Below are 72,089 nucleotides of genomic sequence, written 5' to 3'. Positions count from 1 at the left end.
ACAATTCACAATAGCTAAGCTATGGAGCCCACTTAGGTGTCCTTCAATAGATGAATGGATAAACAAAATGTAGTATACATATACATAATGGAGTATTACTCAGCCATAAAGAAATCTGACTTTATGACATTTGTCTGTAAATGGATGGATCTGGAAACAATCATGTTAAGTGAATAAGCCAATCCCCCCCCCCAACAAAAGTTGAATATCTGTTATGTGGAAGCTAATCCACAATAATGGGGGGCAGATAAAAAAAGAATAGAAGTTCAGTGGAGTAGACAAATGGGAATGAAGGGAAGGGAAGGGGGGATTGAAAAAGAGACATATATGTACGTATATGAGTATTCCACAGTGAATTTCACCATCATGTACATCCACAATAAATTAATTTAAAAAATAACTATGGGTAATTGGCAGAAAGATCAATAGAGTAGATGGGAGGAAGGAGGGGGGAAGGGAGGGGAGGGAGGGATAATGGGATTGAATTAGAACAAGATATATTCCATGCTTTTATAATTATGTCAAAAATGCATTCTACTGTCAAGTATAACTAAAAAGGATAAATAAATAAAATAAATAACTTTGGTAAATTAAAAAGAAAGATAGATAGACAGGCTTCTGGATTGACCAGCATCTCTTACATTATTCTGCCTCCATTAGGTTTTTGGAAAATCCTAAGAGCAATCACACATTTTTCAAACTTGTGCTCACTATAGAACATATCCTCCAGCACGAGACTTTTGGAATGTTCAGGCAGTTTACTCCCATAAAATGCTCTGTTTAGATTTTATGTACCAGGATTTTAATTCCATACCGATGGAGTTCTTCTAATGAAAAAGTAATGATTTCGGGCTATCAGTGGTATATTTAGGTATGCCTTGTACAGCTTATTCTCTGTAAAACTACAGAATACTTCTGCCCCACTTTTAAACTTATTTAGAGGCATTTATTTAATCAGTTAATAAGATCTATGGTGAAACTGTGACTTGCCTGACCAGTCCTCTGTTTACTGAAAAGGTTAGAAAATGATCTAAGAACATTGCTTTGGAATCAAACCAACACTTGCCTCATTACTAGTCAAAGCCAAAAGAAGAATCCAGAAATATCAGTTAATTTCATTTTATGGGTATTTGTGAGCGAATGAGGAGATGTGGGGTGGGCATATGTTTTTAATTGATTGGAAAGAAAGCAAGTGAATATGGGCATCAGACCACTGTGTCTGACTTTTGGAGAATTTGGTATGCTTAGTATCTATAACAATTAGCAGGAGAAAACAACAGATGATTACAGGCAATGTGTATGTATCTAAGTCACATCTACTATCATGTGATACAGCAGTTCCCCAACCAAATAGTCAGTAGAGTGGTTAGAGTGTCCTTCCCATCATTGTGCAGTTATCCAGACATTTTTCATTCTCCTTGCCTTCCCTGAATCTTCAAAGCAGTATTTTTGCCCTTTCATTTAATTTTCCATGATATGTTGTTTTATATCTGTTATAACATATTCTGGAGTATAACTTATACACAATAAAATTTATTCTTTTAAAGTGTATTGTTTGATGCATTTTGATAAAATGTACACATTTATGTAACTACTAGTACATTAAAAAAAACCACAATTGAACACAAATAAACATAGATCAATCACATTATTATATTGATTCTGGTTGGTTATTACAAAATAAAATTATTCCTGAAAACTTATTTTGCAATGAAGAGTTGATGACTAATATTATGTATGTTAATTCTGTGACAACTGTTTTAAAGATTATTAAAGATAATTATTAAAGCAAAAAAAGTTTCCTCAAACCTCTTTGCAGTCAACCATCTCTCTCTCCCTCAATATCCTGGCAACCAATGATTTTTTTTCTGACTATATTGTTTTGCATTTTCCATACTGTCTTATACATGGAATCATATAGTATGCATTCTGGCTTCTTTTCCTTAGCATAATGTGTTTGAAAGCTGACCATGTTGTTGTATGTGTCCATAGATCAATCAATCCCTTTTATTGTTGTACAGTAGAGTAGTACTTCTTTATCTGCAGTTCTACTTTCTACAGTTTCCATTACCTGAAGTCAACTGTAGTCTGAAAATGTTAAATGGATAATTCCAGAAAAAAATAAGTTTTAAATTGAGTAGTGTAATAAATCTTAAGCTCATCTTACTCTGTCCCAACCAGAATGTGAATCATGCTTTATTCAGTGTATCCATGCTGTATACACTACCTACCTGTTAGTCACTCAGGATCAGTCTGTTATATGGTTGACTGTCATGATGTTGTAGTGCATGTGTTCCAACAATCCCTATTTATTTAATAATGGCCCCAAAGAATAGTGATGCTGGTGATTTGGAGAAGCTATAAAGTGCTTCCTTTAAGTGAAAATGTGAAAGTTCTCAATAGGGGATGAAAAAATCGTCATAGTTTATAACAAGTGATTAGTTAAGAGGGACATTAAATTTATGGATAGAAGACATGAAAATAAAATGCATTCCAACTAAAAGGCAACATGTTGTGCCAGAAAGTGTTGAGTGTATGAAGACTTCAGCAATGGATCCCCTAAAACAATTGACATCAAGCTATTTATTGGAAGTACAGAATAGTTACACAATTTAAGGAATAGATTTAGAATAAAAAGCACAGAAATTACAGTGTAGGCTGCATTTGCTGATAAAATTTATACATTAAATTTTTTTTGAGAGAAAGTGAGAGAGAGAGAGAGAGAGAGAGAGAGAGAGAGAGAGAGAGATTCTTTTTTGTAGATGGACACAGCACAATGCCTTTATTTTTATGTAGTAATGAGAATCGAACCCGGGTCCCGCCTGTGCTAGGCGAGCGCTCTACCACTGAGCCACTATCCCAGCCCCGATATAAGTTAAATTTTATAAATTAAACTTTATCATATATATTTATGAAAAAATATAGTTTTGATAATATCTGAAATTTCTATAATCTCCAATTAGCATCTTGGAACATACCCCTTGTGGATAAGGGATGATTACTGTATTTCATTTTATGTATGCATCAGGATTTGTTTACTGTTTTGTTTTCCTTCATTAAAAATAACCTCATTTTCAGTAAACACATGTTGAAAACTTATTATACACTGGGAAAGTCAGGGGTGCTGGGATGAATAAATCAGTTAAGACATAGTTCCAATCCTTGTGGAATTCATATGTAAGAGGATGATGTTCACACAATGTGGCTGGGACCAAGATGGAGGTATGCTCTGCCAATTTACAGGAGGAAGGCTTAGAATAAGTTGAGCCTTTCAAATGAATGAAAATTATCACAAAAAACAAAGGCAGAGAAAAGCAGGACAGGAGAGGGAAGAGCAGGAACAAAGGTATGAAGACAGGTACTAGCATGGAAAATTATGAGAACTGTCCTAGAACATTAAGTTTCCAGCTGAGAGTGGCAAAGAGGGCTCAAGTAACATGCAGCAGCCAGCTCATTAAATATCATCAGCTCTGTGTCAACCAGATCACAGGGGACTAAATGTCATGTAAAGATATTGTTGTTCATTATGTCATGCTAGGGAGTTGTTGACGTGGCTTAAGATGGGACAGACAAACTTGTATTTTAGACTAGATTCTGTAGGACAAATGGGGTGTGAAGGAAAAGTTTTAGTTAGTCTTTGGCCTGTTGTAGGCCAGTGATGATGACTTGAATCAGCACAGCAGTATTAAGGGCAGAGACATAAGAATGAATTTGATATATGCTTAGAAAGGAGAGAAGAGCTGAGTGATTGAGTGGATGGTAAGGAACAGTGAGGCACTAATGAGTCCCACATTTCTAGACTGTCTGGATAGATGTTTGTGCAGGTTTGAGGAGTGGAAATGATGGTTTTAATTTAGAACATAGAGGATTTGAGGTATCTATTGTGCATTCAAAAGGAGATTCAAAAGTAGGTATTTGGGTTTATGCTTGAATTAATGTGTAAAGATGAGACTTGGCATTAGTAATAATTAGCATAAGAATTAAAATAAAGAAGCAGAAAAGATTCAATTTCCTGGACAGCAAGGACAAAAAAATCTCACGGAGGCTTGTGTTCTTCACAGTTCCCAATACAGAGCTGGAAATGTGGATGCTCCAGAAATATTTGCTGAGCAGTTGACTGAAGAGAAAGATGCTCCTTTCCAAATAAAATTCAATCCTAAACATTGCACACTAGAATTCAGGGGAGTTAGATCTATAACTAAAGCATGGAATTGTATGACCTACTTAAAGGCAGCTGAATAATATTCTCATCTAAGGCAGAGAGAGTATCGTACATTGAAAAAGCAATAAAGTTTTATTTATTTATTTTTTAATTTATTCTCTATTCATCGGTTTATGGGGGGAAAGAAAGAAGACCACCTGGAGCCTGGGTTGCACAAATGGCCAAACCACTATGATGCTACCACTCAGTTCTACCCTGATTTGGCCATAACTGTATGAATAATTTGGCCATAACTGGGTAAAAATCTTTCCACACAAACAGATGTCCTTACCCACAGACAAATTTAGAAAACTATGTGGTTTTAAAGGAAAGAGAGGCCATTTGTCTAGTAGAAAAAAGGTGACTGGTTATCATCGTTCTTAAAGAGATGTTTATTTTTTGAAACCCAGGTAACGAATCTCAGCTCCTCTAAGAAGCCTTCCCACATTTTACCCTCGAAATGAATCCCCATCCACCATTTTCTCTCGCGTTCTTTGTCTTGGGAGCTGCATGATACATAGCAAAGAGCCTGGGTTTGGGAGGTGGCTAGTCAAAGGTCCTATCTTGGCATTGGGAGTCACTAAAATTGAATCCCACTTTCCTTATCTATAAACTACCTGCCAGGATTGGGGGCGGAGGTGTTGACTTCTTTTCCCTCTTCTAAGTTCCAAACCTTGAGAGATAGATACGGATAGAGATGAATATAAAGTACTATTTGTTTCTTCTCTATTAATTCATAAATTATGAATTGATGAATTATTAAGTCTCTTCTTTTTCTGTAGGAGATAGGTGCATAGTTTTTCCTCTTGTGGAGTAAAGTGGAAATGGGAAAATAAATATTCCCTTATAAGAATACCTTACCTTTAAGGCTATTTATCTGAAAACCAGGGAATACCATATGAAGGGCTGGATAGAACAGGGAAGGGACAGGTAGGACAGATAGCACCCACCCCTCTGCTTGATTCTCTTGATAGCACAAAGTACAATGCTTTAATATAATAGGTTATCATTTGATGTCTGCTGAACTAAATTAGAAGCAAGTCATATTTGCTTTATTACTTGCTTTGTTAACATTTCTTTCAGTAATTATCATACCTCCTCTCCACATGATCTTTAGTTGTTTAGATCTTTAGATACTATTATTTTTAACTTCAAATAACTTATTTCGAAGGGCAAATATACATGCAGGAAAGTACAAAAATCATAAGTATTCTGTTTGGTGAGTTATAACAAGTTGACTGCATTTGAGTAACCGTCATCCAGATGAACCAATAAAACCTTGTCAGTATCCAAGAATAAAATTTTAAGTTCCCTTCCAGAGATAACCATGAGCTTTATTGTTAGCACATATCAATTTTGCCTATTTTTGAAATGTGTGAGGACCTCAGACTTATGTGCATGGATGCATCCATGTTGTTTTGTGTAGAAGTTATGATACAGTTTTCTTTGCTGTATCATTCTCTGTTGTGTGAATGTACCACTAATAATTTATCCATTCCACTGTTGAAGGACATTTGGATTGTTTCCAGTATTTTGCTGTTATGAATAAAGCTCTTGCTATGAAGATTCTTATACTTTTTTTGTATATTTCTCTTGGGGTATGTGAGTAGGAGTAAGATTGCTGGGCCACAGGGTAAATGTATGTTTAACTTTAGTTGATTATGCAAAACAGTTTTTCAAAGTGATTGTACTAATTTTTATTCCCATCAGCACTCTAAGAAAATTCAGTTGTACTCCATCCTTATCAGCACTGGGTAATCTGTCTTCTTAATATTAGCTGAGTCTACAGTGTGCAGTGATATCTCATAGTGTTTTAACTTTTCATTCACTTGATGATTAATAAAAGGTAAGTAAATATTCCATTCAGGTTTTTTTATGGTCTGGATATAAAGTTTCCCCCCAAAGCTCTTGTGTTATTTTAGGAGTATTTGGAGGTGAAATGACTGGACTGTGAGAACTGTAACTTAATCAGTCTATCCTAGTTCAAATGGACTGGGTGGTAACTGTAGGCAGGTGGGGAATAGCTGGAGGAGCTGGATCACTGGGGGTGTGCCCTGAAAGAGTTCATCTTTCATGTGGTCCCTTGTCTGTTCCTCTCTCTCTGTTTCCTGGTGCCATGTCCTGAGCAGCTTTCCTTTGCCACACCCTTCTGCCATGATTTGCTTTCTCCCCTTGGGCCATGAGCCATGTACTTGGCTGGCTATGGATTAAACCTCTGGAACTGTGAGCCAAAATAAACCTTCCCTTCTCTAAGTTGTTCTTGTTGGGTGTTTTGGTCTCAGCGGCGATGAAAAGGTGACAAACACAGGCTTATAAGGCCTTTTGGCATTCTACCATCTAAAACTCTTGTTCATAACTTTCTTTTTAAAGTTATGTGTGTTTTTCATACTGATTTATAGTCTACATTGTAACCTCATTCTCTTAATTAATGATTAATGCTTTTTTGCATTTGTCCTATTTCAATAAATTGTATCTACCTCAAGTCATTAAGACACACTACTGTGTTATCTTCTGGGAGCTTTCTCTCCTCTTTTCACATGCATATTTACATTCCATCTAGAACTGATGTGTGTGTGTGTTTGTGCACGCGCGCACACACACATACATATGGTTTGAGAGCGTCCAGATTCATTTTTTGATATGAATATCTAGTTTATAAAGACTGTCAGAAAATAATATTAAATTTCCCCCTTGTTCAGTAGTCCTTTCATTCTCATAAATCAAGGCTCTATATATACATATTTTTTTTCTGGACTTTATATTTACTTCATTATTCTGTTCTTATATTAATATAATGTTTTCATAGCCATAGATTCACTATGTCTTCGTATCATGTAGTCTAAGTCCTCCAATTCTGTTTTTTTCCCTGAATATTGTCTTTCTTTTATATTTTTAGTTGTATGGAAACAGTACCTTTATTTTGTTTATTTTTTATTTATTTTTTTATGTGGTCTGGAGGATAGAACCTAGGGTCTCACGTGTGCTAGGCAAGTGCTCTACCACTGAGCCACAACACAAGCCCCTGAATATTGTCTTGACTATCCTTGTCCCGCTGCATTTCCATATAAATTTTGGAATTATCTTGAGAATTTCTGCAAAAATTTCTCTTGGAGATTTTTAAATAAACTTTGCAGTTTGGATTTTTTTTTTCCTTACTGAAAATTTACAAAGAGAACACAAAGAGTTCTCATATAATCCCCCATCCAGTTTCTAATATTGTTGATATCTTATGTTTCTGTGGTGCATTTATCAAAACTAAGTAGCTGACATTGATATATTACTATTAACTAAACTCCAGACTTTATTTGGGTTTCACAAGTGTTTCCATTAATGTCCTCCCTCTTTCCCAGGTTCAGTCCAGCATACCACATTGCATTTAGTTGTCATGTCTCTCTAGTCTCCTCTGGTCCCTGACAGTTTCTCATCTGTCTTTGGTTTTCATTATGATTTTGGCATCTTAAAGAGTACTGGCTGGTTATCCTGGAGAATGTCCCTAGTCTGAGGTTTTCTGTTCTTTTCCTTGTGATGATCCTGGAGTTACAGGTTTTTGGAAAGAATAAAACAGAGTTGAAACATTCTTCTCATCCCATGGTATCAGGATGTGCACTATTCACATGACAGTGGTGGTAGTGTTAAGCATCATTACTTGGTTGAAGTAGTATTTGCCAGGTTTCTCCATTGTAAAGCTGTTTCTATTATTCTACTCATTAGAAGAGGGTCATAAAATCTGTCCCTCCTGGGTGAGGGAGGGTCAGGTAGTAACCCTACTTCCTGTTGGATGTAATATCTCCACATATTTGAAATTCTTTTGTGATGAAGATTTGTCTCATTCATTCATTAACATCAGTAAGGACTCATGCATATTTAGACTTCGCATTATGTTTCAATACTACTTTATTATTATTATTATTTTCTGAAATTGTTCCAGCCTAAGCATGGAGGAACTTTTTAGTTTGCCTCCTGTGTCTCTTTGACATGTACCCATACTTTTACTTTGGAGGTTTCCTTACTTTTTGGCATTGCTAAGATGCCCTAGGCTCATCTTGTATATTCCCTTCCCCAGTCATAGGATCAGTCATTTCTATACTGAGCATTTGTTCCTTTTATTGGAAAATGTGTTTGGTAAACCAAGGGCTGTGTACTGGGCATGCTCATTGTCACTGGTGTATTGTTGCTTTTATACCTTTTCATTGGGCAGTGCCAGACTACATCCTACACACCCACAGACACACATATGTATGTCTATGTGGTGTGTATGTGTGTGTATATGTATGAATACTAACCCATGAATACATGAATACTTAATCTATTCCTGTATATGTACATATTATATGTATTAAGTTAAACATTATGTTGATATCTCCAGCTCTAATCCAGCAGTACAAGATTCATTTTAACTTTCTTATCAGTTAACATTCTTTTTAACAATGAGAAACTTGATACTCACCATCAATTATTTATTTATTTATGTATTCAACCCTTGTAAACAAGCAAAGCAGTTTTTGTTAACCTGTATCTCCTTGAGAAAAGAATATATTAGCTAGAGTATAGGGTTTACATATAATTTCTTTTGTTGAGAGCCTTTTATAATTTTTAGCCAAACATCATTTTTCAAAGTCATGCCAGTGAGTTTTTTAAAATTTCCACATGTTAAAATTCACTCTTTGAATTGTACAGTCTTCTAGCTGTACAAAACCATGTGTCTGTTACCCCAGAACAGTCCCTGCACCTTTTTAATTGCTCTGTGGGTCCCTTTGTAGTTACCCCTCCAAGCATGAATCTGTTTTCCTTATAGTTTTGCCTTCACCAGAATACTATCTAAATCAAATGACACAACATGTAATGTTATTTTACTTTTAAGATTCACCTTGTCATTACATGAATCAATAGTGTGTACCTTCCCTTACTGTATAGTATTTCAGTGAACGGATGTTCCAGTTTTTAACCCATTTTCTCGTTAAAAGACACCTTAGCTGCTTGAAGGCTTCAGTGATTAGGAACAAAGCTCCTAGAAACATTCACACAGGCTTTTGTGGAGACCTAAGTTTTCAAGTCCCTTTGGTAAATACCTAAGAGTGCTATAACTAAGTAGTATGTTGGTTCTACAGTTAACTTTATTGGAACTGCCACACTGTCTTTCAAAGTGACCATGTCATTTTGCGTTCTTACCAGCATTGAATAAAAATTCCTATAGATCTGCATCTTTACCAGCATTTGTTATTATTCATTTTTTTATTGAAACTTTTTTTAAAAAGCAAAGGTGATATCTCAGTTGTTTTATTTTGCATTCCCCTAATGACACACAATGTTGAACACATTTTCATAGTTTTGTTTGAAAAATATATGTCTTTTTTTAGTGAAATGTTTGTTCAGATCTTTTTCCCATTTTAAAACCGGATTTCTACTTTTTTTTTCCTAAATTTTTACAGGTCTTTATATATTCTGGACACAAGATCTTCATCAGACAGCTGATTTAAATATAGTTTCTTCTAACCTGTGGCATAACAGTGTGTTTGACAGAGTAAAGTTTTGAATATTGATAAAGTTCTACTTAGTTTCATTCATCTGTAGCTTGTACTTTTGATATTTTGTTGACAAGATCATCATCAAAACTAAAGTCATGCAGTCTTTGTCTTATGTTTTGTTCTACAAGTTTAAAACTTACATTAGCTGTATAATTCATTTTGATTCAATTCTTGTATAAGATAGGATTTGCATGTCTGGGATCTTTTTTGTATATTGACACTTGAGTTTTCCAGCACCATTCATTGAAAAGACTATCTTTTCTCAGTTAAATTGCATTAGCCTCCTTTTCCAAACATCAGTTTGTGTGACTATTTTATTTGATTGAATTTTGACTGGGAATGTGTGTAATCTATAGTTCACTCTTTGACAGAATTGATGTCCTTATATTGAGCCTTCAAATCTATAAATATTATCTTTACACTTATTTAGATCTTCAATTTTTCTCAATAATTTTTTGTGTAGTGGTCTTGACATCTTGTGTCACATTTGTTCATAGATATTTGGTGATTTTTGATGTTATAGTGAGTGATTTTCTTTCTTAAGCTTCATTTTCTAACAGCTTGCTGCTTGTATATCAACATGAAAGTGATTTTTAAAAATGTTGATTTTTCTATCTAGCAACTTGTTTAATTAATTTTGCATATTTATTGCTAATAATTTCCAGCATTCCTCTGTAGATTTAAGATGTTTATTTCTTTCATTCTAATCTTTAGTCTTCTATTTATTTATATATTTATTTGGTCTTATTGCATTGACAGGAACCTCCAGTATGATTCTGAATAGCAGGCATTGTTGTCTCAAGAGGAACTTTTTTAAATATTGAAAGACTTGATACAATGTTTGTTATGGATCGTCAAAAAGATAAATTTTATCAGGTTAAAAAATCTCCATCTATTCCCAATTTGTAAAGAGTTTTAAATCAAAATACATATTGCATTTTTTTCAGATGCTTTTCTGGCATTAGTTGAGGGAATCATGTAATCTTTACATTTCATTTTGTTAATGTGGTGACTTCTGTTATTTTTTGAATGCTAAACTCACATGCATTCCTGATAAACTCCTCTTTGTTGTATTGTGTTATATTTTAAGTTTGTTCCTAGATTATATATGTTAATATTTAGCTTAAAACTGAATATTTATTTAAGAATTTCTGGTTGTCCTTTCATGAGGAATATTGGTCTGTATTTTCCTTTTCTAAAATATCTTTGTCTCTGAGAGTTGTGCTATCATTATAAAGTTAGAAGGAAAACATTTCTTCCTTCTTTATTTCCTAGAAGATTTGAGTAAGATGGGAATCATTTCCTCTTTAATTAGAAAAATATATTTTGGTGCCCAGGGTTGAACCCAGGAGTGCTTAAATCACAGAGCTACATTCTCAGCCCTTTTTAATTTGTAATTGTGAGACAGGGTCTTGCTAAGTTGCTTATGGCCTTTCTAAGTTGCTGAGGCTGTCTTTTGCAATCCTCCTGCTTCAGCCTCCCAAGTTGCTAGGGATATAGTCATGTGACACCTCGTCTGACTGCCTCTTTAATTTTTAAATGTGATTTACAATAAAGTAATCTGGACCTGAAGGTATAGTCTTTGTGTGCATGTGTGTGTGTGTGTGTTTGTGTGTGAATTTTAATTGCATATTCCATTTACAGGTACTTTTCTATTTTTAAAATAATTAGCACATTAATTGGCATATAGTTATAATTTTTCTTTTAATTTCTGTAGAATCTACAGTAATGTCTACATTTTCATTTTAACGTATCAGAATATTGTGACATTTCTTTTTTCCTTAAATTATTTTATTAGTTCTTTATGAGTTTTATTAGTCTTTTTAATATATCAATTTTCGGCTTTATTGGTTCTCTATTATAAGTTTAGTTTCTATTTTATAATATTTGCTTTTATATTAGTTTCCTATGCTTTTAAATTAATTTTTTTCTGAATTCTTAAAATGGATGCTTGGACAATTATTTTCAGTCTTTCCTTCCAATACACTCATTCAAAACTGACAGTTTTCTACTAGCTTAGCTATATACTACAAATGTTGAGACATGGTTTTGTTCTTATATAGTTAAAATATTTTCTAATTTCTATTATTTATTTTTGAACCATAGGTTTTTTGGAAATATAAACTGCATAATTTCTTTTTTTAAAATATTTATTCTTGGGGCTGGGGATGTGGCTCAAGCAGTAGCGCGCTCGCCTGGCATGCATGCGGCCCGGGTTCGATCCTCAGCACCACATACAAAGATGTTGTGTCCGCCAAATATTTAAAAAAAAAATAAATAAAATATTTATTCTTAAGTTTTAGGTGGACACAATATCTTTATTTTACATTTATGTGGTGCTGAGGATCGAACCCAGTGCCTCGTGCATGCTAGGCGAGCACTCTACCTCTGAGCCACAACCCCAGCCCAAACTGCATAATTTCTTATCATTTGGTTTTTGTATTGATTCTTTTTAGTTATATATAACGTTAGGTTGCATTTTGACCTACTTGTAAATGCATGGAATATAATTTGCTCTAATTCAGTCCCTAGTATTTTCCCTCTCTCTTCTCCCTCCTCATACCCCCTTGCTCTACTCTACTGTTATTTCTGCAGAGTATTTATAGTTTTTTTTTTTTTTTTTTTTTTTTAGTTAGTGTCTTGTGGATATACTTGATGTTGAGATTCACTGTGGCATATTCACATAAATACATAAGAAAGTGCAGTCAGATTTATTCTTCCCCTATCCTTTCCCTCCTTCTTCCTTCTTCTGCCTCAATCCCCTTCATCTACTCTATTGATTTTTTCCTCTGTTTTTATGAAATTATCTCTTATTTTTTTTACTTTCTCTCTCCTTCTCTCCCTGCCCCTTCCCATTTTGTATTAATATCTGCATATCAGAGAAAGCACCTGAACTTTGACATTTGGGGACTGACTTATTTCACTTATCATGATAGCCTCCAGTTCCAGCCATTTACCAGCAAATGCCATAATCTATTCTTCTTTATGGCTGAGTAATACTCTATTGTGTATATACCATATTTTCCTTGTCCATTCATGCAAGGGCAGTTAGGTTGGTTCTACAGCTTGGCTATTGTGAATTGTGCTGCTATGAACATTGATGTGGCTGTGTTACTATAGTATGCTGATTTTAAATCTTTTGGATATATACGAAGCAGTGAGATAGCTGCATGATATGGTGGTTCCATTCTTAGTTTTTTGAGGACTCTCCATACTGCTTTCCAGAGTGATTGCACTAATTTGCAGTCCCACCAACAATGTATGAGTGTACCTTTCCCCCCACATCCTTTCTTGCATTTATTATTTGTATTCTTGATAAGTGCCATTCAGAGTGTAGTGAGATGAAATCTCAATGTAGGCACATGATTTACATTTCCCTAATTGCTAGAGATTTTGAACATTTTTTTTATGTATTTGTTGATCATTTGTATTTCTTTTTTCATGAAGTGTCTGTTTAGTTGTTTTGTTCATTTATTGATTGCATTATTTGTTTTTTTGGTGCTGAGGTTTTTGAGTTCTTTGTATGTTCTAGATATTATGTCCTGTCTGAGGAGCAGGTGGCAAAGATCTTCTCCCATCCTGTAGGCTCTCTTCATGCTTTTGTTTCTTTTGAAGCTTTTTAATTTGATCCCATCCCACTTCTTGATTTTTTAATTTTATTTCTTGTGCTTTAGGAGTCTTATTAAAGAAGTCAGTTCTCGCACTGACATGCTGAAGCATTGGGCCTACATTTTCTTCTGGCAGGTGGTCTTTGATCCACTTTGAATTGACTTTCATGCAGGGTGAGAGATTTTCAAAGTAATCATTTTGGTATGATCTATAATTTATTCCACTACCTTTGAGAAAACTCTACCTGTTTTCAAACTTTTTTGTTTTATATTGGAGTACGGGGGAATGAACCCAAGCTCCTCATGTATGCTAGGTGTTACGGTTTGGGTGTGAGGTGTCCCCCAAAAGCTCTCATGTGAGACAATGCAAGAAGGTTCAGAGGTGGAATGATTTAATCCCCTGATAGGAATTAACTGAGTGGTAACTGAAGTGGTAGGGTGTGGTAGGAATTGGGGCGTGGCTTTGGGTATATATTTGTATCTGGCCAGTGGAGTCACTCTCTCTGCTTCCTGATCATGGTGATGTGAGCTGTGTCCCTCTGCCACACTCTCTTACCATGATGTTCAGCCTCACCTCAAGCCCGGAGGAATGGCTCTGAACTTCTATGAACTAAGACTTCTGAAATTGTGAGCCCTCAAAACTCTTCCTCCTCTATAATTGTGCTGGTTGGGTCCTTTAGTCACAGCAGCAAAAAAGCTGACTAAAACACTAGGCAACTGCTTTACTACTGAACTACACTCAAGGTCTTACTAAGGCTGACCTAGAACTTGTGATCCTTCTGTCTCAGCCGTCTTGAGTAGCTGAGATTACAAATATGTGCCACCATGCCCAATTCTGTTTTCAAACTTTTGAAATTCATTAAACTTTTCTTTTTGGCTCAGTATATTATTGGTTTTCGTTATCATTACATGTGCTCTTGAAAAAAATGTGAATTCTGTCAATAGATACAGTGTTTTATAAAAGTTCAGGTAAGTTTATTCTTTTTATTACTCAAATCTACATGCGTAATAGGCTTTTATTGGTTTGTTTTATCAATTTCTGAGAGCAATGTGTGAAAATCTATCATGTTGACTTTGCATTCATCTGTTTCTCCTTTTAATTCTGTTATTTGTTTTATATATTTTATATAGTTTTAGAGGTATGTGGTTGTGGTGTACACAAACTGGAATTAATATTATATTTTCCTAGAACATTAAACTATTTCTTATGATGAGTAATCTCTTATATACTTCCCTCTTTGAAGTCTACTTTACTTCATATTAATATAGGTATACTAGCTTATGTTTCATAAATATGTTTCATATATATCTATACCTAGATATATTGTTCAAAATTTCAGTATTTTAATTGTCTCATAAAACAGCATAAGGTTTATTTTTTTCAAACTAAGTGTTTTATTATGGCATTTAATTGAAGTAGTTATTTTCAATAATTGTTTTGAATTATAGATATTTGCATTTAAATTTGTGATTTGTTTTCTTTTTTGCTCTCTATTAAAAAATTTTCTCACCTTTTTTTGGATTAAATATTTTGTATTATTTCATTTCTTTTTTTTATTTGTTAGTTGTATGTGATTTTCTTTTTTTTAATAGTCACTGGAAGCTTACATCATACCATTTTAACATAATGTCTAATGTATATTAGTGTTTCTACCATTTTCCAGATAACAAAAGGACCTCGGAACACTTTAATTCTATTACTTCATCTCAAATTGTGCTATTGTTGTCATGAATTTTAAATCTAAATACTTTTGGCCTACAGATATTATGATTTTGAACAGTCAGTATTTACTTAGATTTACCTACATTTGTACCTTTTCCATTATTCTATTCCTACTTGAATTTCCAAACTACCCTCTTGTTCCTTCTTCCTGAAGCACTCACTTTAATATTACCTTCAGGGCAGATTTATTTGTCTGAAAATGTCTTTTCTGCTATTATTTTTGCTGGACACTTTTGATTGACAAATTTAAATTGACATTGAGTAATTATTTTCTTTCAGCACTTGAAGTTTTCATTATTTTTACCTGAATTCCATTTTTACTGTTCCCAGTCTTACTAATTCTCACTGAAGGAAATGCATCCCTCCCCCCATCTTCAGTGTTGCTTCAAAGTTCCATTTGTCTTTGGATTTCAGAAGTTTTGTCATCATTTTTTAGGTGTAGTTTTTCTTTAAATTTATTTTCTTTGGAATTGGTTACAACTTTTCAGTTTTGTGGCTTGATGTCTTCTTTCAGCATTGGACAATTTAAGACCATTCTCTCTTCAAAATTGTTCTTGAACTGTTCTCTCTTTTTCTTCATGGACTGTAAACCCCATCCTGGAATACCCACATGTTTTTGGTTTTTTTTTTATATTCCTTGCCTCCCCCACCTCTTTCACACCAATGTATATTCTATCATTTTGTATCTTGTGCTCCAGTCTGAATATTTGACCTTTTAGTTCACTAATAATTTCTTCAAAAACTCTAAAAACTTTTATTAGTGCATTTTAATTTTACAGAATAATTTGTTTCATTGTGTCATAAGTACACTTGCATATAACATTGATCATAACTACCCCCACATTACCTTTACTAATCATTTCCTTATCATTTTTTCTTCTGTTAAAATATCTGTTAAAGTTTAAATTTTAGCTAATGCACTTCTCAGTTCTAAGATTTCTGTTTAATTCTTCTTTTTAGATAAAATTATCCATTTCTTTATCTACTTTTTTAGCACAATGAGAGACATTTGGAAGAGCATGTCTAATAAATTAATACTGATTTCTTCGATGGATCTATTTCTATTTTTATCTTGGTTTTAGTCCTGTGGTCTTGTTTTCTAGTCTGCCTGGTAGTTTTTGTTTCACTATAGGACAACATGTCTGAATAAATGCAGAAAGAGGCGGAAGCTCTCGGTAGTGCTTTCTGTATCCACAGTAAATTTACTTTTGTATCTGTCAGGCAGCCAAGGTTTACCTCCCTCTGAGACCGAGCTAGTTCTAATCTGAGATTCTTTGTGAGGACTGATTTTGGTTTCTTTCCGTTCTTAAGGTGGAAGCCTTTTGTGATCTGAACAAAAAAAGCCTGGGTAGTTTAATATGAATTTTTATTTGGAACACCAAATTTTGTCCCTCAGTTTTGTAAAGCTATGAGTGAGAAGGTTTATGCAGCTTCTCAGCCTCTTAGCTGCTATTTCCCCAGCTTCCCCACATTTTAGCAGCCACTCAAGTGGCCACAAATGACTTAAGGGGAGGGCAGTACCAATTATTGGAGTCATCCCTCTGAATTATCCTTCTCATTGGAATCTTTGCCCTTTTGTTCTCACAGCTTCAGAAATTCTCTAATGCCTCCAAAGGGGGAAAATATATATGTAGACACTCCTATATGCATACACTTTCTGTTTTTAGACTTAAGAAGATAGGTCTGCAACACTTAAGTTTTTGTTATGGAATAAAATTATTAATCTGTTTGACTCTTGATAATAATGTTGTATTGTCTGTCTAAAATGAGCATAATGGGAATAATCCTAAGATTATTTTGAGAATAAGACTAGATCTTATATGAAGAAGCATTGAGCAAACTAGAATAACATATATACAACAAACATGGGGTATTATTATTAGTAATACATGTATACAATAAAGTGTAAGGTACTATTATTATCCTAATACAGAACATGTTCTTTCTGAAATCTGAAGCAATATGAGAGAGGTATTGGTAATTTCTTGTTTTTTAAAATTCGCATCATCTTAAAGGGTCTGGGTCAATCTAGTGAATGTTCAGCTCAATGCAGAAATTGAAGTGGCATCAAAATACAGAGTCCTGTATCCAATTAAACTAAGAGGTGTGTTTCTCTGAGGCAACCCAAAGGTAGAACCATCACTCCAGAGGAATTAAGATAGTGTTTGCCATCAGATCCCGTCAGTGAGGAGAATGAACAGTAGGTTACCAGATGAATAATAATATCAGAAACTAGGTGAGTCAAGGACTAGAGAGGATGAAGGGTAGAAAGGGTTAGAGCCAGGGCGTCACAGCATAGATGATGGGCTATGAGAGGATTTCAGAGTTTATCTTGCACATTTCATGAGGCATGTCTGTGAGAATAAAACAAGCTCTTTGGGCTATAATTTATAACCTGATAATTTTTCAAGGATTTCAAATTTTGCAAGTCTTTGAAGTATCTAATAGGATAATTTTTTCTTCTACTATTTTCCTATCCCCAAATTAGAATTTGGGATGTACGCCAGCAGTCTTATACTTTATCTAAACACACTGGCTATTATTATGCATATGAACACATGTTGACTGTTTCTTAACTCTCTGGAGGCTAGCGGTGGGCTGCAGGAAAGATGTGAGTACACAAAGGAGGCGGTGTGAAAATGAACAGAAGGAAAATATGCCAGTGTTGAAGTGGTCTATCAGTCAAAATTCAATTTAAAAATATCAACACCATGTACTTTCTGCTTAGTCCTGAAAACATTATTTTCATTATTGCAGTTAGTATTATTGTTGTAATTTATTGATCTTGAATCCGCAGGGTCTATTGATAGAGGTGGAATGTTATTCTGGTAGAGGTCTATGATGAATGCCACCGATATATGTCTTTCTCTCCCACCTTTCCACCAGGTTCTTGCTCAGGAATGGTGCCAGGCCATGACACACTCACCCTGTCATCCTGTCCTGTCCAATCTTGCTCAGGGGTTCCATTGTTAATAGTCCTTCACTTTCCCTTTCTTCCCTACTCATTAGCCCTGATTCCCCTGTGCACTGGAGCTCTTCAGTACTTTAGCTGTTATGCAAGGGAGGATAGGAGTCAGTACACCTTTTATGCCAAGCATCTATCTTGGCATATAGTATCTCATAAAGGGAAAGATATTTCCACATAAATCTCACCTATGTTTAAAACAGGTCTTACAAATAATCGCAATAACCATTATATATAAGCATAGACTGAGTTAATATATGTTCTTATATAAAGTGTTACAAGAAGGACTTGAATTTATTATTCATAGATATAAAGGCAAATTCCAGTGATCAATAAAAGAGCTATCAACAGTAATATAAAAAATAAAAAGATGATTTAGAGTGAGCGTGGTAGGTGAGTCCTAGTATGAGTACATTATTTGTCATAAAAGGGAGAAAGTAGATGTGTATTATTTTTAGAAATTAAGAAACAGAGATAAAAGCATTTTATGTAAAGTGATAATAGAACTCCCACAGAAGGACTAAAACTGCAAACGACTGAGCGGTTATCTCAGGAAGGGGAATGAACTTGACGCCATTCTCTGTGCTGACTTTTTAACTTACTGTGTCAATATTTTATTTATAATCAAGAGTTTTAAAAATAAGTGGTTGTATAGGACAAATGGACATAAGATAAAGGTAAGAAATATTAACAACTGAAAGTTAAAAAAAAACTCAAATACTAAAGACTTGAAAATGAATACATTCATAATTTCTTGGTTTAAGAATATGATCAAGGTTTTGCTTAGAGTGAAAGAGGACCCCTGCACAGCTGATCCTGTGCAGGAATCACAGCTGCCGTGCTGCGTAGGGCCCTGGGCCTCAGCGATAGAAAAGGACTCTGGACTCCTGATTAGTCACCCACACAGGTTTTGGGGGTGCCTCAGCAGGACCACAGGCATCAACACTGGTGCAACATTCCCAGACACTGCTTTCATGAAGGATACTCAACTGCTACCATGTGCAGGAACTCTAGCTGCCACTCCCATGTGGACCCCCATCTACCAAAGTGGGGCTTCCCCAGTCAACTCTATCTTGGGACTCAGCAGCTACTTCCATACTACCTGCAGTAGCCTGCCTGCACCTGGGGACATCATAGGCTCTTAAGAAAGTCGACAGCGGCTACACCTCATACCACAGAGCTCACCTCTGTATGCATCACACAACACCATCGCCTGCTCCCCACACCCAACCCAACACCCCATAGCTAAAAGCAGCTGCCTCCATCTTTGTCACCTCCATCACCATCTTTAGTTGGGGCAACTATCAGTTTGGAACACCAGATAGCTGGGTACCCCTAGTTTTCTAATTCCCCCCCAAACCCCAGTAACTGCTAACTTGGCAGAGTGACCGCACAATTCAAAACAGCCCTTTGTGGCAGGTGTGCAGGCACCTGAGTGCAACACACAAGACCCTGGAGAGAAAAGTTCCTGATTAGGAAGTAGAAAGAGAGAAGGTGAGGGAGACACACTGTAGAGATTAATTTAGAGGGCAGGAACTGTGAGGCCTACAGGCGAGTCGAGGAGATAAGACCCTGGGCCCACATCACAGAAGCAGGCCCCAAAAGGGGATCTTTGAGGTGCAGTCTCCCAACGGGAAGGGTGGGTGCCATACCCCACTTCCAGGTTCCCTGAATCCAAGTCCAACCCTCACACCCTGGTAAGTTACTGGGGTTTGGGGGAAATTAGAAAACTAGGGGTACCCAGCTATCTGGTGTTCCAAACTGGTAGTTGTCCCAACTAAAGATGGTGATGGAGGTGACCCAAGACCAACCCTCACACCATCCTGAGGGCTGAGATACCAACTAAGAACAGACAATCCCATCTATTGGATGAGAAGTAAAGCAGGAAAGATACTGATCTCCAAACAACAATCCTTGTTTTTTCCTTCAAGATTTTTTTTCTTCCTTTCTTCTCCCTCTCTATTCTCCTGTCCTCACATCCCCAACATATGTGAAACCAAGTACTTTGCATGAATTAGGATATTGAAGACTGAGACAAATGAATAGGATATTAAAGTTGTGTTGTATATTCTTTTTTCTCTCTTTTTACTATTTTAACATGTTTTATTTTTCTTAATATATATGTGTGTTTGTTTTATGTACTCTTCTATCTTCCCTCTTACTTGTCTACCCCAGACTACTACCTCTCTATTCTCCTGCTACTAACCTTCTTCTTTAGATTTCTCTTTCACACTTCCTAAGATATAATAACTCTATATCCTCACCTCCTACCTCCTCAGCATATCTTCCTGCACCTCACCCCTGGTTCTTTGTCCTCCATCAGAAACTATAAACCCTTTTACAAACCTACTGAGTATAATGTAGATAATAATTGAATTCACTATTTCTATACATCATGATCAAACTGTAAGTGTCTTAATAACAACTATTTATTTTTAGGTGATATTTTGTTTATCTTTGGATATGTTAACATTGTTCTTCCCCTCTAAGAAGAGGTATTGGAACCTAAAAGTGCATTATAAGCATATAGGATAAAAATGGTAATGCCTAGTATCCACAGTGCTAGAAGGGAAGACACACAAGAATATGAAAAGACAAAGGAAGAAAGTGCCCCAAACAAATCAATATACCACATTATTAGAATCCCTGGCCAGCACAGCAGATGAAATTTCAGAGAAGGAGTTAAGGATGTACATAATTAAAATGTTCTGTGAATTAAAAGATGATATAAGAGAGCAAATACAGGCAGCAAAAGATCATTTTGACAAAGAGCTACATAAGCAAATGTATTTTGCTTCCTGTAGGAAGCAAAAGATCACCTCAACAGGGAGATAGAAGTTATAAAGAAAAAACAAACAAAAATCCTTGAAATGAAAGAAGCAATAAACCAAATTAAAAGGTCAATAGAAAGCATCACCAACAGATTAGACCACTTGGAAGACAGGACCTCAAACAATGAAGATAAAATACGTAATCTTGAAAAGAATGTAGACCACAGAGTGAAAACGATAAGAAACCATGAACAGAACATTCAAGAAATATGGGATAGCACAAAAAGACCACATTTAAGAATTTTTGGGATAGAGGAAGGCATAGAATTCCAAACCAAAGGAATGAACAATCTATTCAATGAAATAATATCATAAAAATTTCCAGCCATGAAGAACAAATTGGAAAACCAAATTCAGGAGGCTTACAGCACACCAAGTATACAAGTACACACACCAAGTATTAGGTTATGTGCAGATTTTTCAACCCAGACCCTTAGAGCTAGAAGATCCTGGAACAACATATATGAAGCTCTGAAAGAAAATTGATACTAATCAAGAATTTTGTATCCAACAAAATTAAGCTTTAGATTTAATGATGAAATTAAAACCTTCCATGATAAATGAAAGTTAAAAGAATTTTCAGCTAGAAAACCTGCACTACAGAACATCCTTGGCAAAATATTCTATGAAAAGGAAGTGAAAAACAACAATGAAAATCAGCAGAGGGAGATATTACACAAAAGGAAAAGCTAATCAAAGGAAAACTAAGTCAAGTTAAATAACAAAAATGTCTCAATAATAACCCTGAATGTAATGGCATACATTCACCAATCAAAAGACAAAGGCCAGCAGATTGGATTAAAAAAAAAAAGACCCAACAATATGTTTCCTCCAAGAGACTCACTTCATAGGAAAAGACATACACAGACTGAAGGTGAAAGGTTGGGAAAAATCATACCACTCACATGGACTGTGGAAGCAAGCAGGGGTTTCCATCCTCATATCAAATAAAGTAGACTTTAAGCTAAAGTTAATCAAAAGGGAAAAAGAAGGACATTTCATACTGCTCAAGGGAACCATACACCAACAATTATAAATATATGTGCTCCAAACAATGGAGCATCTATGTTCATCAAACAAATTCTTCTCAAGTTCAAGAGTCAAATTGACCACAGCAAAATAATTCTGGGTGACTTTAACACACCTCTTTCACCACTGGATAGATCTTCCAAACAAAAGCTGAACAAAGAAACTATAGAACTCAATTGTACAATCAATAAACTAGACTTAACTGACATACATAGAACATTTTATCCTTCAACTAGAGAATACACTTTCTTCTCTGCAGCACAGGGATCCTTCTCTAAAATAGACCATATATTATGCCACAGAGCAAATCTTAACAAATACAAAAAAGTAGAGATACTACTCTGCATTCTTTCAGATCACAATGGAATGGAATTAGAAATCAATGACAAAATAAAAAAATGAAAACTACTCCAACACTTGGAAACTAAACAATATGCTACTGCATGAACAATGAGTTGTAAAAGACACCAAAGAGGAGATTAAAAAATTCTTTGAGGTAAATGAGAACACTGCTACAATATATCAAAATCTCTGGGATACTATGAAGGTAGTACTAAGAGTAAAGTACATTGTATGGTGTTCATTCCTTAAAAGAAAAAGTCAACAAATAAATGACCTAATGCTACATCTCAAATCCTTAGAAAAAGAAGAACAAATCAACACCAAAAGCAGTAGAAGACAGGAAATAATTAAAATCAGAATTGAAATCAATGTAACTGAAACAACAACAACAACAAAAACAAGTGAAAAAATTGACAAAACAAAAAGTTGATTCTTTGAAAAAAATAAATAAAATTGAGAAACCCTTAGCCAGGCTAACAAAGAGAAGGAGAGAGAAAACTCAAATCACTAACATACATGATGAAAAGGAAATATCATAACAGACACTACAGAAATACAGAAGATAATTACAAATTATTTTGAAAACTTGTACTCTAATAAAATAGGGAATATTGAAGGCATTGACAAATTTCTAGAGGCATATAAGTTGCCCAAATTGAATCAGGATGATATACACAATTTAAAAGATCAATTTCAAGGTACGAAATAGTAGAGGCCATCAAAAGTCTACCAACCAAGAAAAGCCCAGGACCAGATGGATACGTAGTTGAGTTCTACAAGTCCTATAAAGAAGAACTCATACCAGTACTCCTCAATTTATTTCAGGAAATAGAAAAAGAAGGAGCACTTCCAAACTCATTCTATGAGGCCAATATCACCCTGATTCCAAAACCAGGCAAAGACACATCAAAGAAAGAAAATCAGACCAATATCTCTAATGAACATAGATGCAAAAATTCTCAGTAAAATTCTGGCAAATCAAATATAAAAACATATCAAAAAGATGGTGCACCATGATCAAGTGGGATTCATCCCAGGGATGCAAGGTTGGTTCAACATATTGAAATCAATACATGTGATTCATCGCATCAATAGACTTAAAGATAATTATCATATGGACATTTCAATTGATGCAGAAAAAGCATTTGGTAAAATATAGCACCTATACATGTTCAAAACACTAGAAAAATTAGGGATAACAGGAACATATCTCAACATCATAAAAGCTATTTATGCTAAGCCCCGGGCCAACATCATTCTAAATGGAGAAAAATTGAAAGCATTCCCTTTAAAAACTGGAACAAGACAAGGATGCCCTCTTTCACCACTTCTATTTAACATAGTTCTTGAAACTCTAACCAGAGCAATTAGACATATGAAAGAAATTAAAGGGATACACATAGGAAAAGAAGAAGTCAAATTATCACTATTTGCCAATGATATGATTCTATACCTACAAGACCCAAAAAGTTCCACCAGAAAAATTCTAGAACTAGTAAATGAATTCATCAAAGTATCAGGATATAAAATCAACACCCATAAATCAAAGGCATTTATGTATATCAGTGATAAATCCTCTGAAAGAGAAAAAAGGAAAACTACCCCATTTACAATAGCCTTAAAAACAAAAACAAACAAAAAAACTTTTAAATCAACCTAATGAAAGAGTGAAAGACCTCTACAACAAAAACTAAGGAACACTAAAGAAAGAAATCAAGAAAGACCTTAGAAGATGGAAAGATCTCCATTGTTTTTGGATAGGCAGAATTAATATTGTCAAAATGACCATACTACCTAAAACACTATATATTTTCAATGCAATCCCAATCAAAATCCCAATGACATTCCTCAGAGAAATAGAAAAAGCAGTCATGAAATTCATCTGGAAAAGTAAGAGACCCAGAATAGCTAAAGCAATACTTGGCAGGAAGAGTGAAGCAGGTGGCATCACTATACCAGAACCTAAACTATACTACAGAGCAAGAGTAACAAAACCAGCATGGTATTGACACCAAAATAGACTGGTAGACCATGATACAGAATAGAGGACACAAAAACTAAACCACGTAATTATAGTTATCTTATATTAGACAAAGGTGCCAAAACATACATTGGAGAAAATATAGCCTCTTCAACGAATGGTGCTGGGAAAACTGTAAATCCATATGCAACAAAATGAAATTAAACCCCTCTCTTTCACCATGCACAAAACTCAACTCAAAATGGATCAAGGACCTAGGAATTAAACTAGAGACACAGTGCCTGTTAGAAGAGAAATTGGCCCAAATCTCCATCATGTTGGATTAGGCCCCAACTTCTTAAATAAGAGTCCTATAGCACAATAATTAAAATCAAGAATCCATAAATGGGGTGGATTCAAACTAAAAAGTTTCTTCTCAGCAAAAGAAACAATCTGTGAGGTGAATAGTGAGCCTACATCTTGGAAGCAAATTTTTACCACTCACATATCAGATAGAGCACTAATCTCTAGGGTATGTAAAGAACTCAAAAAAGCTAAACACACACACACACACACAACAACAACAACAACAACAACAACAAAACAACAAATAGCCCAATCAATAAATAGGCCAAGGAACTGAACAGATACCTCTCAGAAGATAATATACAATCAATCAACAAATATATGAAAAAATGTTCAACATCTCTAGCAATTAGAGATTTCATCTCACCCAGTCAGAATGTCAGCTATTAAGAACACAAACAACAATAAGTGTTGGTGAATATGTGGGGAAAAAGGCACACTCATACATTGCTGGTGGGACTGCATATTGATGCAGCCAATCTGGAAAGCAGTATGATGATTCCTTGGAAAACTGGGAATGGAACCACCATTTGACCCAGCTATCCAACTCCTTGGTCTATACCCAAAGGACTTAAAAACAGCATACCACAGGGACACAGCCATATCAATGTTTATAGCAGCACAATTCACAATAGCTAAACTGTGGAACCAAACTAGATGCCCTTCAGTAGATGGATGGATAAAGAAAATGTGGTATATATACACAATTGAATATTACTCAGCAATAAAAGAGAATAAAATCATGGAATTTTCAGGTAAATGGATGGAGTTGGAGAATATAATGCTAAGTCAAGTTAGCCAATCCCCAAAATGTTGAATGTTTTCTCTGATATAAGGAGGCTGATTCATAATGGGGTTGGGAGGGGGAGTATGGGAGGATTAGAAGAATTCTAGATAGGGCAAAGGGGTGGGAGGGGAAGGGAGGGAGTATGGTGGTAAAAAATATGGTGGAATGAGATGGATATCGTTACCCTAAGTACATATATGAAGACATGAATGGTGTGAATAAACTTTATATACAACCAGAGATATGAAAAATTGTGCTCTATATATGGAATAGGAATTGTAATGCATTCTGCTGTCATATATAACAAATTAGAATAAAACATAAAAAGAGGATGATCAACATTAAATTTACTCTTTTTTGATATAATATTAAAATTTATTTAATTTCTGAATAACCATGTTATTTAAATCTTTCTTTATGAGAAAGAAAGAGAATAGGAGAAATGACAACTGTGTGATTGTATAGGACAGCTGCATTTTGAAGTCACTGGTTATACTGTAGTATAACTATCTATTCACCCATCCATGGGCATTTGGATTGTTTTCAGTTTTTTTCTATCATAAATATTGCTCTATTATAAATATTTATTTACCCTATTACAAATATTTATTAAACCATGTAGATATTATTTTTATCTGTCATCACTCCTTTTTTTTAAATGAGAGAGAGAGAATTTTTTAATATTTATTTTTTAGTTTTCGGCGGACACAACATCTTTGTTTGTATGTGGTGCTGAGGATTGAACCCGGGCCGCATGCATGCCAGGCGAGTGCACTACCGCTTGAGCCACATCCCCAGCCCTCATCACTCCTTTTTATAGATGAGTATTTCTGGCTGGTATGATCTCAATTCTTCTTGATGATGTCTTTTAACATTTTTGTCAGGGGTCTGCTAGTCATCACATTTTTTCTTCCAGATTTTGTGTATCTGAAAAATAACTAATTAAAATTGTTTTTGAAAGTTATTTTCATAAAGCATATGATGCTACATTGATAGCTATTTTCTTTCATTATTGTAAGATATTTCTTTGTTCTTGCATTATGTCCAGGGAATTTTTTTGATTCCTTACTTGGGTTTCTCTATTCCTGTGTCTTTTATTCCTCTGACTGCTTCCAAGTTGTTTTCTTTATCTCTGATTTTGAGCAATTTGATTCAAATGTACTCTAGTGTAATTTTCTTTATGTATACTTTCATATTCCTATAAATATTCTTGAACTTTGATCAATAATTTTTTTTTTAGGATTCATTGAGCTTCTTGGATTTGTAGGTTTACAGTTACCATCAAATTTGGAAAACACTTTGCAGTTACTTTTTCAAATATTTTTGAAAATCTACTTTCCTATTCCTGAAAATCTACTTTCATTTTTACTTGGCTGCTGTAAAATTTCCCAGGAAACTTGATACTCTTCTCATTTTGAAACAAGTCCTATTTTCTCTTTGTTTCATTTTGGACAATTTCTATTACTGTAGTGTACAGTAACTTTTCTTCCACACTTCTAGACTCTCAGTCCTTCCACTCCATGTATTATTCATTTCAGACATAATAGTTTTCATCTTTAAAACTTTGATTTGTGACTTTTAAATGTTTTCTATGTCTCAAGCTAACTTTTGAATATATAGAGAAACTTCATATTTTTATTTATTTTTTAACTTTCTTTTTTTCCTTTGTTCTTTGTACTTACACATGACAGTATGATATATTTGCTGTATCATACATATATGGAATATAACTTCCATTTGTGTGGTTGTACATGATGTGAAGTTACACTAGTTGTGTATTGATATATGAACACAGGAAAATTATGTCTGATTTATTTTATTGTCTTTCCCATTCCCATCCCCCCTCACTCCCCTCACCCTGCCTCCCCACCTGTTGTGAGTTAGCATCTGCATATCAGAGAGAACATTCAGGCTTTGTTTTTTTTGGGGGGGGATTGGCTTATTATACTTAGCACCATAATCTGATAGTCTCTAGTTCCATCCATTTATGGACAAATTCCATAATTTCATTCTTCTTTATGGCTGTATAATATTCCATTGTGTATATATATCATGTTTTCTTTATCCATTCATCTCTTGAAGGGCACTTAAGCTGATTCTATAGCTTAACTATTGTGAATTGAACTCCTATAAACATTGATGTGGCTGCATCACTGTAGTATGCTGATTTTAAGTCCTCTGGATATATGCTGAGGAGTGTGATAACTGGGTCAAATAGTGGTTCCATTTCAAGTTTTCTGAGGAATGTCCATACTGCTTTCCAGAGTGGTTGCACCAGGAATGAATGAATGTACCTTTCCCCCCACATCCTTACCAACATTTATTGTTACTTGTATTCTTGATTATTGCCATTCTAACTAGAATGAGATGAAATCTCAGTGTAGTTTTAATTTGCATTTCTCTAATTGCTAGTGATGTTGAATATTTTTTCAAATATTTGTTGACTGATTGTATTTCTTCTTCTTTGAAGTGTCTGTTCAGTTCCTTTGCCCATTTATTGATTGGGCTATGTGCTTTTTTTGGTGTTAAGTTTTTTGAGTGCTTTATATATCCTGGAGATTAATGCTCTGTCTGAAGTGTAGGTGGCAAAGATTTTCTCCCATGAAGGATCTCTCTTCATGTACTTGATTGTTTCCTTTGCTGTGAAGAAGCTTTTTAGTTTGATAGCATCCAATTTACAGATTCTTATTTTACCTCTTGTGCTTTGGGAGTCTTGTTGAGGAATTCGGTTTCTAAGCTGACATGATGGAGATTTGGGCCTACTTTTTCTTCTGGTAGGTGCAGACTCTCCAGTCTACTGCCTAGGTCCTTGATCCACTTTGAGTTGAATTTTGTGCAGGGTGAGAGATAGGTATCTAATTTCATTTTGTTACATATGGATTTCCAGTTTTCCCAGCACCATTTGTTGAAGAGGATTCTTTTCTCCAATGTATGTTTATGGCTCCTTTGAATAGTATGAGATCTGTGTCTATTTTCTGTGTCTTCTGTCTTGCACACTTCGATCTTCATGTCTGTTTTGGTGCCAATATCATGTCCTTTTTAGTATAATATAAGGTCTGGCACTGTGATGCCTCCTGCTTCACTTTTCTGAGGATTGCTTTGGTTGTTATTTTTCCAAATGAATTTCATGACTGCTTTTTCTCTGTGAACATTAATAGGAATTGCATTAAATCTGTATAATGCTTTTGGTAGTGTGGCCATTTTGACAATATTGATTCTGCCTATCCAAGAACATGGGAGATCTTTCCATTTTTTAAGGCATTCTTCAATTTCTTTCTTTAGCGTTCTGCAGTTTTCATTGTATAGGTCTTTCACCTCTTTTGTTGGATTGATTGCCAAATATTTTATTTTTTTGAGGCTGTTGTAAATGGGACAGTTTTCCTAATTTCTCTTTTAGTCGATTCATCACTGATACTTGGGAACACAATCGATTTTGGGGTGTTGATTTTGTATTCTAATGCTTTGCTGAATTCATTTATGAGTTCTAGAAGTTTTCTGGTGGGATTTTTTGGTTCTTCTAAATATAGAAGCATGTTATCAGCAAATAGCGATTGTTGAATTTCTTCTTTTCCTATTTGTTTCACTTTAATTTCTTTCTTCTAATTGCTCTGTCTAGAGTTTCCAGGACTATGTTGAATAGAAATGGCAAAAGAAAGCATATCTGTTTTGTTCCAGGTTTTAGAGGGAATGCTTTCAGTTTTTCTCCATTTAGAGTGATATTGGCCTTGGGTTTAGCATAGATAGCTTTTATAATGCACGGAGAGTTTTAATAGATGGTATTGTTCTTGTGTGCTAACCCTACATCTGTCAGCTATTGGTGGGTATCAGTTAATTATTAGTCTTTTATTTTGAGTCATGTTTTTCTGCTTTTTACCATGTCATGTGCTTTTTAATTGGATGCCAAACATTCTGATTTTTACATTGTTGGATAATGAATACTTCTCTATTCTTGGACATTAAAAATATCTCTTCTATGTTTCTATTTAATGCTTTGAACATGATTGTTTCAACAACCTTGTGTGTGAATTGTAACATCAGTTTTCAGTTTTTTGATTGATATCCCTGCCTTAATTATGGTCATATTTTCCTTCTTTGCATGCATAGTCATATTTGTTTGGATGCTAAGCATTGTAAACTTTACATTTTTAGTTCTAGATACTATGTATTTCAGTAAATATTGTTGTTTTTTTTTTCCCCTGGTGTGCAGTTAAGTTACTTGGAATAAGTTTGTCCTTTGGAATCTTGTTCTCTTGCCTGTATGTTTTCTAATGTTTCCTCTAGTCTTTAGGGTAGTTCTTTCCCTGGATCTGAGTAGTTTTTGTTCCCCCACAGATATGCCTTGAATAGTAAGCTTCTGGCTCAAAGGTGACCTCTGGAGCTCTCTGGAGTTCCTTTGTGAACAACTCTCCTCTCCAGGTCTACCCACTGTGGTCTCTCCATGGTCTATCAACTCTGTACCCTCAAGTTGACAGAGTCTGCCTAGGTTTCAACACTTTCTCTGCCACTCCCTGGAAGTTGGGGCAATAAGTTGAGGCCACTGCAGTGCTTACCTCCTTTGTTTTCCCTCTCTGCCTGATGTCTTGATAACCACTCTTTGATATTATTCCCTCCTTTTTTTTTTCTTATTGTTTTTTAGGAAGGGTACATTCCAGTCCCTTTCGCTCCATCTTGATCAGATGAGAAATAATAGATTTATTTTGAAGCACTGATTTTAGGAAGTATGTTATGGAGGGTTTCTTTAAATAATGAAGTAGTAAAAGAGGTAGGTAGACTTGCAACTGCCTACTAAATCGTTCTGAAGTGAGTTTGCTGCCAGACATTTACTTTTGTGAAGACACAGTGTTTTGGTTTGGATATGAGGTGTCCCCTGAAACTTCACTCGTGAGACAAAGCAGGAATGTTTGGAGGTGAAATAATTAGATTACGAGACTGTAACCTAATCAGTGAATTAATCCATTTGATGGATTAATAATTTGAAAGGACTATTGTAGTTAGTGGTAACTGTAGACAGGGAGGGAGGGACTGGAAGCGGGTCACTGGGGGCCTGCTGTTGAGGTTTGTAATTTCTTCCCTGGTAGCTCTATCTCTCTCTCCCTGCTTCTAGGCTGTAAGGAGCTGAGCCCTTTCCTCAGCCTCACTCTTCCACCATGATGTTCCTCTTCTCCTCAAGCCCTGAGCCTTGGAGTGAGACCACAGGTGTCCAACCATGGACCGAGACCTTTGAAACTGGAGCCAAACTAAACTTTTCCTCATCTGCGTTGTTCCTGTCATGTATTTTAGTCATAGCAATGAAAAGCTGATTAACATACATAGGCTTAATACAATTTTTAAGCTTTTGTAAAAAATATCTGTGATTATTATAGTGCCAGCAGAAGTATAAGCAACATATGAACTCATCGTGATTTGAGTGTATGTTCTTCCTCTTATCACAACTCAGGAGTCAAAATATAAAGATTGAAAAAAGAATCCTGGTTGCTCCAGGCATCTCCTTTTAGCATCTCATGCTCTTTTAGCAATATCTCTTTTATAATTCCTTTTAGCATATTGCTTTTGATCTGTGATATCGGCTGATGACACTAGATATTTATTAATTTGACATTGGCTTAGTATATTTCAGTAGATTTAAAAATATTTGAGATAGAAAAAGATAATCTGAGTGCATCCAATTGTGTTATATGTACAGTGAACCCAGTTTTGATTGTTAATAATAAATTGTTTTAATTTAGTTGAAAAACTTACACATTTTTTTCTTATGACCCTTGCAAAATACATGGATAAGCTTATGAGAAATAAAATATCAGTTAGGGTGATAAGTGAAGCAATTGCAATTGTAAAGAAATTTTAGTTTAAAATTGCCTTGGTATTAACAATTTTTGTATTAATATATGTACAGTGCTTATAACAGGATCTAGAATGTAATGAGTCAATAAATGTTAAAAAATATTAAGTAATTTCTTCCTGTTTGAATTATTTTTCAAGATATGTATGATTGAGGGATAATTGGGATAATGATGCTGATTGTGTAAGTGACTGTGTCCTCACAGTGATGACACAAGAACTTATTTATCATGATCCATGTTTGTCTGCCAATGAGATGACAGTGAGACATATGGCATTGTGGAGGTTTTGTAATCTCTCACTTGGTTGGTAGTTTTCATTTTAATTCCTGATTCTGTGGTGGAGCTTTCACTCAAAACTGGCTCTGGGTGGGGAAGAAAGAAAAGACAAGGTGGTGAGTGCAAAGAGGAGAATGAGAATTGGCCTGGGTAGGGGACAGGACCAGGAACAGGCATGGAGGCAGGAAGAGACTTTGTTACATGGGTGGCAAGGCAGCATGCAGGAATGGGACACCTCTATTGCATATTAATTCTGCCAGAGACTTCTCAAGGGAAATGTTTGTCCTAGAAATATATTTAAGAGAGAGGGAGAACCATAGAATCTTGAATCTGGAAGAAATCTTGACTCTGCTGGATGAAAGTAATTTAAACAAGTGAGAGTAGTTTGCTAGGGAGTGAGAAAATTAGAACCTCAAAGCTAGTGATTCAATAACAAGCTTGTTTGTGGAGCCTCTACTATACAAATCATTCTGGTATATTTAAAAATTATAACTAGAGGCAGAAGCACAGCCTTTGGGACAGGAGTCCCTTGTGTTTCTCTTTTGCTAGCAAAGCAATAATCCTTCTTTCTCCTTTTTCTCAAAACCATGTCCTCATTATTGGATTGGCATTGAGGACAAGGACTAAACTTTCAGCAACAAATTTGGCACCCCAGATGGGACCCAAGAGCAACCCCCACTCCAGCTTTCTTGAGTAGGCCTGGCTTTCCAAGGAACCCTACTTTCATGCTGAGGATGCAAGGCGAACTCTTTGGGAGCTGACTGCTGGAAAGTCAAGAGATGGACAGCCTCTGCAAAGGGATCATCAAAAAAGGATGGAAAGGGCCTCCTCCATTGCATATCAATTTGCCTAGTACAAGAAAAAGGCCCAAAAGCAATCTCTGAGTACAAGTGACAGCAGGGGAACTCACTTAAGGTTTATGAAATTGTGATAATGATAAAGGAGACAGGTCAGATCCAAAAATATCCTGTGCTCCAACCCCTTGAATGCAACCTAGGAAACTAAAGATTTTTTATATTGCTGAATTGTCCAACTCTCTCCTGGGATGAATATGTGGTGTAAATTAAATGCACACAGATAACATTCATAAAGATGGTTTCAGAATATGAATTTAAGAAATGGTCCAAAACTAGAAAATATAAAAGGAAGTTATATGTATGGAAATAAATTTTAGTATAAAAAATTAGAAGGTATAAGAAATGTTTATGGATGAAAAAGTAGTATTTTGTCTAGCAAAGTAATATTCTTGTGCTGAATTCCAAGATGAAGGAGGACAAAACTAAGGATGTAAAGAAGTTATGAATGTTTTAGTAAGTCTCAGAAGGTTTTCAGAAGGTAAATCTCAAAAAGTTTGTGTTTGGGATTAATTTGGCTATAATTAGCACAGTCAAAGTTATTTGAACTTCAATGTACTGATATGAAGCAAAGTATGAAACATTGATCTGCTCTTATCTATGGATAATTTTCTTGCATTTGTTAGGTTTTTATTACTTGGGGAAGTTAAGTCTTGAAGGAATTAGGTTTGTACCTGTTTTAAATTCTTAAATGATTACTTTATAACTGGTTAAACACACAACTGTCATTTAGGTTATAACAATATTGTTGACACCCAAAATATATGTGACTAGGTATATATATATATATGAGATCTATCTATCTAAGTATTATGTAAAAGTTTATAAAATGAAAGATATGTAAGTTTACTGGCAAGATAACTAATGAGCGCTCTTTTTTATACATTGTATCTGACATAGAAGGGCCACACTGTCATTTGAAGACCTGTCTTATATCTGTTTGCTTTGAATAAGTCAATTTCTGGTCATTAATACTGATTCCTAAATGTATAAGAGATTTAAGGCTATCCTTTGATTTTTGTTAACCCATGCAGACCTGTGATCATTATTACCGTATACTCTGGATTTTAAATCGTACTTTTTAAAGTTAAACTTAGACAAATGTAAAGCTTAGGAGAGCACTTTGCCAAGTTAGTGTTCTCCAAACTAAGATTATGTTTGGCAAAAGTCTCAGATTTATATAAAAATAACAAACTAGGTTGGTATGTATTTATGCCATTTGATGTTTCCATAGCTGGATAAAATAATCTATTATCAATAAGTTATATATACAATTTTGTGTTACTCTTCACATTAGAATTGGAATTTAAATGCATTTTTGAAAGATAATAAGGACAGCCTGATCTGTTTAAAGGTGACACTGTAAAACATGGTAGCATTTTGCTACTTTTTCCACAAAAAGAAAGTTAAAAGCTCTCTTGGCCTTTGTTTGATGGATGTTTTAGAAGTAATATTGTATTGTGTTATTTGTCAAGAGCCCCACCTTACCTGACATAAGGCTCTACCTTACACCTTACTCCGTGTTAGAATGGCTCCAAAATAGGCTAGACTTGAACTCATTTAGACTTGTGTTCAAAAGATCAGATTTTGTTGTAAAGATTACTGTGAACTCAAAATAAACAGGATATGATGTATAACTAATTAAAGGCTTAAGATTATAAAAATGATTTTACTTGATTCATAGCTATTACACATTGTTTTTGTTCTGTTAATTTCATTTGTATTTTGCTTTTAAACTTTGTAACTAGTGGCTGTTAGTGTTTGGCAGAGGTACTCTTCTAATAAAAAGCAAAAACAACAACAAAAAATTATAACTAAAATAAATTTTTCCTTTCAGCAAATCTTTACTTATCTGTTATTGCTCAAACACATAACATATGATCAGAAACAGTCATGACTGACTTGATGATTATTTCTGTCTAGATGCAGAATATCAGCATGATGCCCCAAATAGTAATCTACTCAATTACCTTATCAAAAGGTAATCATGGAGAACCTCACAACATTTATAGCAAGGCTATAAATTCTTTTTTTATGCTGAACTAATTATCTCTCTATTACATTGGTCCATTGTCCAATTCTTTGAAGTGAAGCGGAATAAGCCTTATTCATTTTAAGTACTTGAAGACAGTGGCATAATCCCTGGTCTCATTTGAGTCTTCATAAAATGACACGGTCCTTTCCTTTCACTATCCTGATTATCTCTCTAGATACAGAACTGATTGCCGAGGTCTATCTTGAGAATAGAGATAAAAAAGAAATATAAAATGTGCTTTCTATCATTAAAGCACTTATGAAATATTGATTTTTTTCAGTGCCTGTCATGTATCTTTATTCCTAACAGATATGACAGGTTAACAGCTGTGAAAGAGGAATTTTAACAGGTAAAATCAATGGAAGTGGCCTGGCGAGTCCAAAGGGGCAGTGAAAAAGTCTGGTTTGCTGCATGTGTGTCCAGGCATACATATCCCTCCAGAAAAAGATAGATGCCAGTTCATTCATTCACGAACCATTCTACCCACCCATCTATTCTGATAACATTTCTCAAAATGTGTTTTGGGGATCGTCCTACTGAAAAAGTTTTCTGTGGTTAAGTAGATGCTGGACACTGTGTGGCCCCTTGGAGAACAGGAAGCATTCTGATCAATCCTATAATGAAACTCTTGAACATTGTTACAATCAGCTTTTCCAAACTTTGTTTTCCTTTGCTGTGAGAATTTTTGTGTATAATGTTCGTGAACTTTCTTATTCGTGAAATTTCTTATGGAACATGTTTTAAAAAACAATCTTAAAACATCGGCCTACAGAACTGTCTGGGCTTTTAATTCCACACATTTCAATGCTGGTAGAACCATTTTCATGAAAAATGGTTCTCATGAAGGAAGACTGAGTGGCACCAGAACTTGCCTGCAGTGTTTACGCATTTACCAAGGATTTGTTACAAAACTCCAGCGAGGAGAACAGAGTAAGGCTTATGGAAGGAGAGTGATCTAACGAAGAACACTGGCATGTTGTTATGAGGAAAAGCCACAAAGGAGCTAGAAGGAAAGACTATCATAAAGCTGGAAGAAATCTTAAGAAATTTTTGTCTCTGTGCCTTCTTTTTTTAAGATAAGGATAGTATTTATTAATCATCCATCATGAATATATTCTAATTAAGTTATAATATTTACAGATGACTAACTAGAAGGTGATATAAATGGAGAGAAGATAGTGGTGTAAGAGCTTATAATTTAACCACAGAAACAAGCTATATAGCCACACAATAATCAGATAATAATCTAAGACAGGATGTAATTAGTCATAGAGTGGCTCGGGGATATAAATACTCTGGGGAGAAGGAAGTGATCTCTGTGAATGGAGTGGGAGAGGGTTTTCTATTTTGAAGCACTTCTATAGAAGAAGAATTTCAATTTATCTTTGTAACCACTGTAACAAGGGAATGTCTCAGAGTCCTTTACATTTAACAAAATTATTGATTGCTGGAGTTCATATGATTTTTCTCCTGGCAGGTCTTGAGTGGGAACGAACATCTCCCAATATATTGACAGCATTGCTGCCAGGAGAAATCTTCACAAAGACACCCTTCTGAGTCTCTGTTAGCAGAAGGTTTTAAATAGCAGGTAAACAACATTCAGGTCTGCAGTTCAGTGACAACATTTGAAAGATGAGATGACTTCAGGAGGCAGCTGGGAGAACTGGAAGTTGTTATGATAGGAAATAAATAAGAAGTAGGGTATAATCTAACAAAGCCAACTTAATGCAAGCATCAGAAGGAAAAGTGTTAATAGGGAATGTGTATTTGAGTAATACCAAGAAAACAGGAAAAAAAAGAAAGACATAATCAGGAAGCTGGTCTATAGGATAACTGGATGAGTTGCAAGTAACATATGGAATCCAGACAGCAAGGGTAGATCAGAAGAGAAAAAGAGCCATATGAGGATAAATATAGCAGCAGATAAGAAGGAATGGAAATATCAGATGGGGGGTTTATTTCCTATCTTGGAAAGATTGGGGGGAAAAGAACGACTAGCCTTTTTAAACAGTTTAAAAATTACATGCTTCCCCTTTCTCTCAAAAGGGTTATGTAATTTGAAAATGCTAAAGTAGACCTTTAAAAAAACACTGGCATCACTCTCCATGTTATTTTTAAACACTTTTTCATTCATTAAGCACAATTAAGCTATCAAGTCCTCTGTTTTAACTATGCAGAACAAAGTCCCCACAGCCAGAAGCAGTGTATTAGAAACATCATGAACAATTCTGAACTTGCACAAAATATAATTGGCCAATTTGGAGACATTGTTTTGCACAGTATGATGTGTCTCATACATTTTTCATATAGAGGAAATACATTTTATGAGACACACAATAAGCATATGGAAATACATGCGTTCTCAGGAGGCTGGGAAGAGCAGTCGGGGGCAGGGGGATGGGAAACCAAAACCGGAGCTGAGCTGTGTGAGGAGATTTGTGAGCTCTGAAACTTGACAAGCTTGGAAAAAAACTATTCTAGGCAGGCTTTCTAAGGCACTTACAATTCTAATTATATCTGGTGCACTCCATTTTTTCCTTGCAATAATTTCTTCACTGGTTTTAATTAAGTGCCTTTAATGTCTAATAGGAAGGTGGAGGTACAAGGAGAGTGAGAATTTGCTTACCAGACAAGTTTTGCCTTGCCCTTGCTAATCTTATGCCCCACTCAACCCGAGCCTTTGCTAATATTTTATATTATTGCCTACATTTCTACTAATTGATGCCTTTTTATTCTCTACTCTTGCTAATTCTACAAATTAATGTTCTACTTAAATGTTGTCAAGTTCAATCAATATCGTCTTTCGAATAGTATTAGGATAAATGGATAATGGACTTTGTTGATTGACTTGTGGTAGCATTAAAAATTACAGATGCAGCTTGAAAGTATCCGTGTAGAGAAGACCGAGGAACCACTGCACTGTGTGGTGAGGAATGCCTCCAGTGGACAGTGAGCTCATATTTGTGTGGACAGACTGGGTCTACATGAATGTAGAAGGAGCACACTGCTCTATTCACTTCTGAACAAGCTGAGTCAGCACTTGCTGACCACAGTGGTTGGTACAAAGCACATTTGTAGCAACCTCAGGCTACCTTGAAAATTTAAAGCAGCCCATATCAACAGCATTTAATCTGTACATTTCAGTTCTATTTAAAAAGAAGGAAGAAAATCTCTGCTCTAGTTTGAATCTAGAAAGCTCCTCAATGCCCCCTGTTGAAGAAATTGTGGGACCTTGGTTTCTTCCTCTTTCTCTTTTTACTTTTCAATCAGGATCTAACTGGCTTTTAAAGGCTTAGTCCCTAGCTAGATGCCACTGGGAGTTGGCAGAACCTTGAAGAGGCGGGGCACTATGAGAGGTCTCTGGTTGTGGAGGACTTGACCTTGGAAAAGATTGTGGGATCTTGTTCTCTTCCTCTTTCTCTTTTTATTTTTCCAATCAGGAGCTAAATGGCTTTGTTCTAACATGTACTCCCTTCCAGAGATCCCAAAGCAAACTGGCAACCAACAATGCACTGAAATCTGAAGCCCCGAGCCAAAGGAAATCTTCTTTCTTAACAAGTTGGTTGAGTATTTTGGGACAGTAATGGAAAGCTGCCTAATGCAATCCTTTTTTTTCCCCCATTCATTATCTATTTTTTACTTAATATATATTATTCAATCTTTATAGGGTGTCTCTGTATGTCAAGCACAGTTACTGATTGTAGAAATCAACAAAATGTGCCTTTCCCCGAGAAGATGACATTCTAACAGGGCAAAGAAAATATGTTTAGAAATGAAACCATACAAGACAACCATCCTTCTTTTTTGAATTAAATATTTATTAACTAACTAACTACTATGTATCAAGAACTATGCTAGGGAATAAGGCTATAAAGATGAAGAAGAGTACACAGTATTTGTTCTGAAAAGATTTGGTAACTAGGACTGAGACACAGACATGTAAATGCACAGTGGTAGCAATAGAGGAACCGCTATCATATGTTATATTTAAGAAGTTCACTGAACTCTGTGAAAGCCATACAGAGGTCTATGTGGGGCAGTCAGGCCTCGCTTCCTGGGAAGACAGGCTTCATTCTGTTTGAGTTTCTAATGCCAGTTACGTGTTATTCTCTTGGGCTAGGCTGTGTAAGTAAACAAATAATTCCCTTCCTTTTTTGCCTAAGCAAGTTTGAGTTGTATTTCTGTTGCAGTCAAAAGGATCCCGTAGAAGTCAGAGCCAGCAGTGCCTTGTATACATCATAGCAAAAGTGTATGGAAAGATAATAAAGAGCCATAGTAGGTCATTCCTTTTGTCTTTTAATCAGAAACACATTTAAATTATCTTCTTATATATTCACTGTTGCCCCTCTCCTTTTTGTGATACTAGGGATTGAATCCAGAGATGATCTACCCCTGACCTACATCCCTAGTCTTTTTTATTTTTACTTGTAAGAAAAGGTCTCACTAAATTGCCAAGGAAGTCCTCCAACTTGAAATCCTCCTGTCTCAGTCTCTCAAGTCACTGGGATTACAAGCATGTACCCCCAGATCTGGCCACAATCCCTTTATTTATGTATTTGAATTTATTTCTACCATCTTATTTTGTATCTTCTATTCACCACATTATTTTTCTCATTTTTAATGGATTAGTAGCATTTTTGTCCATTTTCTATTTCCCCTTTACTTATTTAGAAATTAAACATCTTCGTTCTTAACTAAGTGTTAATTTTGTGTTTACCATAACATTTTTAACACCATGCATTATGTAAAAAAATTAATTAATATATTTATCCTACCTTTGATCAACACTAATTTTACAATGTGTTATGATTTAGATATGAGGTGTCCCCCAAAAGCCCATGTGTGAGACAATGCAAGAAGGTTTGGAGGAAAAATGATTGGGTCATAGCCTTTACCTCATCAGAGTATTTATTCCTGATGGAATTAACTGAGTGGTACTGGAGGCAGGTCCGTTGTGGCTGGAAGAAGTACTTCATTGGGGGTATGGCTTTGGGGTACATATTTTATATCTGGAGAGTGGAGTCTCTTTCTCTCTCTCTCTGCTCTCTGATCATCATGTGAGCTGGTTCCCTCTGCCTTACTCTTCCACCATGATGTTCAGCCTTGTCTGGATCCTCTGGGGAATGGAGCTGGCTGTATATGGACTGAGACCTCTGAAACTGTGAGCCCTTAAATAAACTTTTCCTCCTTTATGATTGTTCTGGCTAGATCTTTTAAGCATAGTGGCTAAGAAGTCAACTAAAACACAAAGCTATAATTTCATTCACTACTTTTTTTCATGTGCAGAATCATTGTTCAGCCTTGCTTTTATTTTCCCTCTCATTAGTCATTATTACTATTATTGAATTTTCAGTCTATACTTGCATATAATTACTGCATGTTCAAAAATATTTATTGCTTAATAATTTTTCTTTAATCTGTTATTTTATTTTGCATTTGTTTTTTCATTTTGAAGTATGTGTGTCCTTGAGCAGTTATTTCAGATTTCTGGTGTAGTAAATTCTCTCAGTCTTTGGGCAAATCTTTTTTTTTTTGTTTTATTTTTAGAGCATTATAATTATATATAGAATTTGGGTTCATCTAAACCATATATGCAAGGGATTTGATTTTATACACACACACAGGTAAGATTATTTTTGGTAATTCATAATATATGTAAAAAACTATTGTTTATTTCATTCCATATTTCTACCCCTTTTCCTTTCTTCCTCCCTCCTTCTTATTCTCCTTCCTTTACTCCACTTACCTATCATATCTTTAAGACATCTTTTCAATCTCCTTTGCTGCCAACTTCTTTCCCTTATTTTGCTCTAGCATCCACATATGAGAAAAAAAACCTTTGACTCTTGATTTTCTGAGTCTGACTTATTTCATGTAGCATGATTTTCTCCATTTCCATCCAGTTGGCAGCAAATGCCATTATTTCATTTTTCTTTAAAGCTGAGTAAAGCTTCAGTGTGTGTGTGTGTGTGTGTGTGTGTGTGTGTGTGTGTATCACAAATTCTTGATCCATTCATCGGTTGATGGGCATCGGGGTTGATTTCATGATTTGCTATTGTGAATTGTGCTGCTATAAACATTGAAGTGAATGTATGCTGATTTTAGTTCTTTTACACAAATACAGGGAATGGGGATAGCTGGGTCATCTGGTGGTTCCATTCCTAGTTTTTTGAGGAATCTCCACACTGCTTTCCGTAATGGTTGTAGTAATTTAGTCCCCACTGGCAAAGTAGAAGTATATCTTTTCCCTCACATTCTCTCCAGCACTTATTGTTGTTTGTGTTCTTGATAATTCCCATTCTGATTGGAATTAAATGAAATTTTAGTGTACTTCTGATTTGCACTTCCCCAATTGCTAGAAATGCTGAAAAATTTTTCATATAAAAGTGTTTTTTTTTTTGGGGGGGGGTACCAGGAATTGAACTCAGGGGCGCTTGACCACTGAGCCATGTCTCCAGCCCTATTTTGTATTTTATTTAGAGACAGGGTCTCACTGAGTTGCTTAGCACCTCGCTAAGTTGCTGAGGCTGGCTTTGAATTCATAATCCTCCTGTCTCAGCCTCCTGAGCTGCTGGGATTACAGGTGTGTGCCACAGTGCCCAGCCCATTTTTCTTAAATGAATAAATAAAGTTCTATACAGAGTTAAAAAAAAAAAAAGAAAATCTTTACTTTGACCTCAGAGTCAAGGATAATTCATTGTGTGCAGGATTCTAGGAGGACAAGTGACAAGTGTATTGGATTTGACCTTTGTGTCCCATCTGGCCTCATTCTCCACCTTCTGCATCCAATTCACCATCCAGAAAGCTGATCCTTGTAGACAGAATTGACAATCTCTTTGGCTTCTGTTTGGTAAAGCAAGGGAAGACTCTGACAGGAATAAGTTGGAGGGAGAAGAATGGGCATGGTACATTTATTTCTTCTACTGCTCTCTGATGGATCGCTTCAGGTTGGCTGTTTGCCTTGACCAAAGGCTGACACTGCCTTTATGTAGACTTTCTCTTCATCTTCTGCAGGCTCCAATATTACTCCTTCCTCTTTTCCTTTAGGTTTAGGAGTGGTACTGTCTCCAGCTGTTCTTCACTGTGGGCTTCCACACCATTCCCCATTGCTCTCCCTACAGCTTTTTCCCACTTTGGTAGACACAGCCCCTTTAACTGAACTTTTCAAGCTTGATTGTGCCAACTTTTCCCTGCTGGTTATAATGATAGTTTTCCCCTTAGCATTGAAAAAACCTAGGTCCATTATCTTTTGGCTTCTTTTATTATGGGTGAGAAGCAGGCTGGCGATAGAACTATTGTTTCTTTTTAACTTATCAGTTTTTCCTCTCTGGTTCATATTATTAAGATTTTTTACATGTGTCATTGATTTTTGTAGATTCACCATCATGTCTATAGGTGCAAGACTGGTTTTTGTATATGCTACTTGATATGGTTCTTAACTATGGAAATTCATATCTTTGGTTTCATGACAATCTCTTTTGCTTCCAAATCTTAAATTCCAGAATTTATATTTCTAGTCAACTCTAAAAGTTTCTTAATTATTATTCCTTCAAAGATTACCTTTCTTTCATTCTGATTATTCTATATTCTTGTAATTTCTATCATGTGGGACTTTCTCATTTTATTCTCCAGATATATCTATTTTTTAAAACATTCAGTTTTTATTATTATAAAAATGATTGCAATAACTATCCATTGTCATATACCCTAAATACTGTTGGTTTTCATTTTGCTTATTTATTTATTTCATCTCTTTTTCTTGGTTATCCATTTTGATATTATTATAAAAGCATGGCATATATTCAGTCCCTAGTACCTCTCCTTCCTCTTCCCTTTCCATACTTCTACACTCTTCCTTTTGCTTATCTTTCTGCCATTTACCCATAGTTATTTTTTAAAAAATTAATTTCTTATGAATGTACAGGATTGTGAGATTCACTGTGGTATAGTCATATATGAACATAAGAAAACTATGTCAGATTCATTCCACTTTCTTTCTTTTTCCCATCCCCCTTTCCTTCATTCCCCTTTGTCTACTCCACTAAATTTACATTCTTTTTTCAATTTATTTTTTATCCCCCACCTCCTTATTGTGAATTAACACCCACATACCAGAGAAAATATTTGACCTTTTTGGTTTTTTGGGATTGGCTTATTTCACTTAGCATTTTTTAGATCCATCCATTTATCAACAAATATTATAAAGTGATTCTTCTTTATAGCTGAGTAATATTTCATTGTATATATACCACATTTTCTTTATCCATTCATCCAGATATATTTACTTTAAACTTTCTATTTTCTATCTCTTCATTTTTCTGTGCCTTCCTTTCATATTTTCCCAGAGCTGTATTTTAATTCACTAAATATTTCTTTAGCCATGTTTAACATGCTGTTTCTCTAGTTCACTAGGTTTTTAATTGTAATGACCAAATCTTTTATCTTGATGTTTCAGTTGTTTTTTCAAGTTGCCTGTTATTTGCATACATTTTTCCTTTCTTAGCAGTTTTAAAGAGAGTTTAAAGAGAGATTAGTAGAGCTAATCTCTTAGTATATCACCTCCTCCATGAGCTTTCCTTCATCAGATAGAATTTATTTTTGAGGATGTCACAGACATGCTGAGTTCATCACTGATGTTCCTCACCTCACACAGCAAGACACAATGATGGACAATAAGGGCCAAGTAAGTTAAGGTTTTTCAGTAGGGGAATGATCCCTATTGCTGATTGTGTTAGCTTTTCACGACTGTGACCAAAATACCTGACAAGAACAACTTAGAGGAGGACAAGTTTTTCTTGGGCTCACAGCTTCAGATTTTCTGTCCATGGATGGCCAATTTCATTGCTCTGAGTGTGAAGTGAAGCAAAACATGACCTATTCATTTCATCTGTGAACATTCTTGCGTTGCCACATGAGCTTTTTGGGGACTTCTTATATCCAAGCCATAACACTGCTGAATCAATAAGGAAAGGAAGTCAGAACATGATGATTGTCATGAGAAGAGATGAGTAGACCCAGGAGTTTAAAGAGAAAGGAAAATTAGAACATCTACCACAATTAATTAAAACATCTACCACAAAATTAAAACATCTACCACAAACCACCCCTGGGTCAAAACTCATGAGATCAGAAGGTTGTTCTAGACAAAAGATGATGTCAGGCCCAGGGCCCACCTCAGGCAATAAAAGGCAGATAGTTACAAGGGCCTCCCACTGAGTCAAAGGCTGTTTCTTCAGAAGCTCCCTGCTGGCTATAAGCAGGAGAGCTCAGTTTTCTTCCTGTGTCTCAAAGCCAGTTCTGACATAGTGAGGTGCTCCTAACACCATTAGGCTACCATGGAGGTCCAGCCCAAATCAGCAGGTGAGGGCATCTGCAAGGGGCAGGATAAGTCAAGAGCACCTCCAAAGGGCCTTGCCACTAGCTTTGTCTTGGGAAGGGTGTGGCAGAGATGCATTAGCACCCAGCCAGGAGGGATGAATACCCCACAAATCAAGACTGCCTTCCATTTCAAATGCTGATTTTATAATTGGGTCTTTTAAAGCTTGTCCTGCTATTGGTAGAGATGCTTTTGGGCAGTGAAGTTAAAAATCAATGGCCACTTAGAAGCCTCCCTCCCTCTGTGGTTGATGTGTTTGAGGGACCTGTGTGATCCTGCAACGCAACGCCCAGTTCTCCTTCCTTTTTCTTTTTGGACTCCTAACGGAACAGTAAGACCTAGTTCTTCAACTGTTTGTTGGTGGGGACTTTGCCATTCTCCACTCAGCAAAAGACAATTCCCTCTGTGTTGCAACTCTATATTTGGCGAGAGGATAGGAGGCTTGGCATGACCAGAGCTGGCTACTAAAAGCAGGCACAGTAAAATCCCACAATGATTTGCCTCTTTTTCAGCTTGGCACATCATGTTAGAAGCTGGAATAGAGAAATGTTTGTAATAAACTGCAGTTGGGAGGAGGCTGATGGTGCCTCTGGAAAAGTCCTGTGTTCCTCCCCTCCACCCCTTCCATGGCACCGCCATGAGCCTCACTTTTGTTTTTTCATATTTTAAATTCAGCCTGTACTGAACTTGCCACAGAAATAGATCTGCACTGACACTCCTACTCTCAAGCTGCCGGTGCTGCAGCCGCAGGTTTTGACATTGCTTGAGCCAACCCAGAAACTCGAAAGTTGAAGCAGAATTAAAGAGGTAGCTACATGCATCAACCCACTTCCTGGTTGGAAAACCTGGATCATTTGTTATTTCCATCTCTGACACTTCTATAAATTTTTAACATCTCCGCTATGCTTGTCACATAATGATTGCCCTCATGCATAAGGTCTTGCTAAAAAAAGGCCACTGTTCTATGGCACAGGCATATTTTTTTTTTGCCTAAGTGAAGGCACAGTGGAATTGCCTTCCTTGGACCATCTCTACTCTGGATGCCTGAGCCCAGGAAGTCCAAGCCAGTTAGTTGTAAGTGATTGATAGAGAGTTGGTCATTAGAGTGGGAGGCTATCATGGAGGAGCCTTGGGGAGGTACCAGGAGGTCCTGGCAGGTGAGTAGGATGGAGCTTCAAAGAGGGAGGTCTGGAAAGACAGCCCAAGGTGTCAGGGAGATCAAAGGGACCTCACTCTAGGTCTGAAAACCAGAGGGGCCCTTAGGCCCTTGGAAGTCAGTAGGTTGAGCAAGGAGAAAGGAGAGACCCAGGTATCCATCCATAGAGACTAATAATGATAGCTAGCATTTCTTGAACAATTGTTAGGAGCCAGACCCTGGGCTACCGACATTCTCTGCATCTATCACAGCTTTTACCATGACATCTCCTCCTCCTTCTTCTTTCTTCTTTTCCTCCTCCTCCTCTTTCTCCCCCTCTTCTTTTTCTTCTTCTTTCCTCCTCCTCCTCCTCTTTTTTTCTCTCTCTCTCTTTCTTCTCCCTTTCTCTCTCTCTCTCTCTCTCTCTCTCTCTCTCTCTCTCTCTCTCTCTCTCTCTTTCTCTCTCTCTAGACTATGGGATCCTTGAAGGAAGGAGCATAATCTTGATCACCATCAGTAGGGAGCTGAGTCTGCACATAGAAAGTTTTTGGTAGATTGATGCTCATGGAGGGAAAGACCTTACATCTTCCAACAACTCTGTGAGCTATTATTATTCTTCCCACATTCTTTGGTGAAACTAAGTCTCTAAGAGACTTGCAAAGGCCTCACACAGGCTAGGAATGGCAATGCTAAGTTTTGAATGCTCTTTCCATTAAACCACACTCAGAGGACCAAATCAGAAATAGGAACAATGGGGCAGGAGATGTCCCGAATTCTGGAAATGGGCTCAATGTGGAGAATTTCTCAGAGAGGAATATCTTACTGAAGTTTGGTGGGTGGTGAAAATGGAAGCAGAAGTAGAACTGACTTGCTATTAGATTCCTTAGCTACTGGCATTACTCTTACCATACTCCCTGGACCCCACCTGTCCTACCTACACCTGCTTATGCAATAGTGGTAAGGATACTAGACAAAATCTAGGACCCCTAGTCAAATTTGAATTTCAGACAAATGAATAACTTTTTAGTATAGGTTTGTCCCATGCAATATCTGGGACATACTTATACTAAAAGTTAATCATTATCTGAAATTCAAATATAACTAGCATCCTGTTTTTACTTGCTAAATTTGACAACTTTAGATGGAGGTTGGTTTAAGGATGCATGTGGGAATCAAGAGGTAGGATAAACCATTTTAGCAGTTGCAAAGCTAGTTACAGAAGGTCCCAGTATTTCCATGACTGAGATGTTTGGTGGGAAGCAAGAGGTTCTAGAATGACAGTCCCCTGGCTCTAGATAAAACAGGAACTTCAGTGACCCTTTGTTACCTTCTCAGAAGTGGAGTCCATTGTACCCAGTGCTGCTTCTTTCCCCCTGTGCATCTCACTGTCACGTTTCCAAAGAGAGCATATGGTTAGGCTAATTTGTCACTATTCAGCATGGAGGACCTGGCACAGATAGGTACTTGGTAAATACCTCTTGAATTAAGGAAGAAATAAGTTGAAAACCTGTCACCTTCAAAGTGGTTGATCTCCTTCATGTTTAGACTGTCTGTGTTGGTCAGCATTTCATCACTGTGACAAATACCCAAGATGATTAACTTATCGGGAGAAAAGGTTTGTTTTGGCTCACAGTTTTTTAGATTACAGCTTATGATCAGGCTGTTGATTGCTTTTAGGCTTCTGGTGGGGAGGCCAAATGACAATGACAGGGAGCATGTGGAGGAGTAAAAGAGCTCATCACCTCATGTCCAGGAAAAAGAGGAAGAGGAAGGGGTGGGTGTCCCACTATTCCCTTCAAGCTATGCCCCCAATGATCTATATACCTTCCATGAGGACCCACCTCTCAAAGTTTTCACCACCTCTAAGAGTGCCATAGGCTGGGACCAAACCTTCAACACATGGACCTTTGTGGGATACATCCAAAGAGTAACACCATCCATGGTCAACTTTGTATATTCTCAGGTCCAATCAGTTACAGTTAGAGTCTAATGTTAATTAGGGCCACAATCCAAAAGCATAGTAGTTTTTTTTTCTTCCCTGAAAAGCCTCTTTGGGCTGCTTTCTCAGGGAGTTGTGGTTGTGGCAGAACATTTTGGCCTATCTGAGACACATAGCCTCATTTGTCTGTATGGCTCATCTGATAAACATGGACTGTCCAGTCTGCCATCCTTAGACCATTAGTATGTTAGTAGCTAATAAGCTCTAGCTTCATTATTCTTGGGGGTGGTATGTAATTTACTATCTAAACTACTTTGATGCATAAAAGGGGATTCCGTTAGTAGTGCCACTAGGTCAGTGAAATTTGCACTGTCCTGAGCAAGCTGGTACCTAGAGACGTCTTAATTTTTGTCAATAACAAATACCCTATAGAATCCTCTGATACTATAACCTCTGTGTCACTTTGTGGACACAGTGACAATATTACCCAATCAACTGGAGTGTGACCACATTGTTTTTCCTCAAGATTGTTTATCAGGAGAGATTCTCTGAGCTTTTCTTCCAAATCTGATTCATATATTTTGCTTCACTTCTATCCTTCTTGATGAATGGGAATCTCTTAGAAAGGGCCCAGGTCATTTACCTTTGTATTCTCAACACTTGGCACAGTTCCCTACACTTAGAAAGTATATTCGCATCACTCACAATAGGCTGTGGTCTGGCTGCAATAACAAGCTACTTTTAAATTTTGGCAGTTTGTGAGACAAAAGTTACGTTATTGCTCATACCATATGTCCACTGCTGGTCAGTTTGGGATCTGTTCCACATCTTATTTAATCTGGAGCCCAGACTAACAGAGCGGTTTTTATCTGAAGTATTGCATATCTCATGGTAGAGGGGAAAAGGGACAATTCTGAGTCACAGATGGGCTTTAAAGCTCCTCTCAGAGGAGAGAGTTACTTCCACTTGCATTTCATTGCCAAAGCAAATCACGGGGCCAAGTCAGCCTCCTGTGAGGAAAGGAAATATTCTCCTACAGGACAGAAGAGAAAATGATATTGAACAAGAGCACAGAATTGACCGCAGTGCCCAGTAAATGTGAATGCAATTAAACTTACATTAGGATTTCACTATGCACCTCAGACTTTTCTGCCATGGAACTGGGGTGGGATAAAGTGAGATGGGTGTGGGTGAGGGGAAGAGCACACTCTTGGGCACAGCATTTGAGGAACCGGCACATATACTCACCTTTCCATTTTCCGTTTAGACACATTTTACCTGGGAGAGAGTGTTGGTCTTTTCCCTCCTTCTCTGTAGGGATTAGCCTCCTTTCCTAGCGTTATGACAGAGCAAAGTTTAGCCATCCTAGCAGGGACAATGCACAGTAACTGATTCCAAACCATACATAGCTCTGGGACTATTAAATGGATTCATGCAATTTATGGACACCTATCAAGTTCCAGGGTACCAGGCACATGGTTCTGGGGGCAGGCATGAAGCCTTGAAAATAACAAGCTCCTTGTCTTCAAGCAGCTTCCACTTTAGCGGAGGAGAAAAGTGTGAGTGTGTAATTCTAGATGAGGAGGAACATGTCAAATCCTCGTTGATTGGAATTCTTGCAATACAGGTGACCTGGGCTTGACTTCATTCCTGCCCAGATACAGTGGCAGCTGTGCAATGCCAGTGCTTCTCACAGTGACTCCTCCCTTCCCCAGGAAGCCTTTCCCAACTCAGAGAAGGTCTGAATTCCTACCAGACCCTGGCTGACACCTCATTCGTTTTCCTATGCTGTATGTATTTAATGCAATTATGAAGATATTTGATTGAACTTTCTACCTAATATTGAGGTATCTCATGGCCCTTGTGATCAAAATCCCTGAAATACAATTGTAGCTATTCTCTTTTTTTTTTTTTTTTTGAGGGCCATTTTATTTTTATTTATTTTTTTTATTGTTGGCTGTTCAAAACATTACATAGTTCTTGATATATCATATTTCACACTTTGATTCAAGTGGGTTATGAGCTCCCATTTTTACCCCATATACAGATTGCAGAATTACATCAGTTACACATCCATTGATTTACATATTGCCATACTAGTGTCTGTTGTGTTCTGCAGCCTTTCTTATTCTCTACTATCCCCCCTCCCCTCCCCTCCCCTCCCCTCTTCTCTCTCTGCCCCCTCTACTGACATTCATTTGTCCCCCTTGTATTATTTTTCCCTTTCCCCTCACTTCCTCTTGTATGTACTTTTGTATAACTCTGAGGCAACTTCCATTTCCATGCAATTTCCCTTCTCTCTCCCTTTCCCTCCCACCTCCCATCCCTGTTTAATGTTAATCTTCTTCTCGTGCTCTTCGATCCGACTCTGTTCTTAGTTACTCTCCTTATATCAAAGAAGACATTTGGCATTTGTTTTTTAGGGATTGGCTAGCTTCACTTAGCATAATCTGCTCTAGTGCCATCCATTTCCCTGTAAATTCTATGATTTTGTCATTTTTTAATGCAGAGTAATACTCCATTGTGTATAAATGCCACATTTTTTTTATCCATTCATCTATTGAAGGGCATCTAGGTTGGTTCCACAGTCTTGCTATTGTGAATTGTGCTGCTATGAACATCGATGTAGCAGTGTCCCTGTAGCATGCTCTTTTTAGGTCTTTAGGGAATAGACCGAGAAGGGGAATAGCTGGGTCAAATGGTGGCTCCATTCCCAGCTTTCCAAGAAATCTCCAAACTGCTTTCCAAATTGGCTGCACCAATTTGCAGTCCCACTAGCAGTGTACAAGTGTACCCTTTTCCCCGCATCCTCGCCAGCACTTGTTGTTGTTTGACTTCATAATGGCTGCCAATCTAACTGGAGTGAGATGGTATCTTAGGGTGGTTTTGATTTGCATTTCTCTGACTGCTAGAGATGGTGAGCATTTTTTCATGTACTTGTTGATTGATTGTTTGTCCTCCTCTGAGAAGTGTCTGTTCAGGTCCTTGGCCCATTTGTTGATTGGGTTGTTTGTTCTCTTATTGTCTAATTTTTGGAGTTCTTTGTATACTCTGGATATTAGGGCTCTATCTGAAGTGTGAGGAGTAAAGATTTGTTCCCAGGATGTAGGCTCTCTATTTACCTCTCTTATTGTTTCTTTTGCTGAGAAAAAACTTTTTAGTTTGAGTAAGTCCCATTTGTTGATTCTAGTTATTAACTTTTGTGGTATGGGTGTCCTATTGAGGAATTTGGAGCCCGCCCCCACAGTATGTAGATCGTAGCCAACTTTCTCTTCTATCAGACGCTGTGTCTCTGATTTGATATCAAGCTCCTTGATCCATTTTGAATTCACTTTTGTGCATGGCGAGAGAAAGGGATTCAGTTTCATTTTGTTGCATATGGATTTCCAGTTTTCCCAGCACCATTTGTTGAAGATGCTATCCTTCCTCCATTGCATGCTTTTAGCCCCTTTATCAAATATAAGGTAGTTGTAGTTTTGTGGATTGGTTTCTGTGTCCTCTATTCTGTACCATTGATCCACCCGCCTGTCTTGGTACCAGTACCATGCTGTTTTTGTTACTATTGCTCTGTAGTATAGTTTGAAGTCTGGTATCGCTATACCGCCTGATTCACACTTCCTGCTTAGAGTTGTTTTTGCTATTCTGGGTCTTTTATTTTTCCATATGAATTTCATGATTGCTTTCTCTATTTCTACAAGAAATGCCGTTGGGATTTTGATTGGCATTGCATTAAACCTATAGAGAACTTTTGGTAATATCGCCATTTTGATGATGTTAGTTCTGCCTATCCATGAACAGGGTATATTTTTCCATCTTCTAAGATCTTCTTCTATTTCTCTCTTTAGGGTTCTGTAGTTTTCATTGTATAGGTCTTTCACCTCTTTTGTTAGGTTGATTCCCAAGTATTTTATTTTTTTGGAAGATATTGTGAATGGAGTGGTTGTCCTCATTTCCATTTCAGAGGATTTGTCGCTGATATACAGGAATGCCTTTGATTTATGCGTGTTGATTTTATATCCTGCCACTTTGCTGAATTCATTTATTAGCTCTAATAGTTTCTTTGTAGACCCTTTTGGGTCTGCTAGGTATAGAATCATGTCACCTGCAAATAGTGATAATTTAAGTTCTTCTTTTCCTATTTTGATGCCTTTAATTTCTTTCGTCTCTCTAATTGCTCTGGCCAGTGTTTCGAGAACTATGTTGAACAGAAGTGGTGAGAGAGGGCATCCCTGTCTTGTTCCAGATTTTAGAGGGAATGCCTTCAATTTTTCTCCATTCAGAATGATGCTAGCCTGAGGCTTAGCATAGATTGCTTTTACAATATTGAGGTATGTTCCTGTTATCCCTAGTTTTTCTAGAGTTTTGAACATAAAGGGATGCTGTACTTTGTCGAATGCTTTTTCCGCATCTATCGAGATGATCATATGGTTCTTATTTTTAAGTCTATTGATGTGGTGAATAACATTTATTGATTTCCGTATATTGAACCAGCCTTGCATCCCAGGGATGAATGCTACTTGATCATGGTGCACAATTTTTTTGATATGTTTTTGTATCCGATTCACCAGAATTTTATTGAGGATTTTTGCATCTAAGTTCATTAGAGATATTGGTCTGTAGTTTTCTTTCTTTGAAGTGTCTTTGTCTGGTTTAGGTATCAGGGTGATGTTGGCCTCTTAGAATGAATTTGGAAGTTCTCCCTCTTTTTCTATTTCCTGAAGTAGCTTGAAAAGTATTGGTATTAGTTCCTCTTTAAAGGTTTTGTAAAACTCTGCTGTATACCCATCTGGTCCTGGGCTTTTCTTAGTTGGTAGTCTTTTGATGGTTTCTTCTATTTCCTCAATTGATATTGGTCTGTATAGGTTGTCTATATCCTCCTGACTCAATCTGGGCAGATCATATGACTTAAGAAATTTATCGATGCCTTCACTATCTTCTAATTTATTGGAGTATAAGGATTCAAAATAATTTTTGATTATCTTCTGTATATCTGAAGTGTCTGTTGTGATATTGCCTTTTTCATCCTGTATGCTAGTAATTTGAGTTCTCTCTCTTCTTCTCTTCGCTAGCATGGCTAAGGGTCTGTCGATTTTGTTTATTTTTTCAAAGAACAAACTTTTAGTTTTGTCAATTTTTTCAATTGTTTCTTTTGTTTCGATTTCATTAATTTCAGCTCTGATTTTAATTATTTCTTGCCTTCTACTTCTTTTGCTGTTGTTTTGCTCTTCTTTTTCTAGGATTTTGAGATGAAGTATGAGATCATTTATTTGTTGGTTTTTTCTTTTTTTAAGGAATGAACTCCAAGCAATGAATTTTCCTCTTAGAACTGCTTTCAGTGTGTCCCATAGATTCCGATATGTTGTGTCTGTGTTTTCATTTATCTCTAAGAATTTTTTAATTTCCTCCTTGATGTCTTCTATAACCCATTGATCATTCAGTAACCTATTGTTCATTCTCCAAGTGATGTATGCTTTTTCCTTCCTTCTTTTATCGTTGATTTTCAGTTCCATTCCATTATGATCAGATAGGATGCATGGTATGATCTCTACTCCTTTGTATTGTCTAAGAGTTTCCCAGTGACATAATATATGATCTATTTTTGAGAAGGATCCATGTGATGCTGAGAAAAAAGTGTAACTGCTTGATGTTGGGTGGTATATTCTATATATGTCAATTAAGTCTAGGTTATTAATTGTGTTATTGAGTTCTATAGTTTCCGTATTCAACTTTTGTTTGGAAGATCTGTCCAGTGGCGAGAGAGGTGTGTTGAAGTCTCCCATGATTATTGTATGGTGGTCTATTAGACTCTTGAACTTGAGAAGAGTTTGTTGATGAACATAGCTGCACCATTGTTTGGGGCATATATATTTATGATTGTTATGTCTTGTTGGTGTATGGTTCCCTTAAGCAGTATGTAGTGTCCCTCTTTATCCCTTTTGATTAACTTTGGCTTGAAATCTATTTTATTTGATATGAGTATGGACACTCCTGCTTGTTTCCAAAGTCCATATGAGTGATATGATTTTTCCCAACCTTTCACCTTCAGCCTATGTATGTCTTTTCCTATCAAATGCGTCTCCTGTAGGCAGCATATTGTTGGGTCTTGTTTTGGGATCCATTCTACTAGCCTGTGTCTCTTGATTGGTGAGTTTAAGCCATTAACATTTAGGGTTATTATTGAGATATGGGTTGTTCTTCCAGCCATATTTGTTTATTTATGTTACTAAACATGGTTTGTTTTCCTCTTTGATTATTTTTCCCCCCTTTACTGTCCTACCTCCCACTGTTGGTTTTCATTGTTATTTTCCATTTCCTCTTCCTGTAATGTTTTGCCAAGGATGTTTAGAAGAGATGGTTTTCTAGCTGCAAATTCTTTTAACTTTTGTTTATCGTGGAAGGTTTTAATTTCATCTTCCATCCTGAAGCTTAATTTTGCTGGATACACAATTCTTGGTTGGAACCCATTTTCTTTCAGTGTTTGAAATATGTTATTCCAGGATCTTCTAGCTTTCAGAGTCTGTGTTGAAAGATCAGCTGTTATCCTGATTGGCTTACCCCTAAATGTGATCTGCTTCCTTTCTCTTGTAGCTTTTAAAATTCTCTCCTTATTCTGTATGTTGGGCATCTTCATTATAATGTGTCTAGGTGTGGGTCTCTTATGATTTTGCACATTCGGCGTCCTGTAGGCTTCTAGGATTTGGGATTCTGTCTCATTCTTCAAGTCTGGGAAGTTTTCTCGAATTATTTCATTGAATAGATTGCTCATTCCTTTGGTTTGAAACTCTGTCCCTTCCTGTATCCCAATGACTCTTAAATTTGGTCTCTTGATGTTATCCCATATTTCTTGGATGTTCTGCTCATGGTTTCTTAACAGTCTTGCTGAGCTGTCTATGTTCTTTTCAAGTTGAAATACTTTATCTTCATTGTCTGATGTTCTATCTTCTAAGTGTTCTACTCTGCTGGTAGTATTCTCAATTGAGTTTTTAATTTGGTTCATTGCTTCTTGCATTTCTAGGATTTCTGTTTGTTTGTTTTTTATAACCTCTATCTCCCTGTACAGTTGATCTTTTGCTTCTTGGATTTGTTTATGTAATTCATTGTTGAAGTGATCTTTCATTGTCTGATTTTGCTGTTTGATGTCTTCCTTGAGACTCCAGATCATCTGAAGCATGTATATCCTTAATTCTTTATCTGACATTCCATCTGCTGCAGCTATTACCTCTTCTAAAGTTGAGTTGACCTGCATTGCTTGTGGTCCTTTCTTTCCTTGTCTCTTCATACTGTTCACGTTCCTTTCTACTTGGTGAAATTGTTGTGCTATTGAATTTTCCCCCTATATATTTATATTGGTCTTGTATAGTTGCAAAGTCTCCCTCGCAGGCGCGGGCGGCGGCTCTGCCCCACCTCCAATTGGGGCAATGTGCCTACCACGCCGGCAGGCCACTGGGCCTGCTCTGCCGGTCGGTAGCAGGTCCGCCTACCTAGCAGGCGCGGGTGGTGGCTCTGTCCCTCTGCGGGCCGCTAGGCTTGTTCTGTCGGTGGTCGCAGTTCTGCCTACTTTGCAGGTGCAGGCAGCGGCACTGCCCCTCTGCAGGCCTCTGGGGCTGTTCTGCCAGTGGGTCGCAGGTCCGCCTACCTTGCAGGCGCGGGGGGCGGGGCGGCTCTACCCTTCCTCAGGCCACTGGGCCTGTTCTGTTTGTCGGTTGCAGGTCTGGCCTGTTCTGATGGTGGTCACAGTTCCGTCTACCTTGAAGGCGCGGGGGGTGGGGGGCGGCTCTGCCCCTCAGCAGGCCGCTGCGCCTGCTCTGTGGGTGGTCCCAGTTCCCTCTACCTTGCTGGCGCAGGGGGAGGGGGCGGCTCTGCCTCTCAGCAGGCCGCTGCTCCTCTTCTGCCCGTGGGTCGCAGGCCCGCCTACCTTGCAGGAGTGATTGGAAGCTCTGTCCCGCCGTGGGCCACTGGGCCTTTTCTGTTGGTGGTCACAGTTCTGCCTACCTGGCAGGCATGGGGGGTGGCTCTGCCTCTCAGCAGGCCAGTGCTCCTCTTCTTCCGGTGGGTTGCAGGCCCGCCTACCTTGCAGGAGTGATTGGAAGCTCTGTCCCGCCATTGGCCACTGGGCCTTTTCTGTCAGTAGTCACAGTTCCAATTGTAGCTATTCTCTATATCCACAAGTTCTGCACCCTTGGATTAAACTACCTGAGGATGGAAAATATTGGTAAAAAATTTGCCTCTGTTCTGAACATGTACAGACTTTTTTGTTTTTCCTTTCTTCAATAACACAGATAACAACTATTTACATAGCACTTACATTGTGTTAGATGTTACAAGTAATATAGAGATGATTTAAAGTATATAGGGAGATATGTATAAGTTCTATGAAAATACTATGCTATTTTATATAAAGGACTTGAGCATCTGTGGATTTTGGAATCTGAGGGGGTTTCTGGAACCAATCCACTATAGGTACTAAGGGATGATTGTATACAAATGCAGTTGGATTTTTCTTGGTGATCCTATATCAGAATACAGAAGGAAACCCAGTCACAGTCCAGGCAAAACCATTTCTATGTAGACAAGACCTATGGAATTGTATTTCATGGATTTAAATCACAAGGGTCATAAGATAACCAAATATTAGCTAATTCATCAAATGAGATAAGATAGGCTTGAGCAGGGTGTCTTTAAGATCCATCTTAGGGAGACCACAGGTATTCTAAACAATAACAGCCCCATATTCCAGGACATCCCCAAACTGGGACAACATTTACCTCCTCTCCTAGGTGAGCCATTTCTACTCCCTGCATATCACTTCATGTTTTTGGAAAATTTGAAACTTTCCTAAGGTCTTCAGCTACTTTTCTAAAAATCATCAAGATTGAACTATACTAAAAAAAAAAAAAAAAAAAAAAAGATTGAACTATTCTTCCAAACATGCTCCTCAGTGGGTTCTAAAGCTCTAATCCATTAACATTAGGATTCCATGTTGACATCTCGGAACTTGTGTTTTACCCATGAAAAATAAAACTTCAGAGAGATATTAATCAATTAGCATATTTGGTTGATTGAAACACCCTGCAATTCTAAAAGACTGATCCTATATATGAACTAGAATCCCTCAGGCACAGTTGATGACAAGAATGATGGGGCACATTTCCCTGAGTTCTGTGTTGTAGAGACATCTCTTTTTAGATCTCCCAGTTTATAAGTGTCATGTTAAATGAAGTAAATGCTGAGCATGCTCTGCCTGTTTCACAATATTACTGGTGCTCTAAAAGTCAGATTTATGAGTCATGTTGAGTTATTCATACAAACAAATGCTGAACCTGGCAAATAGCTTAGTGGGGACAAACACAGTGACACCACATATCTCTTCTATAAGAGGCTAGAGAGGCCCAGAAGGGGTCCCTCAAGGAACCATGGCAGAGGTGAATGTTGAGGATCACCCACTTACTTTGATAGACAGCATGTCTGGTCAACTGGACAAAATTGAGTTATTGCATTTAACAAGGAACTTCAATGAGTTTAATAACTTTAATAAGTGGTGTTGATGTGGAATCTGGCTACTTAACAGTTAAGACTAAACTGGATTGTGAACTCCATTTCACTGCTTTCACCAAGTTCCTCACCTTTCTTTGGTTCCTCCTTGGACTCTCCTGCAACATCTCTAACAGTCCAAATACCACTAGTTTTTCAGCAACAACTTTTTCATGAGTTTACCGAGCCTTTTGGTTGGAATTAATTCCTGTTTCCTTGGCACACTGTCATGGAACTTTGATTAAACATTCTGTATAGCCCTCAGTATATTCTAGACAGGCACAGGTAATGATTATCTTCATGTTTCATTTCCTCTGCTGTAGAATAAGCCTCCTAAAGACAGGGATTGTATATTTCTTCCTTTCTGTCTCTGGAAGGTCTAGTGCTATGACAAGTATGTATTCTGTAGTCTCCAAATGTCAGTAAAATTAAAGGAAATGGAATTATATTGATATAAAATACACTAAAGAAATATTGAGAATTTTAAACACTAGAGTTAAGATAGGAGAACATGCAACCATTTCATGAGACCCTCAGCAACTTAGTGTGATGCCATCTCAAAACAAAAGATAAAAAGAACTGGGGATGTAGCTCAATGATAAAGTGCCCCTGGGTACAGATAACAATTTCCAGTATAGGAAAAAAAAATAAAGAAAAACATAAATGTTTCAAACATGGAAATATTTTTCTCTTTTTTCCATGTGTATTTTGTATGATATGATTAATATATTATCAAATATGAGTTAACTCTATTACATTTTGTGTTTATAAGAAAGTATTTATTTAATAAAACAATAAAAAAAGACTATGAAATATTACTTTCCTCTTTTTCTATGTTAATACTATCCTGAATTATACAGAGGTCACATCAATAACCTGTGTTAGAAAGTCGGCTTTAAAAATAAATCATCATTATACACATCAATCTCTACCCTTTTTCACCCTCCTTATTTGGTGGGGAATAGAGGCTCCAAGCATATGGAAATACTGCCAAATTTTGAGTAGATGAGGCTGAGGCCAGTTCGTCCCAGGGTGAGAAAAAGATGAAAGGCCAACCCATTACACATTCGCATGTGGGCCTCAGGTAAATGTAGTGTGTATCTCCCATGAGAGATTCTCAGAGGAGATAGATGTATGGCTCTAGTCTAGAGTGACAGTTTGTGTTGCTGAGTACCACTGTGCTTGTCTGAAATGTAGTGATATTCTAGGTAGTATACATGTATGTTAAAAAGAACCATAACATGGGAGGAATGGATAAAGGAATTAAAATTTGTTAAATACCTGCCATTTACTAATTAATGTGCTTTTAACTAATAATAACCATGATAGTAAAAATAATAAGTTATTTTTAATGAGTGCTTACTCTCTTCATACATTGCAGTATTTGGTCCTTTCGGCAAACATTATAAAGTATCCTCTCTATTTTATAGACAAGTAAAGAAGCTCAGCAATTATAAGCAATTTGTTTGTGGTCAGTCATGCAACCAGTTCATGCCTGAGTCAGAATTTAACCTGGTCTAGCCAGTAATAGCTTGGTTGCATGGTCAGACCTCATCTAAGTCTAGCTTGAAGAAAAAACTTTTTTCTTGAGTAAAATGTTTATTATAGAACAATTTTAGATTTATAGAACAATTGTGAATATAGTACAAAGAGTTCTTATATACACAATATCCAGTTTTTCCTATTGTTTACATTAAATTAGCATAGCTCATTTGTTTTAGTGGTTAAAATAACAATGACACATTATTAACTGAAGTCTATTGTTTGTTCAGATTTCCTTAGTTTTTGCCTGATGTTCTTTATTCTGTTCCAGGATCCTGTCCAAGGTACCATGTTAAATTTAGTCATCATATCTCTTTGGGCTCCTTTTGATTGGTTTCTCAGATTTACTTTGTTTTTGATTACTCTGACAGTTTTGAGGAGTACTGGTCAAGAATTATGTCCCTTAATTGAGGTTGGTCCAGTGTTTTCCTCACAATTAGACTGGAATAATACATTTTAAGGAGGAGGACCATAGAAGTAAAGTACTACTGTCATCACATTATACCAAAGTTGCATACATTTAATATGAATCATCATTGCTGATGTCATCCTTATCACCTGTCAGAGGTAGCATTTCTCAGGTTTCTCCAATATAAATTTACTCAGAATATTTTTTGTTGTTCTACTGCAGAGAAATCTCACACAAATTAATTATAGCTGGTTCCACAGGAATTGAAAATCATCAGGAAGCAACCGTCTCCGGTAGTCCCTCTTTGGGACTGTATGGTCTCTCATTTCCTTTACTTTGGATGTTTTCTTCATTATCTCTTCTTATTTTTTACTGACTGGTGAGAGATTCCTGGCTCTAGGTAAATGTTTCCTGGTTTCCTTATACCTATCTCTTCGCTTTGTGGTTTGTCTGCCAACAGCCTGCTGTACGTCCCTCTCACCTTTGCCTGGTCAAAGACTGCTTGGCATACACCTCACCTTCTCCTAATTTCTTTTCTCCACTCCTGGTGCCACTTCCTCCCTGCTAGCACCAGTCACAATGGTGCTTGTTCCTGAATTAATTTGATCCTTAAAACAACTCTGTGAGGTTGAAAGAGTTATTTCCATTTTATGGATGATGAAATGGAGGCCAGAGAAAGTCATGAAACTTTCTTAAGGTTTCACAAGGGACAGACTTTCCTTAGAGAAGGGTTTCCATAGGCTTTAAAGCCTAAAGTCATAGTACCATCCTGTCACCATTCTATTATCTCATTCAAAATTTTCAACAATCTTTTAATGTTAGGTAGTTTTGTTAATGTTACCCAGCTGCTAAGTGGTGGAGGTGGACTTGGACCTTGGTTTTCACAGCCCATAGTCCACCATACCGGCTTGCCTTCCAAAATGTGCCACCTAAAAATTAACGTAATAAATAATCATTGTTTTAGGTTCTGAACAGGTGAAGATAAAGATGTGAACTCTATAAATACCTTGCTATCTCAGAGTAAATCTGTTCTGATCCTGACTTTGACATTCATTAGTATTCACCTTGAGCAAGCACTCAATAGATATTATCCCATACAGAAAAGGGAACTGTAGATTTTGGCCTTGTGATTAAAATTGGTACTGGGAAGTTGGCAAAGATAGATGAACAAGAAGATCAGGAAGATAAATAAATAGTAAAGAATGATGAGCCTTCTGTAGGTGAAAAATGTGCAGCTATGTGAGTCTTATGTGTTTGTATATATGTTTGTGAATGTTGGTATAAGGTATTAGTGTAAATGGTTGAGAGCCATGCAAGGTGAGGGTGTTTCCTAAGGCCCTGATATCCTAGGATATTGAATGATTGTAATTGGCCTTGAACTTGTAGCAAATAGCCCTACTTCATCTTGCTTGTTCTTAGTATGGGAGTAGATATAGTTAAAAAAAAAAAAAAAGTAAATGATGAAAATCAAAGATTAGGTACCTGTGACCAGATGGTACCAGAGGAGCTAGAGAAAAAAATGAATAGTTTCAAGATACTGCATATGGACATAAAGTTGTAGGTGTGGAAGTTGCTGAGGATGACTGGTGGGTGGTAGTGTCATTTGTTGAGAAAGGGGACATTGGAAGAAGACCCCATTTGGTAGGGGTACGGTGGGGAGGTCATGATTATGGGTTACTTAGACCTTTAAGTGGAAATATCAAGTGTAAGCTATTGGATATACAGCTAGAAATCAGAGGTGTGGGCTGGGGACAGGCCTTTGTGAGTCATCTTTGTACAGGTAAATAATATAATGGGTGCTGTCCAGAGCTCCTCCAGAGAGCATAGAGTGAAAAGGCAAGAGGGCCTAATGGATGAATAATGAGTAATTTACAAAGAAGCAAAGGAAGGAACAGGCTACTAAATAGGAGACAAGTGGGGAAAAAATCTAGTGTTGAGAAAGAGGCTGATTCAATAAAAGAAGAATTATAAAGAGATAAATCATAGGTTAAGAGATTGTGGGCTCGTTAATGAATCAAACAACTAATGAAAGTCGTTCTGTGCCAAACAACGTTTAGAAAAGGAGACCAAAAAGACTATTAATGCTCCAATTAAGCGTGCCTCTTTGACACAGCTTTGCTGAGTTGGGTCATCTGTGGATTACACATGTGAGCATTTTCCTCCTGATTTCTTTGACTCTTTTATTTTTGTCATTGCTCTGTTTTTTTTTTTTTTTAATATTTCCATAAGAGAGTAGGCAGGAATAAGGAAACAAAGTTATAACAAAAATACTAGTTTTTCTGGTTTCTTGTCAGTGCTTATAAATATTTGATGGTATTGGAATAAAATTCTGGGGAAATTCAATGACTTTTAAAAAAAATCTCCATTTTTTTTCCTCATTGAATATGAGAAATTGGAGTTTATCTTATCAGTCATATAGTATTTCAAAATAATGCAAGAAAATATAATGCACCAAAAAAGAAGCTAATATTATTGAGGAGGCAATATACACTTGCCAAATATTTAATATTTCAATACTTTTTTTATTCAAAACCATCTAAGTACTTATAAGGTAACAATATAAAATTAAATATGGAATAATATAAAATAGTGCTCTATTAACAAATGTAATTATTTTCATCCTCAAATGATTGTTACTCAAGATGAGTCTTGATGCATCACAATTTCAGTATTGCACTAAGATGGATAGGTAAAAAATGAGATTAAGTTGAACGCAAAATTCATTTTGTAGAAGTTCTTTGTTGTTTAGAAACTACTTATATTCCTAATGCATCTTGACTAATATTGACTAAGTGTTATTTAGAATTATGGCTCTCAGACTATCTATTGTATCTTTTTGTATGAAATGACATTATGCAATAGAAAATCTGGCAAGCACATGATCTAAATTAAATGTACCATCTTACTGTCCTATACCAGAAGCAGAGCCAGGTAGGGCATTAGGAACATGGAGGTGGCAGAATCCTGTCTTTTGGAATTAAAGCCTAGTCCAAACACTCTGCACCAGGATATCCCCATGTTTGACTCCCACCTCCAGCCAGGCATTGAGCTAAACATTTCCCATTACTGATTCTAGTGAATAAAAGCACTAATGTACAAATATTATCTTGTGGTGATAATACAATTTTTTTTCAAGATAAGGTATTTCATTAGAACATGGGATGCATTTGGATATAAGAAAGGGCCAGATTAAACACTCAACACCACATTAGCCTTCTTGGACGATACAAAGGCTTGTATATGTGTTTCATGCCTTCAGACAACTTATATTCTTATTATAAACTATACAAAATGGAAAAATAGGTGTTTATTTTAACATTATGAAGATATAACAAAAAAGTCAAATCTAGAAAAACTGTGTTTTAACAGAGGGAAAATGACCAAAATATATATTAGGTATGAGCTAATATTTTACTAATCTCTTGAGGGTGAGGAAAATAAAAGGAAAACAAGTTCCCTAGATAGGAATGTTATGATTTAGATATGAAGTGTCGCCCATAAGCTCATCTGTGAGACAATGCAAGAAAGTTTAGAGGTGAAATGATTGATTATGAGAACTTTAACCTAATCAGTGCATTTATTCCCCTGATAAGGGCGAACTGGGTGATAACTGTAGGTAGGGAGGGTATGACTGGAGGAGGTGGGTTTCTGGGAGTGTGTCTTTGGGGTTTATATTTCGTCCTTATAAGCAGAGCTTTTGCTCTGCTTCCTGGTGCTATGTCCTGAGCTGCTTTCCTCACATCCAGCCTTTAGGCTGGATTAAGATCTCTAAAACCATAAGCCCCAAAATAAACTTTTCTTTCTCTGAAATTTTTCTTATCAGGTCTTTTAGTCACAGCAGTGAAATAACTGACTAAAACATGAAATTTCAAAATCCCACCTACTGGCTTAAGGACTTATCATTCCTGTGTTTAGATAGTATTATTAGTACTCTTTTTCCAAGGACAATTCATATAGTTTTTCACATGTTATTTATTTATAATAATAACTCGTCTGCCTCAAAAGTTGACTTCCAGCTGGAGTACACTAGAATTTTGCTAACATTCTGTGGTCACAACTCAGAAGACAGTCTCACCAATAGTCTTAGGCAATCCTAATCCATCTGAAGCACCAGGATGCTACACTTGGGGGTTGCCCTAGCATACAGGCCTGCTCTGTGGGTGCAGAGAGGGGCCTTCCTCAAACCATACCTTCCCTGTGGTCTTAGTAGCTGGGAATTGGCTTCAGCCAGTCCAGTCCAGTAATGGGACCTGATAGATAAGGAAGTTCTTGTTTTCACTCTCCACCCTTCTCCCTCCAGCTCTGAGCTCTGTCATCTGGTGTTCCTACCCAGCTGTGCTTTAACTCATTATCCTGCTGGTCCTACTTCTCCCTCGTGGATCTTAGACTTATCTGTAAGACTAATTCCTAAACATTCTGCACAGTGTCATTCCGGATGACTGTGGTTATTAACCAAAAGTTAGACAACCAGCAAGTCAGAACATATCAAGAAGGCTTGGAGAAAAACAGTTAAAGAAAAATTACTTGAGTGGAAGATAGACATTCAGTACATTTTGATTTGATTTGGCTAAGATGGTATGGTATTAAATTATCCAGTCATCCATATTTATAGCCATAAAGTCATTTTTGTGGTGGCTAAATCTAAAAGCAATCTGTAATAAATAGACATCCTTAAATAAAATCAGCTGCCTTATAATTTGTATTGGCTTCAATGAAAGGATAACATAAATAATATTTTGTTTCTATCATAACACAGTTATTAAGGCAAAATAGTCAAACATTGTTTTAGTTCCTTCTAATTATATAATTGCTATTATGTAAACTAATTTCCTCTCTGCTAGTTAAAGAAGAAACTGTCTATTTTAGAGCAGTTCAACAATGTCACTTGTGTGTTAATTAAGCACTGTTTGTATCATTCAAGATGAATTTTTCCTCTAATTTTTTAATAATGATATTTTAATCAATATCATTATTACTTCTCTATGGAAAACAAGAGTTTGACTCCAGAGGAAAAAATATACAAGCATGCTGTACTCCTAGAATGAATTTTTGTTAAGACCTTATTTTCATGTTTGAAATAATTGATGAATGTTCTTTCCAGTTAGAAAAGACAATGGAATGTATAATATGTTCTTTCTTTAGGGATTAGGTATTTCTAGCTTCATTCCTTGGATTGATTGAGAAGGCTTTGCTTGCTTTAGTAGGTCTATTGCCTTGAATAAGAGATGTTCTTTGGCCATCTGTAATTAAATAAATGGGACAGGTCATATTAAAAAAAAAAAAAACAGCATTCCTTGAGTTTTGTTCACAGTGCTTCGTAGTTAAGATTGCAAATTTCCTTTTTTCTTTCTTCTTAGACATGGCTAGGGGAGGGTGACATGCTGTGGAGTCAGAAACCCTGGCTCTGTGACATGGGAAAGACATTTAATGTATCTGGGCCTCAGTTCCTAGTAAAGTGAAAAGTTGAAAGTTGATGTTCTTTGAGTTCCCTTTAAATTATACAGAAATTGTAAAAAGCTGGTTAAGCTGACTTTTAAAGTTATTTATGAGGGTTCTTTAAAACAGATGACAGAGGGAAAAGCAGCAACATAGTGGAGGAAGAGAAACTGAAATGTGGAGAATGTGTGGGAAGACCTGAGGGTGGCTCATCATGGCTAGCAGCCTGACTTGTCCCTCCCTCTGTTTCCGATAACTTTCTCCATGATACGCTGAATGATCTCACACAAATAGGAAAATCTGGGTGTGGGTTGAAAAGAAAGGGGGTGAATTTTACTGGTTGAGAATGCCAAGTTTAGTCTGAAATTCATTAGCTGCTTAAGTGATCATTAAAATGATGAAACAGTAGGTCAGTGAAGCAATAGTTAAGAGAGTCAGAAATGCTGCTAATCCAGTGTCCCTGCAAGGACATTTGAGGCAAGTTTACCACAACAATGAAACAACAATATTTAGTTACATCCTTTATATGGTCAACACATGTTGCACCCCTAAAATATGCCTTTCTCTTCTCTTCTAAATTTGTATCTCTCTCTCTCTCTCTGTCTCTGTGTGTGTGTGTGTGTATGTGTTTGTGTGTGTGTGTGTGTGTATCTTATAATAAATCACCTGGGAACCTATGATAGTCCCAAATAAATCCACCTGCTGACTTAGGCACATCTATCTCCTCCCTGGCCCTATTTCTCCTTTATCTCTGTGTTTACCACCATATGTTTCAGTGGTTTGTCTCCATTTCATTTCCCCCAAATAAGAGAAGTTTCCTGAGGAAATAAATTATACCCTATTTACTATATTTTCCAAGAACTAAAGCCATTTTTGGTTCAGAGTGGGTAAGACATGGTCCTAGGGACAGGAGATGGTAAGTTATGGTTTTGCTTAGCAAGGTAGCCTTAGATACCTAACATTCTGCAGGGAACTCAGGAGAGAAAAATGTAAATGATGCAATGGTCTGCAAAACATACTCTAACTGAGATGTGACTTGGGGACAATAAGGAGTCAAAAGAGATTTGGTTGTAAGAACAGAAGAATGAGAGAGAAGGTCAAAGAAGTTGCTTGCCTTATAATCACTGAGCATCAGACTTTTCCCATTGCCACTAGATACAGCATCACTAGGAGGAGAAATGCTGAATTAGAGGTCAGTTTCCTTCCTCCAAGGAGATGATGATGACTCAGAAGTCCAAACAGGTCCAACATGAAAAAAATATTAAAAAATTGAACAACAGGAAATAAATAGCTCAACCTCCTCCAGCATGAACCCATGTGCCTCACACTCCAAGCAGAGAGAAGAAGAATGTTGAGTCTACCTCCAGCCTCATCCATACCATCTCTCCTCTTGGTCTGTGAATGCTTCCCCACTCTGGTTATTTCCCACACATCTGTGATATATTAAAGATAGCCGCAAGTCTTTGCTACTACTCTTATTGAGAAATGGGCATCTGTGTCCCTTCACTTTGAATCAGGCTGAGCTTTGTGACTGCTCAAGCAGTAGAATATGACTTAGCCAGACAGACCTCAGACTTGTGACTCCCCCTTTCTGCCTCTTGGAATGCAAGTTGAGGACAAAGCCAGCAGCCATGCAATAGGTCTGGCTACCCGGAGACTGCCTTGCTTGTGGGAAACCCAAGGCACATGGAGAAGCCATGGAGTAGGAGATGCTGTGAGGGGCAGAGTTCAAGGAACATGGGTACTAGAGGAATGGGTGAGCGGTGCTCTTGGAAGTGGGTCCTTTAGCCTAGGCTGCCTCAGCTGACACCACATGGATCGGAGATGAATCACACATCTGAGCCCATCATGATCCTGAGCATTACAATCAGGAGCAAAATTAGATGGCTATTTTAAGGCAGTGAGTCTTAGTGAAGTCTGCTGCATAGAAATGCATACCTGAAGTGATAGTCTTCAAGAGCCAGTTCATGTATAATTTTCCCCAGATAGTACATATCCTGCTATGAGGAAGAGTTCACCTTTCCCTAGTCTTCTACAGAGTCCTGTGTCAAAAGCAGCAGAAGTAGTAACCTTTTGTTGAATATCTCCTACAGGTCAGGCATAGTACTTGCTGTCACACATTCGTTTTCTTCACTGATCTCTGAAAACACATAAAGAAGATAGTATCCTTATTTTGTACAGGAAATTGGGGCTCAATTATTGAAGATTATCAATGGTCACACAGGGGTTCTGAACCTATTCCTGCCTGGCTCTTTCCATAGTGGAGCACCGTCATCCTATAGATTATGATGATTGCTTATGAATCTTTCTCCCACACCACACAGCAAGGCATAGTTTCTGTTCACTGTGATGCTCCCCAGTGTCTGGCAGAGTGTCTCATGCTCAATAAATGTTCATTGAATGAGTGAACAGCCTGCAGAACAGCTCCTAGAAAATCAATTACAAGACCCCATTCATTTGAAAACAGAAAACTGCTTTCCAGTGAAAAGGTGTAAGCCTTAGCAGTTCATTGAAAACCAGCATTTGCTATTCCTACCTACACTGAGAATGTTAGGGGAATGCTAGCCATGGTAACATCTGGGTGTTTGGCCAAGGGCCTGGACTATCTTGCCTGAATCTTGAATAGACAATACCTCAGCAGGTTTACAGGGAGCTAATGTTGTTATCTGCAGTTGCTATGAGGCAACACCTCTCTAATAAAAGAGCTGACTGGTAAATAATAGGGAACTCAGTCACCTCTGTAGAGGGTATCCCTCCATCTCTTACTGTGAAAGCTATGGGAATCAAGAATGCAGGGCCAGTCCCTACTTAACAGGAGACAGGCAATAAGTAGTGTTAGATAATGCAGCACAGGCTAGATAGAGATAAGATGTTCCAGAGGGCTGGACTTTCCAATTTGCTGGTGCTCTCATCCTTGTTGACTATGGGCAAGAATTTCCCCTGGACCCTCTCAATCTTTGCTATTGCTGACACTATGCTCCTTCTGACATTTTATTGGCCAGACTCCATCATTTGCCTACCAAGATTCAGTACAAAATATTTCAGAAAAAAAAAAAATAGCACAGCCTGAGTCCTTTGTGAATGCAGAGCTGCTGAGAGGGATTTCCAAGTAGAACAAGACAAGTAAAATGCCAGCTTATAGCTTCAATCCTGCCAGATGATCTAAGATAACTTACAAAGTGTGCCCTGTTCCCCAGAAGATTTGCATGGAGGAATAACTGCAGTATGGAAAGAGAAACTGTGTGGAGGAGAGATTAGACTTTGGGATGTTTATTGTCATATTGTGTGGACACCCCTCAGAGTGCAGTTACAGACATGTGAATCATGGGATGGTGGAGATTCAGTTAATTGTATCCTGTACTGAAAGACAGAAACGAATTCTCATTATAGGACTTGTACGTTTTTAATGCATTTGATAAAAGAGGAGGATTTGTGATGGATTGATTTTTAATTACCTTTCTGTTTCATTCTCTGAGTATTCTGAGGTTTAATTAAGAAAAAAAAATCCCTCTGTAGAGGATATCTGTCCATCTTTTACTTCTAAGGCTATGGGAATCACGAATGCAGGGCTGGTCTTGGGGTCAATTGTATGGGTTTTCTTATGTGCAGACACCCTTTTTTTGCTGGCCATCTGAGAGTCTGTTCTCTTGTCAGTAACATGTCAGTATTGTCTGCCGTCTGAGGAATGTGTTTGAAACTCAAGGGGAAAATATGGATCATCCACTGCTTGTATTATATTTCTTTCTTTGCATGTCTGTCATTTTCTTTGGAACATTTAGTAAAATTAGGTCAGTTATGGTTTTAGTTAGCAATGCAGCTCTTGTGGTGTACACAAATCCTATGATGTTTTTAATTATCTCTGCTTTTTAACATTGATCTGAAACCAAACCCTTAACTATGCATGGCTTAGAGGTGTTTCTCTCTCCCTTTCTCCTTTTTGTTTTGACTTCTTTCTGGGACTAAAATGAAACTTAATCTTGCGACAGCAAGATATAATATTTTTTTGGCTTCATATAGGCAGTTTGAAAGTCCAGGGTTAGGAGGGAAAGATATGGATAGTTACTGGATATACAGTTGTAAATGGAACTTTTCAGAGTAATTAATGGGGTGACCTATTATTTTCTTGTAGGAGGTACAATGATGCCTATCAATGAATTTTATAGCTATACAGAAGAGCCTTTTGGAAAATCTCAGTGGTTTGCTGAAGGCCAAGATCTCCAGATTTTCTGATTCTTGAACTGTGTTCAGTTTCCAAGAGTAAGGAGGCAGTTGGACAGGATTTCCTAGTTCCTCAGAATTTGGGCCTCTGCATGGCTGGCAAAGGGCGGAGAGCCTGGGAAGGCAGCACTACATAAAAGGAAGAGATTGGGATTGTTTTTTTAATAATACTAATGGGAATGGTGTTATAAAAATGGGATTTCAGAAGCATGTCTCTCTTGGTCCTTACGGAGGATTGACTGACCTCAGTCTTGTTTATCAGGTCACCTGTCAAAAGCACCTCAAGGCAGGGGCTGGATGACTTCATAAAGCTTTCAGGTCTGTGATCTGTGAAGAGACTGGAAAACCTTTGGCACCATTCCAGCCCCTGGGGAGTTGTCCTTGGTAGTGTTCTTGTTAAGAGTAGTAAGCATGGAAAATTCTAGGGAGACGGAGGATGGAGGGAAGCTTCATGGTAGGGAGGTAGCCAATTTTTCTTGTAACCTACCTGCTTTTCACTTTCTTCTTTACATATATACTTACCGACTAGGTGTTTGGAGCTGTCATAAACTGAAGAGATTAATTAAGAAAAAAAGTTGTAGATGGGTCTTGCCCTCAAGGAGCCCACAGTCTGGTGAAGGAGACATACACGTGATCACATCTTATGACAGTCTGCTGGAGACATATGGCGGATTGAGTCGTGTCCAACAAAAAGATACATCGAAGTCCTAACCTCCAGTGCCTGTGAATGTGAACTTCTTTGGAGATGGGATCTTAGCATATGTAATTAAGAGTCTCAAGATGAGAGCACCCTGGATTTAGGGTGGGCCCTAAATCATAGATTGTGTCCTTATAAGAGAAAGAAGGGGAAGATTTGAGACACAAAGAAGCCATGAGACTATGTGGGTAGAGACTAGAGTCCTTCAGCTCCATGCCAAAAGATGCTACAGGTGCCAGAAGTTTGGAATTGACAAGGAATGATTTCCCCCTCAGAACCTAACAAAGGAACCAGCCCTGCTTACCCCTTGATTTTGGATTTCTGACCTCCAGAATAGTGAGATCATAAATTTCTATTTCTATAAGCCACCTGACGTAACACAGGAGTCCTAGGAAACTATTATAGATGTATACAAAATGCTATACAGGAAGGAACAGGAGGAGACTGTGTCTAAGGATCAGGGAAACCTTCCCAGAGGAGGCACTGTTCAACTAGAGTCTTAAAAGAAGGAGAAAGTTTGCCAGTTACACAAGGATGTGAAGGACATTTGGGGCAGAAAGAACATAATGTCAAGTTCAAATTTACTGAACTTGGTGTCTTCAGGAAAACACTGAGTAGCTTAGTGTCCTTGGAACACAGGGTATAATGTGCAGAATGAGTGACAATAAGAAAAACTGAAGCCAAGTCGTGAAAGCTTTATATGATATGCTAAGGAGAATTGTGATTTTTCTCTAGGCTATTTGTTCTTAACTCTTATGCCAAGATGCTGTGTACCTCTGGGGTATTTGTAAGTAACTTGTTATGAATAATAAAATGTTGAAGTTTTCTAAAGTGACTAGTCTTATTTTCAAGTAGAGAAGACTTGTGGTTATCCTGGTAAGTAAGTTATCCTACTCATTTGCAATTTGAAATCTTTCTTCATTGGGAAAGACAGGGGCAAGGCTGTGACAAACACTCAGAGAATTGTGTGGCGCTGCAACCCACTGGAGCATATGAACATCTGTTTTGTGTATGTCAGAAAGGTGGCTGAGAATCATTGCTTTGGGCAATAGGGACCCAGTAGAAACTTTGAAGTTGATCAGTGAAAAGATGATTTTGAATTTTTAGGATGACGACGTTGAAGGAAATGCTGAGAATGAATAGAAATGGAAACGTCTGTCCCAGGAAGCTGGTTGCAGTAGTTGTGACCAGAATCAGTGGCAATTGTGATCTTAGGCAATGTCTTTGTGAATGAAAAAGTGAGGGTGTTAAGAAACCTGAGATAGAACTTGCTAGCGTATGTGATAGGATGCTTTCTTCAAAGCATGGAAGAATGGATAGATGATGATGCTATTGGCTGAGTTAGAGAAAGGGAACCAGGAGCAACCTTGGGGGAAGATCATGACTGAGTTTGGACATATTTGTTTTGAATTGATTGTATGTCATCCAGGAAGAAGTGTCTGATTTCCTGCAGAAAATAGGGTACTGGATATAACCACCCATGATGGGGTCTGATACCATTGTGAGGAATAGTTCAATTGAGGAAAAGTGTCTTAAGTTGTATAGAAAGGGCTAGGCACAAAGCCTTGTGGGAAGCTTTTTCTCTCATAGTTCTGGAGAATAGAAGTTCTAAATCTAGGTGCCAGCAGGGCCACACCCCCTTCAAACCTCAAGGGAAGAATCTATTCTTGCCTCTTCTAGCCTTTGCTGGCTCTTGGTGTTCCTTGGCTTGTGGTAGCACAGCTCCAATCTCTGCTTCATGACCTTCTCTTTGTATCTTAAATCTTCTCATGACCTTCTCTTTGTATTTTTCCTTGCTCTTTTCCTTACAAGGAAACAAGTCATTGTATCTAGAACCTGCCCTAAATCCAGGATGATCTCATCCTGAAACCTTGACTCAATGGCATCTGTGAAGAACCTATTTTCAAATAAGGTCACATTCACTGGTACCAGGCATTAGGATTTGGACATATCATTTTGTGGGACACCCTCAAACCTCCACAGAGGCCCTGAAAAATACCAGAGAAGTAACTAGGTATAAAATTGGATGTCTCAATCAACAAGGAGAATATGAATGTCTTCCATCAGAAAACTCTAAGATAGCAGTGTACTGGAAGCCAAGCTAAGGGGCCAGGTGACAAATGGGGAAATCATTACTCTTTCAAGATATTTATTCAGCTCATTACATGAGAGACCTGAAGGTATTAGTATGGTCTATTGCTCCTGGAAGGAGGCAGCATCAAGAGTGCAGCAAGTAAGATCAACCAGTTTACAAATGACTTGCCAGAGAAAGGTCAAGTAACTTGCTTAAGGTCATGTAGTTGCAGCTTGGCCTATTACAAAAAATTTCCATTTTCCAGAGCTCTGTTCAAATTTACATATATATGTATGTATCTAATGAGAGCAATAAAAAAATCATTCATAATCCCATAGTGCTAGAAATGGCCTGCAGAAATCTAGAAAGGTTCGTGTTTTGCATTTTGCCTTGAGACTGAAGGAACAAGGGGAGTATAATGACCAATTGTTCCTGTTTGCCTGGGCCTCAGTGTTTTCTGGGACATGGGATTTTAGTGCTAAAACTAAGAAAGTGGTTACTATAATTAGAGGAGGGAGTTATTACTGGGGCCAAACAAGGGTTGTGGCCTAGGGATAGTCATGTCAAGGTAGAAGCAGAACTGAGCCATGGATAAACCAGGGTCTGACAGAGAGGGAGCTGGGCATGGGGAAGGGCAGGGAAGTGGGAGATGGATTTGGGGAATAAATACTCCATCCCCACTCTCCTCCCAACCTTCGATCTGCTAGCTTCACCAGAGGGCTAAGGAGCCTGGGTTTGCAGTCCACTGAGCTCATTTTCCAAGGCACGCAGCAGGGCAGAAAGGGCTGATAGTGGATCTGGAAGAACAAGTAGCAAAATGGCCAGAGGCATCTACTGTGTACTAGAAGTTGTGCTGGGTGCTTTACAGAAATTATCTCCTTTAATCCTCAAAATCACTTTGAGAGATAGAGATCAGTAATACTATGACTTACAGTTAAGGAACTCTGGGTAAGAGAAGTAACTTCCTATGTTTCTCATTTTGAACTATCACATCTATATGTCTTCAGATGCTGAGCATACAGAAGTAAAGACCTCAGTTTTTGCATTCAAGGTGTACCCAGTCTAGAAAGCATGCCATCTGCAGTCAGTAATTTATCCAATACATTTAAAAGAGTATTTGTTCAGAAACTGTTGTGTGCTGGGAATTCTTCTAGGAGCAGGCCATGAGTTAGTGAATAAAGCACAGGAATTCCTGCCTTTGTAGAGTATGTTTTAATGGGGAAAATGAGAAATGTGTTAATATTCTCTCAGGTGCTAAGAGTTTTGGGGAAAATTAAAGCAGGATATTGGGGGTAGGGGTGGGGATGGGGATGGGCAGTCAAAAGTTTGGTTGAGCCTCCAGGACTTCCTGGAAATGTCTCTCACATTCCCAGGTAATATCTCACCATGG

The sequence above is a fragment of the Marmota flaviventris genome, chromosome 3, assembly GCF_047511675.1.
Source record: "Marmota flaviventris isolate mMarFla1 chromosome 3, mMarFla1.hap1, whole genome shotgun sequence".
NCBI lineage: Eukaryota > Metazoa > Chordata > Mammalia > Rodentia > Sciuridae > Marmota > Marmota flaviventris.
Note: the sequence above shows the minus strand (reverse complement) of the source record.